Source organism: Mauremys mutica, chromosome 1, assembly GCF_020497125.1.
Source record: "Mauremys mutica isolate MM-2020 ecotype Southern chromosome 1, ASM2049712v1, whole genome shotgun sequence".
Classification (NCBI taxonomy): Eukaryota; Metazoa; Chordata; order Testudines; family Geoemydidae; genus Mauremys; species Mauremys mutica.
This window is the reverse complement of record NC_059072.1, coordinates 365,512,933-365,575,620: the sequence shown is the minus strand read 5'-3', so window position 1 is coordinate 365,575,620 and position 62,688 is coordinate 365,512,933. Positions and strand designations below refer to the sequence as shown.

At 51.7% G+C, this 62,688-nt stretch overlaps 5 protein-coding genes across 6 annotated transcripts; 1 reads left to right on the top strand and 4 right to left on the bottom strand.

Moving 5' to 3' along the window:
• Positions 1-6,456: 6,456 nt before the first annotated feature.
• Positions 6,457-8,484, top strand: LOC123374505 (ubiquilin-1-like). The gene has a single exon (XM_045024567.1). The coding sequence runs from the start codon at positions 6,596-6,598 to the stop codon at positions 8,222-8,224; it is 1,629 nt and encodes a 542-aa protein (XP_044880502.1). The 5' UTR covers positions 6,457-6,595; the 3' UTR covers positions 8,225-8,484.
• Positions 8,485-17,522: 9,038 nt separating this feature from the next.
• On the bottom strand, positions 17,523-19,637 carry LOC123374500 (ubiquilin-2-like). The gene has a single exon (XM_045024553.1). The coding sequence runs from the start codon at positions 19,599-19,601 to the stop codon at positions 17,538-17,540; it is 2,064 nt and encodes a 687-aa protein (XP_044880488.1). The 5' UTR covers positions 19,602-19,637; the 3' UTR covers positions 17,523-17,537.
• A 3,325-nt stretch (positions 19,638-22,962) lies between these two features.
• Positions 22,963-24,918, bottom strand: LOC123374511 (ubiquilin-1-like). The gene has a single exon (XM_045024579.1). The coding sequence runs from the start codon at positions 24,646-24,648 to the stop codon at positions 23,098-23,100; it is 1,551 nt and encodes a 516-aa protein (XP_044880514.1). The 5' UTR covers positions 24,649-24,918; the 3' UTR covers positions 22,963-23,097.
• Positions 24,919-29,171: 4,253 nt separating this feature from the next.
• On the bottom strand, positions 29,172-36,127 carry LOC123374518 (olfactory receptor 52B2-like). 2 transcript variants are annotated; one of them, XM_045024592.1, is made up of 3 exons: positions 35,715-36,127; positions 34,814-34,894; positions 29,172-30,292 (listed from the first exon to the last, which is right to left on the bottom strand). In XM_045024592.1, exon 3 carries the CDS (start codon positions 30,253-30,255, stop codon positions 29,290-29,292), a length of 966 nt encoding a protein of 321 aa, XP_044880527.1. In that variant the 5' UTR covers positions 30,256-30,292; positions 34,814-34,894; positions 35,715-36,127; the 3' UTR covers positions 29,172-29,289. The 2 variants fall into 2 exon arrangements, with proteins under 2 accessions (XP_044880527.1, XP_044880531.1); XM_045024596.1 differs by lacking the exons at positions 34,814-34,894; positions 35,715-36,127 and adding an exon at positions 33,362-33,433.
• Positions 36,128-42,195: 6,068 nt separating this feature from the next.
• LOC123374531 (olfactory receptor 52B2-like) lies at positions 42,196-44,574 on the bottom strand. The gene is made up of 2 exons (XM_045024602.1): positions 44,444-44,574; positions 42,196-43,198 (listed from the first exon to the last, which is right to left on the bottom strand). The coding sequence occupies exon 2, from the start codon at positions 43,156-43,158 to the stop codon at positions 42,196-42,198; it is 963 nt and encodes a 320-aa protein (XP_044880537.1). The 5' UTR covers positions 43,159-43,198; positions 44,444-44,574.
• Between the last annotated feature and the right edge of the window lie 18,114 nt (positions 44,575-62,688).

Sequence of the window (62,688 nt, the reverse complement as noted above, 5' to 3'; positions counted from 1 at the left end):
GATAAACAGCTTTGAGGAATGAGAAGATGGACAGAAATACTTTGCAATACAACGGGCCCATGACATAAATTGTATTTGTCGTCCCTACTCTCCACGGTGTCCATTTCTGTTCCTTCAGTGTCCCCAGCCTCTGTTTGCCAGAAGCTGGGAATGGGCCACAGGGGATGGATCACTTGGTGATTCCCTGCTCTGTTCATTCCCTGGGGGGCACCTGGCTCTGGCCACTGTCTGAAGACAGGAGACTGGGCTGGATGGAGCTGGTCTGATTCAGTATGGCTGGTCCTATGCAGTCACTGTTAAAGTTGCCATTGCTGGGACTGAGGAACTGGCAAGAGCAGTGGGAAGGCGAGGACAGCGCTGCAGAGTGGTGATGCAGTTTGCAGGGGAAAGGCTATTCACTAGAGCGGGTGGGACATTGCTTATGGGACCGTTTCCCGTCTGAAAATGCCATTTCCAGAACCAAAACGGTCCACAGGACGGTGTCCATTTTGATGACATTTCCAACAGAGATGTGTCAAAATGAATCATTTAGACTTTCTTGTTTCTTTTAATGTCAAGCTTTTTTGTTTAAATGAGGTAAAAACATTCCAGGTTGAGTTTAATTTTTTTTCTATTTCATTTGGACTGTTCTATTCTATGACTATATCATATGATTTAGTCATTCTAATACTTGACATCAGGGGTCGGCAGCCTTTCAGCAGCGGTGTGCCGAGTCTTCATGTACACACGCTAATTAAAGGCTTTGCGTGCCGGTAATACATGTTAACGTTTATTAGAAGGTCTTTCTATACGTCTATAATATATAACCAAACTACTGTTATATGTAAAGTGAACAAGGTTTTCAGAATGTTTCAGAAGCTTCATTTAAAATTAAACTAAAATTCAGATCTTATTAGTTTCATGTGATCCTTGCCCTTGCCTTTCCTTGCTGAGTTTTCCAGTGTCTGGTGGCGCGTATTTAGATACTTTAAGCTGCATGCAGGCTTCTGAGTTATCAGTTGATAACCGGCTGGCAGGAGGTCAGCGGCTGGAACCCCAGATCGGCAGCTGAGGTGAATGGAGCTGGCGGCTGGTAGGGCTGAGCAGCGCCAGAAGCCTGGACCTGTCTGGTAGGGGGCCTGCGCTGGAACTCCAACCAGAAGCAAGGGGAGTGGGACCGGCAGCAGGACCCCGGCTGGCAGGGGGCCAGCAGCCAGAACCCCAGAGCAGCGGTGGGCTGAGTGGCTCAGCCTGCCACTGCTCTGGGGTTTCCACCACCGGCTCCTTGCCAGCTGGGGTCTCAGCCCGCCACCAGCCTGGGGTTCCTTCACCCAGGCCAGCAGAGGGTGCTGAGTGGGACTGGTGGTGGGACCGCAGCTGGCAGGAGCCGGTGGTGGAAACCCCAGAGCGGCAGCAGGCTGAACGGCTCAGCCCGCCCCGCGTGCCGTCAAAAATCGGCTCGCGTGACAAAGGGGGCACGTGTGCCCTAGGTTGCTGACCTCTGCTTTACATTATAGGAATGAGACAATGGGGTATTTCTGAATCACAGATTTACAACATGTCCACGCTGTGAAAAATGCCCGTGCCCGTCTTACAGAAGCAGCGCTCAGTAGTGACTGGTTACTGTTGGGGGACAGCGATGGAGCTTTTACGCTTCCTAAACATACCGGTGCAGCTCATTCCCTTTATCAAGTCCTGAGAGTTCAGTTGTTGCTCCCATAAATTCTCATGAGGGGTTTTTGTACATATGTTGTCAATAATTTAAAGAGGGAAGGAAGCTAATTATGTCCCCTAGGAACATCCAGCTGACATCACAGAGGGACGTGGCAGAAACATCCTGCTCTGACGTCAAGAGGGACCAGGAAGGGCCAATGAGGTTTTTGGGAAGCCGGGAAGCAGCGGTTGGCGGGATGGAGGCAGCCAAATCCTGGGCCATCAGCAGAGGCTGCAGACCATATACCCCTGCCCATGGGCAGAACCCTGACTCCTCGTCTCCCAGGCACAGGGAGATGATGCCAGGGCAGCCCTGTGATGGGCTGTGGGCAGAGTCTTCCACTGGGGCTGAACTGCATGGAAACATTCATCCCAAAAGTGACAAACAGCTGGGCCTGGAGTGGCCAGAAAAACTCCCCATCCCCTGGGGATGTGTGTGGGGGGGTGGAATGAAGGGACGTAGACACCCCGTCCACGCCCTCTCAGCCATCCCCACAGCACAGAACTACTCTGGGTTCTTGTGGGGGGCATTTTTTCAAACCCTCCCTTCCCCCCATGTCTGCCCCACTGGGGTGTCTGCAGTCCCGAGACCTCAGCATTCTCCACTGGCCTGCAAAGAGAAAGCGGAGAGACTGGTGTCCAGGGAGCCTGGCTTCTGGGGGAGAAGCGCTCACCTGCAGCATCGCCGCAGGGCCCCACAGGAGGGCGTACGCCGGTGGGACAGCCTGCAGGGACTGGGGATGTGTTCACAGACCAGGTTCCAGCCCTGGGGTCAGCGCCCGCCTCGGCAGGCTGGGTCACGTCTGCCATCTTAACCTTTCCAAGCTCCAACGAGGAACCAGACACGGGCCTCTGTGCAGCCCCTTAGCGACCAGGCCTTGACCCAGGGCAGTGTGGGATTAGACACGAGGTGTAACCACAGCAGGCGGAGAGAGCATCATGATTGTCTGAGTCAGGGCACAACCCCAGAGACTGCAGCGTGGCCTAGAGGACAGTGCACTGGACTGGGCTTCAGGAGACCTGGATACTAGTCCCAACTCTGCCACCCTCCCGTGCCTCAGTTTCCCCATCTATAAAATGGGGTTATGAGTCTGACCTCCTTAGTAGCACACTTTGAGCTCACTTGATGAAAGGTGCTATGGAAGAGCCAGGGTTTGTCGGTATTCAGGGCTTGCAGCCTTTGACATACAGAAATCCTGCTTATTATCTGGTTATGAAATAAATCAAACCCAAAGCTAGGCAAGGATGGCCAGAGGACAGAGACTGAAATCTGGCCTCTACAGCTGCCCTCTCTTAGGGAGGCCCCTGCGTCTCTCACAGGCCCCACCCTGGAACAGACTGAGAAGGGGGTGCTGGGTTTCTCCTCTCCCGGTCCCGCCACCAACCCCACCCTCTTCTCCAGCCCTCTGAGGAACATCACCGCATCTAACTCTTCACCCCTCTCTGCCTCCATGTCGCCATCCTCTGCCGTCCACCCAGCCCTTCCCCATCGGCCTCCTTCCTGCTCCCGTTCCCGGCTCGCTCCCGCCCTCTCCTCGCATTCGTCACGAGGGCCGCTCACCCGCCCCGCTCTGTCTGATCTGGAGGGCGGAGGGAATGGGTGTGAGGTCAGGAAAGGGGGCTGCAGAGGAGTGGGAGGTGGTTGCAGGGATGCACGTGGGCGATGGAGAGGCTGGGGATGGAGGGAGGCCAGGCCTAATTCCAACACTCCCCTGTGAGCTGTGTGCCATCCGTACAATGGCTGGCCTGGCTAAATCCAGCGCCTTCCCCCGGCTCCAGGGTCCACACCTAACAAGCCCTGAAGGGAGCGAGAGAGATAATCCCTGCTGAATCCTCCGTGCTAGCAGCAGGGTTGGGGACTCTGCCTCCCAGTGCACTGGCAGGCTGCAAATACTGAATGAAGAAATGGATTGTGACCCGCTGTGGGGCTGGGGCTAATGAGAGATAAATATTCCCCTGCCCGGGTTTATTAATGCAAAGGGGACATTTCACCTGCTCTGGGTGAGAGCCTCCTCTCCTCCTTATGGCGCACAATTTGGGCGAGATACGTGCTTCATCTGGTTAGACCAGTGAACCGGGGCTCTCAGGCGGAACAGAGAATCCTCTTCCTAGTGGCCTGGCTGGTGAGTCTGGTTCACGTGCTCAGGGTCGAAAAGGTCACCGGATTTGGGAAAGGGAAGGAATTTCCCCCTGGTCAAACTGGAAGGTACCTTGCTAATTTTTTACTTTCTTCTGCAGCCTGGGATGTGGGTCACCTGCTGGGATCACTGGGGCATGTCTCAGCTGGTCTATCCCCTGCCACTGCAGGGGCCTCCGGCATTGGGGGCTCATCAGTCCCTCCTGTTCTCTCCCTGCTCGCTGAAATGCTTTGCTCTCACTAAAGTTTTGGGGCTCAGTAGAGACGTACCTGGGTGAGGGTCCCTGGCTTGTGCCATGCAGGACTTCTACACTCTATGAAACTGTGAAACATCCACAGGAACTTATGTTTATTTACTTGACTTAATATACGCTGTCTCGGGGTTGGGAAAACCCAGCCCATCCCCAAAGAGCACCCCCCGTTCCGATTCGCATTGACCTGCTGTCAGTAGAAGCTATGCCTGAGCAAGGACTGCAGAATCCAGACCCAAGAGACTAGCTGATAAGGTCAGAACATGCTGGGAATGGCTTCTTGCCATTTGTAGCAGAGAGAGAACTCATGGGTGGCTGGAGCCGGCTCGCTGAGATTTACTGCCCTGCCTAGACTCTGGTTTGGAAAGTTATTAAAATTTTAAATAGCAGCATCAGCATGGTCATCAGGAGCAGCCTGGCTAATTTCAGCTGGGCTGTGTGGGGAAGCAGGAGGATCCAGCCTGCAGGGAGACGTGTCTAGGTGGATGGGAGACCCCATTGAAATGCTGATATATTAGAGCAATTAGCCAGACAGCCACCTTCAGCTGCGGGTCAGTGGGTGTAGCCGAGAGCAGCAATCAGTCCCCGGCCCATAGAGAAGCTGCCGGGTTTGACTGTGAACAGAGCTCATGACACAGCAGCTGCTCACTGATGGATAAAGGCCTAAAGGTAATAATTGGAGATATACCAATCTCCCAGAACTGGAAGGGACCTTGAAAGGTTATTGAGTCCAGCCCCCTGCCTTCACTAGCTGGACCAATTTTTTGCCCCAGATCCCTAAGTGGCCTCCTCAAGGATTGAACTCACAACCCTGGGTTTAGCAGGCCAATGCTCAAACCACTGAGCTACCCCTCCCCCCTGCGAGAGGGTGACTCCTCAGGCTGTGCCATTGGCCCCAGTTCTGCAGCCAGTCACGCACACGGCTCCCTTCACACACGCGGGTTACCGGGTAGGACTGGATGCTCTGCTCTCTGGCACTTTGGTGCTGGCCCAACAACAGGGATTGACAGATTCCAGCAGCAGGGCGGGGAGGGGAAGACATGGGTCAGCTTCATTTTTTTTAACAGTCTCCTTGGTGACAGAAATGCAGCCAGAGGGACACTAGGAACCCGCAGTGCTGCATTGCCTCCAGGGCGCGTCACATCAGGGGCACCAATCTCCTCAGCCTTCCAGGGGGGCTTCGCTGTGAGGACAGGTCTCTCTGGGAGGCGGAGGGAAGGGTAAACGGCTGGAGCTCCTCTGATGGTTAGAAACCTTCCTCTAATTTCAAGCCTAAACTTGCTGATGGCCGGTTTCTATCCGTTTGTTCTTGTGTCCACATTGGCACTGAGCTTAAAGAACTCCTCTCCCTCCCTCTGATGTATTTCCAGAGAGCAATCGTACAACCTTTTGGATTTTGCATGCCAGCAATCTGGTGCCGTTCCAGTGTCAGTGGAGCTCATCCCACCTGTATAGACCACTCCTTCTCCAAAAGGTTCCCCAGTTCCTAGTAACCCTAAATCCCTCCTCCCTGCAGCACCGTCTCATCCACGCATTGAGACCCTGCAGCTCTGCCTGTCTGACTGGCCCTGCCCGTGGCACTGGAAGCATTTCAGTGACTGCTGCCATGGAGGTCCAGGACTTCACTCTCTTACCTAGTAGCCTACATCTGGCCTCCAGGACCTGTCTCCTATCCTTCCCTATGTCACTGGTACCTACATATACCATGACCCCTGCCTCATCCCCAGCACTACCTGTAAGGTTATCTAGATGTCTCGTGAGATCCATTACCTTTGCACCCAGCAGGCAGTTCACCATGTGGTTCTCCCAGCCATCACAAGCCCAACTATCTATATTTCTAATAATGAAATCCCCCATTACTATTGCTTGTCTCGTCCTAATAACTGGGGTCCCTGCTGCGGAGGGGTGTCATCGGTCTGAGAGGAGTCCATGACATCATCAAGAAGGTGGGTCCCCAACAAGGAATCATCCCACTTTGCTGCAGGGATAGCTCAGTGTTTTGAGCTTTGGCCTGCTAAACCCAGAGTTGTGAGTTCAGTCCTTCAGGGGACCATTTAGGGATCTGGAGCAAAAATCTGTCAGGGATGGTACTTGGTCTTGCTAGTGAAGCCAGAGGACTGGACTCGATGACCTTTCAAGGTCCCTTCCAGCTCTATGAGATAGATATATCTTCATATTAGATGCTTCTTGCCCCAAGATTTGCCATCTGCATGGGGGCATTTGCTTCCCAGCTCGCATTACCTGTGTATGATAGCGACTTTGGGGATGGTCCTTGTGCCCCACCTGGGGACCACTTGCTCCATGAGGAACACGCCAGGTGTCCATGTGGTTTCTTGCTTACAGTGACATCAGCAGGGATGTCACAGTGCAGCCCCAGGAGGTTAGGAAGCTGCGAGCAGAGGAGCAGCAGGGGGCGGTGCACAGCTGGCATGAGCGCTCTGGATTTGGACATTCCCAGCCCCTCTAAGTCTCTGGTCTCGCTGCTTTCCCAGAAGGGACCAGCGTCGTGTTAGCCATGGCTGGGAAGGGACAGGGCCCTGGCGGCAACCCTGCAGAGCCCCTGATCATCAAAGTGACAGTGAAGAGCCTTGAGGAAAGGGAGGAGTTTGCAGTGTGGGAGAACAGCACCATCGCCGACTTTCGAGGCGAAATCGCCAAGCGCTTCCGCGCTCCCACCAACCTGCTCCTCTTGATCTTTGCTGGGAAAGTTTTGAACGACCGAGATACTCTCAGCCGGGCCGGGATCCATGACGGATTCACCATCCACCTTGTCATCAGGCCGCAAATGAGAGCAGAGGACCAGGCAGCTCAGCAAACTAACGCCAGCACACATGCTGCCACCCTTCCAGCTGGCTCAGCTGGTCTGGCAGATCTCAGCATGCTACCTGGGAATGCACACAGCATTTTAGCTTTCCTAAATGAGTTCCAGCAGCTGCTGGTGGTCAACCCCGAAATGATCCTACAGATTCTGGAAAATCCCTTTGTCCAGAGCGTGCTGTCAAACGCCGACCTGATAACAGGGTTCTTAAGGGAACACCCCCTGTTCCAGCAGTTTGCCCAGGAGAATCCAGAGGTCAGCCACATCTGGAACAACCCAGCCCTCCTGCGAGAAATGATCGAGTTTGTTAGGAACCCAGGGATGATGCAGGAAATACTGAGAAACCGGAGTCAGACTCTGCTGCTGGGTGGAGACAAAGTCTTGTGGCAAATGCTCCCTGATACTCCAAAGCCAACACTGAATGGACCACAGGCACAGTGTGGGAGTGACCCACCCCAGAACAAGCCGCCCCCAGCAGGGGTCAGCCAACTGTCCCGCACAGAAAACAGAGACCCTTTGCCGAACCCTTGGGCATCTCAGTTTGGTCCACAGAGTTGCATCCCCCATCGCAACCATGGCATTGACATTGCGGGTATTCATGTCAGCAACAGCCCAAACTGCAGCACGGGGAAGAGCCCCTGGGTGCCGCCTGCAGTTGCAGCTGGGATGTGTAACACGCTGGAAGTGCAGAACACCTCGCAAGAGATAACCAGGAATGCCCAGCCTTTCCAGAGCATCCTGTCTGTCCCCTACATGAGGAATATAATGCAGGCCCTGAGCCAGAACCCCAGTCTCATTGTGCACTTCATGCTGAGTAACCCCCGGTTCGTTGGTATCCTGCATCCCCACCAAGAAGTAGCGCGGGAGCTCCAAGCCCTCCTCCAGCTGCTGCACAGCCCAGACATGCCGTTAGTGATGGCAAACCCGAGAGCCACCAAGGCTCTGTTCCAGATTCAGCAGGGTTTCCAGAACCTAGGGCTGGAAGTGCTCAGGTTCGCCCGAGGCAGCGCTCCTGGCTCAGGGGCAGCGGGACGCCCGGCTGATGGCGGAGAAGTAACTGGGACTGGTTCTGAGCCACGTGAGAATGCAAGCCCAGCCCCAGGATCAGCCGAGTCGGGGTGCCAGCAAATTGTGCAGAGTATTGGTCAAGCAAGCCCCCTGCTTCCCCAAACTCCAGAAACCCAATTCCAGCAGCAGCTGGAGCAGCTCTACGTAATGGGTTTCCTGAACCACGAAGCCAACATACAAGCTCTGAGAGAGGCTGGTGGAGACATCAACGCTGCCATAGACAAACTGCTGGGCTCCCAGCCATCCTGGCCACATTAGCCGGTCTGTTTTTGCTGTTGGCTCTGAAGACTAAGCTGCTTGGGGCTCTGTCCTTTGGACTCTTGTTACTCTCTCTTGCGATAAACTAAAGCTGATCACGATGCGTCCTGAGCAGTAGTTTTCTTCAAGCAGTGGGGAATCAATGCCTCTGAGTTCAAAGCAAGCTTAGGGTGCACTGTGACTATCAGTGATCATTACTCCATGAGCATGGGTCTGTCTGGCCTACAGCTCTCAATAATTAATTTCCTATTAAAATATTAGCCTCCAGCGATATTTGACGTGCTGTTATTTGTAGCACCCATCTGTTTACTGATGGCCTAAGCTCCAGCCACACAAGGGAGGGACGGTGGTGGGCAGAGGAACACATGGAGGAGCTGGTCTCTCCCTCCACTGCTTGTCTTCATGGTTGATTATCAGAGGGTCTTTTTAGGTCCCTAACTAGTGGATCTCCAGGGGATGGCCCGACCCAAAAGCATCTGTTCTCTTCAGGTGGACACGAGCTCCCAACCCTTCCGTGCAATTAACCCAGCGTTGGTCGTGTCTTGCCATAACTTCAGCTTAGGGATCTGGCTGAAGATTCAGCTAAAGCACAACTGCCAGGAAGCTCTTGCTTGACCTAACCCGAGCACAGGATGTGAAGGATCCGGGGAGTGCCATGCCCTCCCCCGCTTTGATTCTGGGGGCTGCCCCAGACACAAAGGGAAACTCCCCCCTCAACATCCACAAACCCACTTCCTGGCTCTCCTACAAATCCCACCTCAAAGCTCCCCTTTGCTGGGAGGCTACAAAAAAACTGGCCAGTGCTTAGACTGCTGCTGTGCTGAGACCTACGTGCTGACCAGTATTACCTCAATGTTGTTTTTCCTCATCAGGCTGTATCCACCTCTTCTCTCTTGTCTCATATCTACCTGGTGAGCTCCTCGGGGCAGGGACTGTCTTTTTGGTGTGTGTTTGTGCAGCACCCAGCGCTGCAGGGTCCTGGTTCATGGGCTCTCAGCACTACGGTGATACTAATAGTGAAGAATCACCATCATGTAAGGTGTTGATAGTCACGTAAGGAGGCTGTGCAGTCTAGCCGATGGGGCACTACACTTACGTTAGGAGACCTGGTCTCCTTTCCCAGTGTGGCTGGTGACTTTCTCTTGGGTCAGGCACAAATTCTCCATACTCCTTTCCGATCGGCATCCTGGGGATGGCGAGTTCGGATTGGCTCTTGCAGGATGGTTTGAGCTCTCTAGATCAGTGTTTCTCAACATTGTTGATATCAGGGTGGATGTGGTCCTGTTATCTATCCTACCTACCTAGCTGCCCTAACTCCCAATCCTCGCTAACTAGGCTCTCTAGTTAGTTCTCCATTACTGTGGCATCTGAAGGCCAGATTTTTAAAGGTACTTGGTGCGTAAACATGCAGGCAGGTGCCCAAATACCTGGATGCCTCCCACGTGTCTATGACTATGTCCTCATGCCCCCACCTTGTGAGGCAGGAGAGGTTCACGTCTCCATGTAACAGACGGAGATCTGAGGGACAGAGAAATTAAGGCCACATTGTCCAAAAGTGACCTTCAAGAGGGACCTTAAGTCCGGGCACCCAAAATTAGTGTCCAAGGTAGAAAATTTCTGCTTCAGTGACTTGCCCAAGGCCTCAGAGTAAACCTGTGGCAGAGAGGGGAACCGAGCACAGGCTTCCTGGGGCCTGAATCTGTTCCCTCTCCACAAAACCCCCGCTCCTGGGCACAGCAGCTGACGCGCCGGGCTCGTCTACATGGCTCTGTGCCTGTGTGTCCACATGTGCGTGTGGTTTGCATTGAGGTTTTTTGCATGAAAATTACTTGTGCCAGCACGCAGCGATTCTTTCAGATGAACTGGCCACTTTGTTGTGAAGTGCGATGGGGATGGAGTCAGTGCGGCGAAAGGTTCGTGCTGATTCAGGGGCAAGTAGGTTGAGCCAGCCGCATGGACACAATTATTTCAGATGAGTGATTCCGCAAAAGGTTCTGTGCAAAAATATATCCCACAAAAAAATCCCAACCCTGTGCGGACAAGCCCCCAGTTCTGGGCCCTTGGATTTCCTCGGCCGTCTCTGCTGGTGAGACAGTTCCCCTGGCACCGGACGCCCAGAGAGCTAAAGACCCAGGCTCTCAGGGTGGGTCTGGAGCAGACTCCTGCCCTTTGTGACTGGGCACAGCTTGGGACTCCTAACCCACCCTCCCCAGAGGGTCACACGCTAGGCCAGCGCCTGCCGTTAGAGGCCCCTGTGGCTCCAGGGTAAGGCAGCTGGTCAATCAGAGTTATTCTTTGGGCCAGTCGCTGGCAGGGTCGTGTTGGATGAGAGGGTGGGTGAAATGTGCAGGTCAGAGCATGGCCCAAATGGTGAAATAAAAGTCTATAAAATAATGAATGGTTTGGAGACGGGCGCTCGGGAGCTCCTGTGCTCCCTGTCTCCTAACACAGGAACAACGCGCCACTGAGTGAAACTGAAAAGGGTCCGGAGGGATCGTAGCTTGTCACGGAGTCACCGGGCCGATGTGCTGGAGCTGCTCCAAATGAAGCCGGGCAGGACGCTGCGGTAACATGCCCACTGTTGCCAGGGTAAGACGCCTACGTGGCTTCAGCCTTCCTGGGTCTGACCTCATAGCATTCAGCAACCCCCATTGACCAGGCACTCCCCGCAGCGAGTCCGCCTGGGCAGGGCTCCTGGGGAAGCCAGAGGTCCCTGCACCCCGACTCCGCAGTCAGCCGTGACTCTCAGCCAGCGTGTAAAACGGAAGGTTTATTAGTCGACAGGAACACAGCATAGAACAGAGCTTGTTAGCACAGAAATCAGTGACTTTCAGCCAAGTCCATCTTGGGGGAATCCTGGGCCAGACACCCTGGACTCCCCCCTCTCCAAGTCCCCCACAGCAGACTGCCCCGGCCCCCGCTGCCTGGCCTCCAATATGGCCGTGGCTCCTCCCCTGGACTTTGTCCTGCTTCCTGGGCAAAGTGTCACCTGGTCGCAACCCCGTCTTGGGTTACAAAGGGCATCGGGCATTGCTTACTTGCAGGCAGCTGGGCCGACTGCCCTGCCCCCGAGGGCCTCGGCAAAAGCCACACACCCAATTCCCACCACCTAGGCATTGGTTGCAGTACACAGGGAAACTGAGGCACACACAGTATTATTACAGGACAGTAAGACTCATAGGCAACATAACAAAGGGAAACACCCCACTTCGTCACATAGCTAATGGCAACTCAAAAGTTGGCAGGGAAATTCAACCCTGTGCTTCAGATTGGAAATTGACTAGAGGCCAGGATTAGATCTACGGGAGGGGCAGATTGTCCCTCTCCTCCAGTGCTCTTGTCCCTTCCTCTGCAGCGTCTGGTGCCAGCATTTTTGTTGGGTTGCGGGGCTGTTGGTTTGGGGGTGATTTTGCTAGCAAAATGCTGTGGTGTGTACTTGCCTTTGCTGCAGGCCCTTTGGCTTATCCCGCTGATAGACGTGGTGGGGTTTTGTGTTTGTTTTCAATTTGTGCATGCCCCAGAGCAGGGCACAGCCAATTACTTTGAATCTAAACGTAATCTGGATTGGCCTGATTCACACGGCAGAAAACGGAGCGCGTGGGACACAGCTGCTCGGCGTGGTGCAGCCCTTCCACTGCTGGGGCTCCCGGTAGCTCCTCTGACTTCACCATCTCCTCCCTGTCTGGAAGCTTTTCCAGCACTGCAGCCTGCATAGCCCTCGGTGCCTGTATCATTTATCCTAGTGTTAAATATTAACAGGAGCAGGAGTTCACCTGACTAGTATCGCTGCACGCCGCAGGGCAAGGCCGCGTGGCATCAGGCCAGGATTGTCACACGTAAAGTCCGGCTACTGCCCAGCGCCCAGCTGTTCTCACTCACACCCCTGGGAGCGGCCGGGGGACTCAGAGGGTTTGAAAATCAGGCTTCTTATGTAGGATCCTGACTGCAGGCACCTAGTATTGCAACTTTTGGCCATGCTTTGCTGCGTTCCACTCCACGCTCCCTCTGTGCAGTAACCACCACACCTGTTGGGATGAAGGCGCCGGGCTGAAGTGGGTGTTATAAAGAGCTAACAGGATGTGCTGGGGAAGTCCTCACCTCACCCTAGACATGTGCAAAGAGAGAACAGTTCAACGCCAGGAAAGCAATGAGAAGGTGCAAGGGTTTGCTATGAAAATCATCAAGGAAGGTTAGCCAAATGCAAGGGATGTTCACATCTGCAGGGCAGGAGAAGACCTAAACTCCATCCCTCATCCTGGGGTCGATAAGAACCACGTGAGCTCTTTCTTCTGCACATCTCCCAGGGAAGAAGAGCTTTTGTAAACTATGTAGCGCCTCATACAGAAGAAGCTTGGAGTGGTACTTCAGAAACGTCCAGGAAGGGAGAGTGGTGTCACCGTGCCCATTTTACAGATGGGGAAGGTGCAGCTCAGTGACTGAGTAGCAGACACCCTGAATCCTAGCCCTTCGGCGAAACTTTGATTCCAAACCCACTGAAATTGATTTCAGCTGACTTTGGATTAGAGGCAAGTGACCATCCTTCTTCCAGAATCCCTCCCAATCTCTTCTCTGTTTCTTACCCTCACATCTGGCAATTCGGTTTAACCACGTGCAGATGAGCAAGTCTCCATTACACATCAAATCCATCTGCCCCCCCGCAAGGTGCGGCAGGAATCCAAGGAACATTTCATCCTGAGCTTTGGATGAGCACTGAGGGGCTGAAAAGGGGCCACCCAGGGCTAAGGGGTATATGAACCCCTCGTTCCATGTTGCAGCATTGAACAGTTCAGTGCAGCCCAGGATTTTGTGCCGAGTTAGGGTAACCGCCACCATTACGAATCTGTCTACTTTTATTAAAGACACCGAAAAAGAGGGGGAAAGCATGGAAACCTTTGCAATGTGAAGTACGAGGTGAGGCTTTCGTTTTAACACTCCCCCTTATTTCCTTTTCCCCGGAGAGGTTTTATAAGGAGACAAGCCCCGGTTTCACAGTCTCTTCAGGGTTTTTCAGGACAACATTTTTGGTGGCCACAGAGTGTGTGGCCACTAACTCTTGCTGGTAGCCGCTCTCACACATTTCCCTAAAATACTTGATTCGCTTTAGGACAAATAAATATGTGCATAGACACGGCCAGCTCACTGTCACTGATTTATTGCCAGCTAAGTCTGTTGTGAGAGGTGATATTACCAAACATACAAGCATCACTTTTCACAGCAGACTTACGCAGCCCTGGCAAGCCTGGGGACCCCCTGGATGGGGGGTCGGGGGAGACAGCGAGAGCCAGGGGCAATGGGGGTGGGTGGGGAGGTAGTGTGTGTGTGGGGGAGCTGGAGCCCAAAGCCCTGTGGTCAGAGCCTGCGGCCCCGGCCCCGCCACCCCCGGGCTGAAGCCTGAACCCCATCATCCCAGGAAGGTGGGGAAGTCACCGGCTCAGCTGCCTGGTCCCCCAGCACTGTGCCCCACGGGGAGCAGGGCCCAACCACTGCTGGTGGCCCCAACACCCAGGCAGTGCATCCAGGAGCAACAGGGAGGGGCCGCTACTCCCCCCCCCCCAGTAACAGCCCAGGAGGCTGTGGCCGCGTTTCAGAACCGCTGTGGGATGGCATTACAGGTGGTAAGAACTGTCCTTGGGGGGCCGGGTCAGAAAAGAGGGGAGTTCACAGGGGCTGGAGCTGTCCTGCTGCTGCTGTTAAAGTCTGATCCCGTTTCCAAGACAAACCCGGACGAGAGGGGAGAGGAAAGATCAGCAAAGAGAGCCAATGCAGCTTCTGTCTCTGCCGCTGACTCTACTGCTGGAGAAACACAGCCCCAGCCCCCGGTCTGACCGGCCGCTCTGAGACCCGGCAGCCTGGGGCCAGCGCTGGGTGGTTTGGGGCACCGCTCCTAGCCGCCTCTCTGCTCACGGGCTTCCAGCAACATTGCAACCCTGGCAGGAGGGGCTGGCTAAGCTGGACACTGGCTCTGTAACCGACTCAGCCCACCTGGACTTCATTAACAGCCTCTCCTGGGGGCCGGATGGAGGCAGCTGGTCTCCATAAATGAGCGGGACATAGAGGGAGGAAGCTAGGGGTGGGCATGCAGGGTGCAGCAGATCCTGGACCGGGGGGACAGGTTTGGGCCTGGAAGCCAGACCCAGAGGGCTGAAGGAGGTTGCGAGAGGGCCAAGAGAGCAGCACAGGGGGGTTGCCAGCCAAACTGTCCAAGCCAGAGAGACTCAGAGACAGCTGCTGAGAGCATCTAGGTGGCTGCGGAGACCCCGAGAAGCCAGGGGAGCTGCAGCGGGGTGTTGCCTGCTGATCTCTCGCAGCCAGAAAATTAGGCAAGGGAGGCAGAGACCCGTGGGAAGGCTGCAGCTAGAAAGGGCTGGGCGTGGCTGATCTGGGGCCTTCACTTTGAGGATTGTTTTGAACTGTCTCCTTAATGAACCCAGGCCTAAAAGCTGCTACTGGACAGAGAGCCTCTGGGGATTACCCCAGGAGCCGTAGAAGGGGAAACCGAGGCAGGGCACTGCAGAAGCAGCCCTGTCCCAAGAAGGCGAGGAGACAGAAGAACTAAGGTGAGGAATTAAAAGGAGACGGGAGGGGAGGGGTGACAGCAGGAACCCAAATCTCACCTTGGCGGGGGGCTGGGCAGGCTTTAGCTGGCACTTTTCAGCGATTTCTTCCTGTTTCTAGAATCGTTCTGCTTGTTGTCATATTAACCTGCGCCTTTACCTGGAGCCCTGCAAACCCCTAATCATGGGTCTCTTCCCCTAAACAATTCCATCTGCACCAGGCTAGTGTCACGGAGTGTGGGGGAGTCCGGCCCTGCACCCCTCTTCCTTGGACCCACAGTGACTCTCAGCCAGCCAGTAAAACAGAAGGTTTATTGGCCAACAGGAACACAGGCTACAGCAGAGCTTGGAGATACAGCCAGGACCCCCCAAATTGGTCCTTCTGGGGGTTCAGGGTGCTTGGATCCCAGCTTGGGATTCTCTGAATTCCACCACCCAGCCCCAAACCGAAAGTGACCAAACTCTCTCCAGCAGGCTCTCTCCTTTGTCCAGCTTCCCTGGCCAAGGTGTCCACTCCCCTCCCCTCGCCTGGCTCAGGTTACAGGCTCAGGTCCTGTCTCTCACCTACAGTCACCCCCCCCCCCCGCCCGCTCTCCCATCCCCCACACAGACAGTTCCTACTGCATCACAGCTAGTTACTCCAAGGTTTGCTGCCTGCCCTGGAATTATTTCTGGGGTTTCCTAAACCTCTGACTGACGGGGGAAGATGGGTAGATCGCTCTGTAATGTGCCTGTTCAGTACATGCCCCCTGAAGCTCTTGTACTGCCACTGTCAGGGACTGGATCCTGGGCAAGATGGAGCATTGGTCTGACCCAATCTGGCAGCTCTGATGTTCTTCCTACATGGGCTCTGGGAGGGGAATTTCTAAATGAGACGTGGCCAGATCTACCGGACATCCAGCCCAGCTGCCTGCGCCCAGGACAAGGCTGCACCGTAGGCAGTCTGCACACGCTGTCCTGCTAAGCGAGAGCTGGTTCTGGGCTTTGCAATGGCCGGAGCAGAGACTGCTGACAACACCTCGAGCTATTTGCTAGCATCGTTTATTGAACAAAGGAGGCCAAATCAGCGCGTGGGCCACTCCAACCGCAGGCACCCAGCAGGCAGCCAGCGCAGCTGCCTCCTCTCCCCGCGTCGGACTCTGTCTCTGCTGTTAACAGGGACAAGGGAGACCCCACAGCCAGAGTCCCCAGCCCTTGGCCGCACTGGTCATGTGTTGCCAGCCCCAAGCGGGGACCCATGCAGGCGGCCTGGGCCCCGAGCGAACCCTCCGGTGCAGCTGTTGATGACAATGGGAGTTTTAATGAGCTACAGACCAGACCCTCCAGGACAGAGATCGCTTCGCCCACCCAAGGCCGGAAGGAAACAGCAGGGAGAGGCTGGTTGGCTGCAGGGCCTGGGGGAGTGGGGGGAAGGGGGGGCTGGGTACCAGGGCAGAGGGAGATGGGGGGGAGGGACCAGAGCGCAGTATGACAAGTCCCCGTCAGGCCAATCGACCGCAGTGCACCAGGCAGCCCCGAGCCGTGTCCCCAGAGCCTGGGGGGCCTTTGGCATCGGCCAAGAACAGCCACCTGGCTGCCAAGCCCGAGCCACACAGGCCAGGGCCTGGACTGGGCCTTGGACCCTGACGGGGGCCACACCACAGGAGAGTCTGTGAATGATTCTCTGGGGAGGGGTCCCCACCCCCAGCAGGGACGGTCACAAGCCCCGGGCCGAGCGCAGCTCCCCTGGCCATTGCTGCTGCCGTCCAGCAGAGGAGGGACCCTCAGGCAAACCCTCAACCCCCCGCCCACCCGGCCCAGGGAGCTGCCATAACCCCGGAGGTTTCTCCATTCACTGCGCTTCCCTTCTGAACTGAGTCTCAGCCAGCTCGGCCTCCCGGCTGCCTCTCAATCCAAGCCTCCTGGGGACTGGACTGAGAAATGGAGAGTCACTGTCTCTACTGGGACTAAGGAGACCTGAGGCAATGAGGTGCGGCCGGAGCCCTGGGAGGCAGAAGTGTTGGCGCGGAAGTGGCGGTTACAAGCAGCGTATAGGGCTGGGGGCCAAAGAGACGACTAACACTGGAAGCTTGTTTGCAAACTTCACTTGACCCTGGCTTCCTAATCCTGGCTCCAAACAATTTCCGTTAGTCGGGCTGCTCCTTGGGCTGTCTGAATGGCCAGCGAGGACTCGGTCTTCCAAAGCAGAGCAAATGGAATGACTGCACCGTGTGTCACACGAAAGCAAGTCACACAGCGGTGACAGCGAATCCAGGGTTCGAAATCACACTTCTTGCCGAGCCAGGTGAAGGAAAGGTGCAATTCATGAGCTGGATTAGGTGACTTGGGAGAGTTGGGTCAAATTCCTGGCCCTGCCACAGACTTTCTGGATGTCCCAGGTCAAGTCACTTAGCATATGTCTATACAGGGATAAAAGCCCCGTGGCACAGACATAGCTGGCCCGGGTCAGCTGACTCAGGCTTGCAGGGCTTGGAGTGCAGGGCTAAAAACTGCTGTGTAGACATTCAGGCTTGGGCTGGGCCTGCGCTCTGGGACCCTCCACCCTCAATTTCCCTCTGTAACACGGCAATAAAAACATCCCCCCTGCTCCTCCCCCCCGTGCCTGTCCCGTCTCTTTAGATCAGAAGCTCTTTGGAACAGGGACTAACACGTGGCGGGAGGGAGCACTTTGAAAGCAAGCCGCTGCACGCTACCTTAATATGCACCAAGCTGTTTTTAGTATGTAACAAGACAGAATTACAACAGGCAAAATGAACACGTTACAATATCTTGCTTGGCTGGGACTTTGTTAGCATCTCAATGGCTGCATTGATTTCCCCTTCTGTGTCGATCAGAGCCTGTAAATTCGCTTCCCGGTCCTGGAAGCCCATTGTTCTGAGCTGCTCCATTTGTCGCTCAAATCTGACGTCTGGCCTCTGCTGATCCACACACCCTTGGCCTTCAGGTTCATCCTTGTCTGATGATAGACTGACATCCTCCTCGGACTCGCTACTGGGAACGGACCCTTCCATGCTTTCCAGCTCCAGTTCCACGTCCCGGTCCCCCAGCCCTAGGATAAAATCTGGGACCTCGGCTGAGAGCGTCTGCAAGCCCAGCTGAATCTGTAACAAAGCCTGCATGGCTCTAGGGCTGGTCAATAAGGGGGCGATTTCAGCGCTCTCCAACTCCGGAGGAACCTGGTGTGTCCTTTCGTCTTGAGGCCGAGAACGTCCATCATTGGAGAGGTGGGTATTATTCAGCAGCATCTGTGCTGGGCCATTGGGATTGGACAACACGCTCTCCATGTTCTGCATGAACTCTGGGTTTCCTGTTAGCTGCTGAACCATACTCTGAATTCCTCCTGTGTTGGCAAACCCAGGGCCTGCTCCAGGCCCAAAATTTAGAACAATAAAGTTCTGCCCTGTGCTATGGCTGGTACGATGGCTATGGTTATTCACAATATCACCGGCCCTGTTCGTCCGAGCGGCCCAAGGGTTTGGTAAAGGGTCTCTGTTTTCCATCCGGGCTGGCGGACTGGCCCCATCCAAGGGTGGGTTATTCTCCAATGATGCAGACGGGTTGCTCCCAAACTGAGCTTGCACGGCATTCATCATTGGTTCCTCTATCTCGCTGTACAGCTGCTGCAGGGCACTATATCCACCCGGGATGCTCTCCAGGTTGCTTAAGGCTCGGTCATGGTTCCTGATAATTTCTTGCAGCATTGCCGGGCTGCTGGAGACCTCAGTCATTTCCCGGATGAAATCTGGGTTGCGGAGAATGTGATTAATCTCGGGGTTTTGCTCGGCCAGCTGCTGCATCTGCGGATTGGAGAGAAGGATCTCCTGGACCAGGTCCGTGTTGGTGAGGATGTTCTGCACCAAGGGATTCTGTGCCACCTCACTCATCAAGTCCTGTATGGAACCGTCAGCCTCTGAGGCCTCGCTCATTAAATCCGACACGTCGGTTGGGTCCAGACCCAGCACGCTCATGCCTGTCACCCCGATGAGGAAGCCCAAGAGGAACGGGTTGCTGTTGATGGTGTTCAGATCCAGGTCCGAAGTGATGATCTCAAACAAGAGGTTTTCCATGATCTGCGCCACTAACTCCCGGCTGGATGCCACCAGCTCTTCCAAGCGCCCCTGCAGCTCGGACACGTCGGAGTATCTCAGGCCCAGGTGCTGCAGAGAGGGGCCCTGCCCCCAGGCAAGCAGGTTAGAAGCGCTGCTATTTGCGGACGGCATCGGTGGGGCGGCAGCATCCATCGGCTCAGCCGGGTGGTCCTGGGGCCTCTTTTGGGACCGGATGACAAGGTGGATGCTGAATCCACTGCGGACCCCGTGCTGGCTCAGTGTGTCCTGATCCTTTAGGATCTTCCCAGCAAATATTAGCACCAGCAGGTCAGAGGGAGCCTTGAAGCGCTTGGCAACCTCCTCCTTAAACGCCCAGATGGTGCTGCTCTCTGCTACCTCAAACTGCTCCTTCTGCTTGAGGGTCTTCACCGTCACCTTGAGGACGCCGCCGGACTCGGCGGTGATGGCTGCCTGGTTAGCGCCGGGGGCCCGTCGGCTTTCGGACATGGTGACTGGGATCCAGGGGAAGGAGACGGGACGTGACAGAGGACAATTCCTTTTGGCTGATGTACGGCGGCGGTCGTTCTTGTCGCTATCGTTACGGGCTTCCGGGGCGGAGCGGTGGGAAGGGGGAACTGGGCTGCTCTCCCCGTGGTACTGCTGGAAGCCAAAGCCAGAGCGCACATACCAGCCAGATGTTGGCCTGCTCCTCTGTTCACTCACCACCCGGCGGGTTCCCTCATGGTCTTTCTGCTGCTGATGCCACCTGCTCATGCAGCATTTCCACCTGCCTGTCCCGGGGCACTATGACATCACTGCTGACGTCACAGTAAGCAGACAAGGCATTGGTGGCTGGCTCTTCCCTTGAAAACAGGCCCAGGATCACCATATCCTGACCCATCCTTCCCTCCATCAGCCTGTCCCGCATCCATGTACACAGTGCCCCATACCCATGGCACCTGGGGGTTACCTGAGCACAGGGGCTCTCACAACAAATGTTTTGCTGGCCTCAGAGTGCGGCCACCGACTCCTGCTGGTGGCCGCACTGACGCTTTTCCCTAAAATACTTCATGAGCTTTAGGAAAAACAAAGAAATAGCACATAGACACATCCAGATCATTGCAATTTATGTAGGGTCTTTTTTTCTTTTTCTTTTGCAGACTCAATAATACAAATATTACCGTGAAAAGTGACATCTGTATGTTTGTTAATATCACTTTTCACAGCAAGTCCTGGCAAGTTAAGACCTGGATGGAGGGGGGGCGGGTGGCAGCGGAGGCCAGGGAGGATGGATGGGGGGACCCGCCACCACCACCACATGGTTGGAGGGGTGGGTTGGCGCCCTGGGCCAGCACCCACTGGAGCCCAGAGTTGGTGCCTGCACTTGCGTGGTCACGGCCGGGATCGGCGCCCAGGGCCAGGATCGGCGCCCAGTGCCACACAACCGGGGGCCAGCACCCAGAGCCCGGCACTTGCTCCTGTGCGACTAGGAGTCAGTGTCCTGGGCAGCACCCGCCTGAGCCTGGGGTTGGTGCCTGCAGCCGTGTGACTGGGGCTGAGCTCAGTGCCCGTGGCCAGCACCTGCCGGAACCCAGAGTCGACATCCAGGAGCGGTGCCCGGGATCAGCAGCCAGGGCTGGGGTCAGAGCGTGCAGCCGGGGGTTGACTGCCACCGGGGTTTGTGGCTGGCACTTAGGGTCTGTGCCTGCTGCTGCGTGGCCAGGGCTAGGGGTCAGCATCCAGATCCAGCACCTGCTGGAGCCCGAGGCCCGTGCCGGGGAGCTGCACCCAAGGCCGGCAGCCGCTGGAACTCAGGGTTGGCGCCTGGGGCCAGCACCCAGGGTCAGTGACTAGGGCTGGGGGTCGGCGTGCATGGATGGGGGCCAGCGGCTGCTGGTGTGATCGGGGGTCAGTGCCACGTGGCCAGAGCCACAGATCAGAACCAGCCGCTATGTGGCCAGGGGCTGGAGCCTGACGCCCCATGGCTGGAGCCCTAGTCTGCAGCCAGGCTCTCTAAGTCCCCGCCGCCCAACCACCCCAGGGCTGAAGTCCGAGCCCCACTAAGCCCCCGTCCCCCCTCCGGTAGAGAACTGGCTCCAAGGGCAGGGCAGGGCATTCAGGAGCAACAGGGAGGGCGGGGGGGGGGGGTCTGATGCTTTGCCGCCCCACCCCCCTCCACCACCACGGAGGAAGCTGTTCTGGCTGCAGGGAAACCCCCGGGTGGCTGGATTTGAGAAACGGGGGGCTAACACGGAGTGTGAGCTGTGCCCATGCCTGGCTTCCCCGCGTTCTCCTCCTACCCGACTTTCCGCCAGAGGCAGCCTTCTGGCCCGCTCCCAGCCAAGCTGCTCCCTCTGGGGAAAGCGCATCCCCTGGAAAACATCCTCTGCCCCACTCCCGCCATCGGGCAGCAGTGGGGCTGCAATGGCTCTTGTTCTTGATTGCAGGGCACCGTCCACCCCCCGCCCCACCCCCACACTGTCTCCCTGTGTCCCACTTCTCACCAAGGGGCAGGTCATCTTCCCCTGGGACATGCAGCTCTCCTCCTCACAGGGTCAGTAGTTAGAGGGGGTGGCCCAAGCCAGTCCGTCTTCTCAGACACCCAGCTGGCCCTCCCCTCTCTCAGCTCTCCAATGGGGAGGCCTGCTACCTCCCATGCACCTCTGATCCCCATGAGACAGGCCTGCTCCTCCAGTGACGAGCAGCAGGACCCCAAAACACCTTCTGTTGGTCCCACTGCTCTTGCCCCTTAGCGTTTAGAGGCAACTCCACCCCACAGTGCATGGTAGGTGATACAATCCAATAGTGATGGGACACAACGGAGGAATCCCTGGCTGGGCTCTCTGGCCTGGCCATGCAGACCATCCAACTGGTCCCTTCTGGTCTGGTGTTTCTGGGTCCCGCGGTCCCAGAACAAGAGGGAGGTCAGCTCACCTGCTCCTCCAGGAGGTAGAAGAGCCTACCTGCTGACAAAAGAGGACAGAGCAGACCAGCTGCCCTCCATCTGAATACTACCACCGCCCTAGGTGTGGATACAAGGGGATGTGGCTACTGGTGCAGTGGGCTGCATTCATCCAGGGTGTAACTCCACTGATCTCAGGATGAATTGGTCACCGAGAACCACTCGTTCTGCAGATTTAACCCTTCTCCGTCTGCACACATCAATCGTAACATCCCTGGTTTTTTTCATCATTTGTGATTGTTAGACAAGGAGCATTTCTGAACATGTTTTGGCCTTTGACTTGGTTGCCAGGTGTTTAGGTGAGATAGGCAAGGTTTGCTGTTTGAGCACCTAAGCCATACGCTGTGGGGTCTGTTTCCTAATTGGATGACATCAGGTTAGCGCTTCCAACACTTCACCACTGACGAATACTGATATTTACACCAATAAAAAGCTCCTCCAAAAACATCCGTGTGAACAGATCACAAGTTCCCTAATGTGCGCTGAACAGTGAATGTAAAATCGCACAAACACAGCCAGCCACTGTGGTTAGAGCTTCCCAACTACAGTCACAACTATTGGGCTGGGACCCAGGAGATCTGGTTCTATTCCAGGTCTCACACCGATGCCATGTGTAATTTTGGAGGAATCAATCTCTTTGTGCCTCAGTTTCCCCATCTACACCATGGGGATAATAACCTCAAAACACACACACACACACACACACAAACTCCTGTTAGTGAGTCTCAGAGCCCAGGTCAACTGACTCCGCCTGAATGTTTCCACTGCTATTGTTAGCCACACAGCATGAGTCCTGCAAGCCTGAGTCAGTTGATTTGGGCTCAGGGACTTTTTTGCAGACATACCCTTATCTAACAGGGGTGGTGTGAGGAGAAATTCTTAACTGCGTGTCAGTCAATCGAATACTACACTCATCCGGGCCCAGGTGGAGAGACAGAATATTTGCCCAGCTCTAAATAATATCTGCTTCACAGAGCTGTAGTGACGCTCATAATTAATTAACTCATTATCTCAAACTCCCTAGAGGACAGCTGCTAGGTAATAGCACGTTATCATAGGGCTGAAGCATGGAACATCTTTAGGCAAAAGCTACTGACTTCTGGCCTCTGACAAGAAAATGACAGCTGCCCACGAAAAGGTGCACCATTACTGGCTTTTCTTTATAAGACCGAAATCCAAGTGAACACATTACAGAGATGGTGCTACGACGGGTGGGCTGGATGTTTCTGTCTTCCCACTGTTGCGCTGATATCTTCTCCAGTTGCTATGTATGTTCCCGTCGCGGTTCAAGGAGCCCACTGATTCCAGCTACTCCAGTTCTTCCTGAAATTTGATTTCTGGAGCTTGTAAGTGCTGAGGATTCGTCCCAGGAAGAACTTTCAGCATCCGCAGCATGTTCAGATGTTGGTGTCCCTGCTCAGACGCTGCCGGTGCTGCGTGTGACATTTCACTGGGTGCAGGGCTCAGGCCAGTCGCACTTACAGAGCTCCCAGGATTTCCCAGTCCCCACAAACGGAGCGTAAACCACGGCAGAAGGACAGGGGCCTCTGCTGCCAACGTCTGCAGCCCCTGCTCAATCTGCAGCCAAGCCTGCATGGCTTTTGGGTTGGACATGGCCACTAACATCTCAGGGTTCTGGATCTGCTGAAAGAAATTCGGCAGCCCATGCGTCACTGGTTCTTGGTGCTGGGGGCTCTCCGCCGAGAAGGTGGCCTGTGCTGCCAGCTGAGCGTTCTGTATCAGCGACAGCATCATGCACTTGGTGTAGGATGCGCACAAGTTCACGATCAGCTGGGGGTTCTCGGTGATCTGCTGCACCAAGTTCTGAATCCCTCCTGTAGTGAACATCCCCGGTCCCAGATTTGGCACCGAAGAGCTCTGCCCAAAAGGGTTGGTGCTGCTGCTGGTAACACCGCTGTCCAGGTCCCCGCAGGTGCTGTTGGTGCAGATGCTTGTGGCACTCTGGGAGACGGAGGGAGGAGCCGACAGGTCTCTGTGATCTACGCAGGACGGCTGGCCACCCCCACCCACACCCTCCAAGGAGGGATTCCTCACCAGCATAGCAAAGGGAAGGTTTCCAAATTGCTCTTGGGCGGCGCTGAGCACTGGTTCCTGGGGCTCGGCATAGGCGCATCTCAAGGCATTGTCCCCGCCTGGGATGTTTTCCAAGTTGCTCAAGGCTCGGTCTTGACTCCTCATCTCCTGCATCATTTCTGGGTTGCGAACAATGTCCAGCATCTCCCTCATGATGTCCGCATTGTTGAGGATGCGGCTGATCTCTGGGATTTGTTGGGCCAGCTGCTGCATCTGCGGGTGGGCCATGATCAGTTGCCTCATCAGGTCAGGGTTGGAGAGCATGCTCTGGATAAACGGGTTCTCCACCTTCCGGGCCATCATCTCCGAGCTGGCCAGGAGCTGCAGTGGGCTCTGAAGTTCGGTGTTGGACACATTCACGCCCAGGCCTCGCCTGCTCAGATCAAAGGCGCTGCCGTGGGCGGAGGCGATGCCGGACGGCGCTGGGGTGGGGGCAACGTTCCTGGCCACGTACACGTGTGGAAGTGGATTGTCCTGGGGTCTCTTCTGCGTCCTGATGACGAGGTGGACAGTGATCCCGTCCTGGATCCCCCGCTGCCTGAGGGTGTCCTGGTCTTTCAAAATCCTCCCAACAAACACCAGCACCAGCTGGCTGGTCTGGCAGTTGAAGTGCTTGGAGATCTCCTCCTTGAACTGCTTGATGGTGCTGTTCTCTGGCACCACAAACTCCTCCTTCAGCTTGGGGGTTTTCACCGTGACTCGGATGATGCGGGGGTTGGCGGCGATGACTGGGCAGGCGATGGTGTTCTCTCCGCTGTCAGCCATGCTTCGTGAGGCTCAGGGAGGGCCGAGGAGAGCCGGAGTGCGGGGGGGCTGGGTTTCCTTAACTATGGTGATATTCTTAGTATTGTTCTTGCTGCTGTGATCCCAGATCTACGGGTGGGGGAGCACGAAAAGGGAACCGACCTCCCCCTGCCCTGCGTAATGCCAGAATCCAGGCCCAAATCATGCATACCAGCCCCCACCTCTTTACTCCCAGGGCTCCGGCTCCCTCCTGCCCCTCCTGCTCCTCCAGCAGTTCACCGCGCTGCCTGACAGCTGGGCCGACTGTGACATCACCGATGACATCTTTGTGAGCAGCAACGGCATTGGCAGCCCCTACCTCCCTGCTCCCCGAAATGGACAGACCCAAGAAAGATGCTGATCCATTGGAGCGGGCCCAGAGAAGAGCCACAGGAATGATGAAAGGATTAGAAACCCTGCCTTATAGTGATAGGCTCAAAGAGCCCAATCGGTTTGGTTTAACGAAGGGAAAATTAAAGGGTCACTTGATCACAGTCTGTAAGTACCTACGCAGGGAACAAACATTTAACAATGGGCTCTGCAGTCTAGCCGAGAAAGGTCTGACGTGACGCAGTGCCTGAAAGTTGAAGCTAGACAAATTGAGACTTTTTAGCAGGGAGGGTGATTAACCCTTAGCACAGTTTACAAGGGTTGTGGTGGATTCTCCATCACTGACCACTGTTCAGTCAAGGCGGGATGTTTTTTCTAGCAGATCTGCTCTAGGAATTATTCTGGGGCTGTTCCCTGGCCTGTGAGATGCAGGAGCTCAGACTGTATGAGCACAATGTTCCCTTCTGGCCTTGGAATTAATGAATCTGTGAATCATGGGGATGTGAAGCCAGGGATGGGCTGGATTTTCCTCTGCCTTAGTGCGGATCAGGAATAACTCCGCTGAAAGCAAGGACAGCGGTGCAGGGTCAGAATCAAAGCCCATGGCCCTGCTTCTCCTCTGCTCCACACCTGCTGTCCTTCACGCTGCAGAACGAGGGCACGGCTGTGGCATGCATGGCCTTGTTTCTCTCTGCTTCTCTGATGTGGAGAAAGTGGATAAGGAAAATTTATTTACTTATTCCCATAATACAAGAACTAGGGGTCACCAAATGAAATTAATAGGCAGCGGGTTTAAAACAAATACAAGGAAGTTCTTCTTCACGCAGCGCACAGTCAACTTGTGGAACTCCTTGCCTGAGGAGGTTGTGAAGGCTAGGACTATAACAATGTTTAAAAGGGAACTGGATAAATTCATGGTGGCTAAGTCCATAAATGGCTATTAGCTAGGATGGGTAAGAATGGTGTCCCTAACCTCTGTTCGTCAGAGGATGGAGATGGATGGCAGGAGAGAGATCACTTGATCATTGCCTGTTAGGTTCACTCCCTCTGGGGCATCTGGCATTGGCCACTGTCGGTAGACAGATACTGGGCTAGATGGTCTGACCCGGTCCGGCCGTTCTTATGTTCTGTCTAGCCTAGTTTGTAAGCTCCTTGGGGCAGGGATCACATCTCCATTTGCTAGTTTGGGAGATCCCTGGTACAGGCCATTGGGCCCTAATGGAAACAAGATTAAGTAATAATACTGAGCTGTTTCATCAGTGGATCTCAAAGCACCAGGACGTCAGTATCATTATTCCCATTTTACAAATGGGGAAACTGAGGCACGGGGAGGTGACCTGACTTGCCCAAGGTTCTCCAGCAGGCCGGTGGCAGAGCTTGGGGATAGAACCCAGATCTCTTGAGTCCCACCTCATATTCATAGCCTGTGTGGATGTCATCTAGGGACTACATGCCATGCAGACACTTTGCCTTGGGGTTACAAGACTGGCCTAGGGTGAAAGGAAGGAACTGTTTTCTCTTGTTCTTCGGTGGTGTACAGCAGGAGTACAGGGTGGCTAACCTAGAGTCAGTATGTAATTGGGTCTGTAACTAACTCTCTGCCTCCCTCCTTCCTCCCAGAGCCAGAGGGTCCTCCCCCACACCCCTACCAGAAGCTATTGCAAAAATGGGGAAAAATAAACAGGTTGTGAACTTCCAGTTCATTGAGGTACAGACCTGCCCCTGCCCTGCCTCTGCTCCGCAGCCTGGCTCCGCACTCACAGAGTGGGCAGCCCCTGGCTGGGACACACACACCCCTGCCGAGCCCCCCTTGACTCCACTGTGCCCCCAGAGGGGAGTCTCTCTCCCCATCTCAGTGCAGTCTGCTCCCCAGCTTCCTCATTGGCAAAGTGACCTGGGTAAATTGATGGAGGGGATGGTATAATGAGATTGCCTACGGTGGCGTATTGCCCATCTGCCACTGCAAATATCTCCAATGGCCTTAAAAGGTAATAATAATAAATAACTGGAGATATACCAATCTCCTAGAACTGGGAGGGACCTTGAAAGGTCATTGAGTCCAGCCCCCTGCCTTCACTAGCAGGACCAATTTTTGCCCCAGATCTCTAAGTGGCCCCCTTAAGGATTGAACTCACAATCCTCGGTTTCGCAGGTCAATGCTCAAACCACTGAACTATCCCTCCCTCCTAAGATAAACACTTGTATCAGAGGCCTGGTAGGAGGCCTGAAGCCTGAACTAAAGTACCGGTCAAAACTTTGCCAATATGAAGCAAAGTCAGGTTGTGTGCAAGAGGCAGGCCCTGCTCCCCGAATTTGGCAGGTACAGGGCTGATATTGTTCTCTCTGCGTGCTGCACTGGCTCTGTCCAGAGAGTCTGTACAAGCTCTGGCTAATGTTTGGCACCCAATTAACATCAAGTCAATGTAGATATTAATGTTCTCTATAGCGTAGGTACCTTGGCTTTTAGCCATGAAAGCAATATGATGGTGTGCCTCAGTTTCCCTTCTCATACAGCACATTAGGTCTGGAATGTCTTGTCTGCTGTGAAAAGTTCCAAGACTGGTTACACGCCCTAGCTTTAAGACAGCAGTATTACATGGCCTTTGGACATAACGTGTGTTATCATATAAGAAACAGTTTAACCATAGAGGCTTTTAGCACATACTGAGTTCTTATGTATCACTCCCAACGTGTTCAAGGGTTTTTCCAAAAGACCATGTACATTGTACATCTTTACAGTTCTGGGCATTAGCAACAAACCAGTCGCAAAATTTAACATTAGCATTAACATCAAATTTACCACAACCATACATTTACCAGCATTTTTCTCATGCCACGCCTTTGCCTCAATACCGTTGGGGTTTTGGCATTTTAGGGTTAACCTGTGGCTTCCATTAGCAGGGAAAAGGTTTTTTCTTCCTCCCTGTTCTGGAGGGTCAAATTCTGAACTCTCTTGCTTAACAGAATCCATTGGCTGGCTAGCTGTGTCCTCCCTGCTAACAGCTAAGGGCAAGTCTTTCTCCCCCACAGTCAATCAGGTAATTTGCATGAACACAGACAGTAGCTTGTTCAGTAGTTTTCAGATTCTTCACCATTACCAATTCCAAGGCTGGACTCTGTCTCAAAGAGACCATCCATTTTCACTAGCACGTTAGACTCAAGATCCCTTTGTCCTTCCATTACCAACCTCAGCTTCCACATAGAATCAGATCTCAAGTTCACTGAGAGACTACAAGACATACCCAAAATGTTTAGAGATGAGAGTTTCTGACATTAGCAGAAGGCTAATCCCCGGGAGGAATCAGCACCTTATCCTCAGTGGCAAAACATGCCTTTAACACGAGGTAAGACACAGCTAATCACACACACACACCCCTTCCGTTCTCTCTCTCTCTCTCTCTCTCCCACAGTCGGGGGGACCAGAGACCACTTGCAAATGAGACCCTCGCCCAGGCACCAGGCCACAGCACCCCTGATCTCTCTCCCACCCAGCCACCCCCCACAAAGCCATGAGTGTAGGGAAGAGAGCGAGATCAGCCTGGGGAAGCCGGCCCCTCCACACGAAATGTGCCGTAAGGCAGCCAAACACAAGGTCCGTGGGACGCAGGCCTTGGCTGCAGAATGGAGGACCAGGGCTGCCCAGAGGATTCAGGATCCTGGGGCAATGCAATTTTGGGGGCCCCTTCCATCAAAAAGTTGCAATATTATAGAATACTATATTCTCATGGGGACCCCTGCGAGGCCCGGGGCCTGGGGCAAATTGCCCTACTCCTCTCCCCGGGCGGCCCTGTGGAGGACTGAGGCCGGCAGAGCTGGGACCCTGAGAATGGTTTAGGAGTTTGAGGAGGAAAAAAACAAACCCAAGGTGGCACAGCAGGTTGGCGGCAGAAACAAAACTAGAGCCCCTGCCTCCCAATGTGCAGCTTTCTGTTACCATTAAGAGTCCAGCTCAGATGTAGCTTGTCACAGAGGAGATGCACACATTGTGCTGTCTCGCAGAGTGATTTTACCTTTGTGCTTTCTTGTTTTGTTGTTTCCCTTCATCTTAGAACAAGACTCACTTGGTCTGGCTGCCTTCTGTGGCATTGTGCAGTGTTGCTGTAGCCATGTCTGTCCCAGGATATTAGAGAGACAAAGTGGGGAGGAGATATGTTTTATTGGACCAACTTCTGGTGATGAGAGAGACCAGCTTTCCAGCTCATACACTGGAAGTACATAATTACAAAATCCCTATAGTTCAGATGAAAACCTGCCTTTAATTTCCAAGTCTCAAAGCATTTACTGTTGCCTCCTTTAGCTCAGCAGGAAGCTTCTGCTGCAGCATCGATAAAACACATTGATCACCCGTTTCAGGATTTCTTTTGTTCTCACCCCATACACGATGGGGTTTAACATGGGGGGAATGAGCACATAGAGGTTGGCCAGTAGGATGTGAATATAACCTGGGATGTTGTGCCCAAATCGGTGTGCAAAAAAGGAGAAAAAGGCCGGTGTGTAGAACATCAGTATGACACAGAGGTGGGCGCCGCAGGTGCGGAGAGCCTTGAGCCGGGCGTCCTTCGATGGGAGCTGGAAAACGGCCCTGAGAATCAGTCCATAAGATACAGCAATGAGCACAGCATCCAAGCCGATTGCTAAAATAGCCACAGCTAAGCCATACCAGATGTTGACTGTGATGTCATCGCAGGCCAGCCGGGCTATGCCCATGTGCTCACAATAGGTGTGAGGCAGGAGGTTGGTTCTGCAGAACTTCAGACGCTTCACGAGAAAGATGACGGGGAAAATTATACAGAAACTTCTTGTGACAGCTGCGAGCCCCATCTTCCCGATCACAGACTTGGTTAGCATGATGGTGTATCTCAGGGGGTTGCAGATGGCAACGTATCGATCAAATGCCATGGCCAGCAGAATGGCCGACTCGGCAATAAAAATGACATGGATGAAGAACATCTGGGTCAGGCAGGCAGCAAAAGAAATTTCCCCTGCTCTAAACCAGAATACAGCCAGCATCTTGGGCACCGTAGTGGTAGATAACAGCAGATCAGCAGTGGCCAGCATGGACAGGAAAAGATACATGGGCTCATGGAGGCTTCGTTCTGTTAGTATAATGAATATTATGAGAGAGTTCCCCAAAAGCGCCACAATGTACATCAGACAGAAGGGGATGGAGATCCAGACCTGAGACTCTTCCATGCCTGGGATGCCAGTCAGGATGTAGGTTACAGGGTCAAAAAAGGTGTGATTGTCAGTTGGCATCATGTACCATCACTTGGATCTTCTATTCAGTTTCCAGGAACTAACAGCAAAAGAGAAAATCAGTGAGAACTCGCGTGTCAGCTAGGACTGGTGTGCATTTGTTGACAGAATCACAGATACCATCAAAAACTTTGTTGTGTGACAACTGCCTGTCAGGTAGGACCATAAATTCAGAAACACGGAACATCTCCATTCCAGAAGAGGGAAGATGGCTTGGATGGTTCAGGCCCCAGGTGAAGCAGGGTGCCCCCTCCTGGTGTTGCTGTCCACAGCAGAATCTCTCCTCCTCACGTTTGCTATAATTGCTGTCAGGGTTCAAGAGGTGACTGTGAAAGTGAGTTAAAGCAGCCACACGACTGGTTCTTCTGGCCCTTACCCCGGTTTTACACTCACCAGTGGGGAGTCACTCCCAGTTTATAATGGGGTGAGAGCAAAACCTGTTTCATTCACAATCCTGCTGCTGGATGCTTTAGGCTCTGAGGCCTTGAACTGACCTACTCTCAAACCCACAAGTGAACTCATTCACAAGCAATTCCCATTGACATTTATGAAAATACCCACCTGAGTAAAATTGCAATTTTCTCAGGATTTGGTCCTAAATATGTGAAGCCAACCTCAATTAAGGTCTGGTCTGCGCTACAGACCTATGCTGGGATAACTACATCGACCAAGTGTGTGAAAAATCCACCCCCCTGAGCTCTGTAGTTACACTGACCCAACCCCGCATATAGACCACACTATGTCGGCATAGAGCAGAGGTTCTTGCAACAATTTTTTGGGTGGCCTCAGTGTGCGGCCACCAAATCTTGTTGGTGGCTGCACTGACACTTTTTCCTAAAATACTTGATTAACTTTAGGAAAAACAAACGGACAGCACATAGACACGTCCACATCATTGTAAGTTATGTTGGATTTTTTTTTTAGCAGCCTCAATAATAAAAATTAACAAAGTGATATTTGTGTGTTTGTTATTATCAATCGCTTTTCACAGGACACTTAGTAGGTATCTAGAAGCCTGTGAAAAGTGACACTTGCACGTTTGTTCATAGCACTTTACTCAGCAAGCCCCAGGACAAATTAAGCCCTGAATGCAGGGAGGGAGGGTTGGAGGTGGAGGCAGTGCGGGAGATGGTGGCATGGATATGGGTCAGGGGAGACAGTTGGGCCCTAGGGCGATGGACAGGTGGATGTGAAGCCAGGAAGGCTGTGGGGCCCGGGGGCGATGGAGAGGGGGGCATGAATGCGGGGCCAAGGGAGAGGGGGGTGGGGTCTGAGCCCCGCAGCTGCACGGCTGGAGCCGGGGGTTGGGGCCCACTGCCATGTGGCTAGAGGTCACTGCCCTCAGCCAGAGCCCGGAGTTGGGGGCAGGAGCTGCACGGCTGGGCCAGGGAGTGTTAGGGGGCTTCTTCCTTCACCCTCTCACTTCCCTGGTCCTTCTCGCGTGAACAGAGAGCAACAATACCCGAAGTCCGAAGGTGCAAACAATTCAATGTTTATTGAGGTGAACTTCCAGCAGCTTAAATCCAAGTTCCTTTTTCCTTATTTTCGAATCCCAACTTACTTCCTGTTTGCCCCTAATTTATATACTAATAGTCTCAGCTATACCTTAACCAATCAGTTTACTGAAATTTGCCTAACCAATCCTAACAGAGTGTAACATGATTACCTAACCAATTATATCCCACCACCTGAATTCGTTTACACCCAGCAAAATTAATTATACAGCAGACAGAAACAGTCACAGAACCAGCCAGAGACCATGCAAATAAACAATAGCAAAGTGGGAGCTGTAATGACCAAACAATGCGGAAGTGAGGATTTCACAACTACATCTGTACAGACATAAGGGTTTCCCAGCTGTGTCTATTGATAAGTGAGTTCTTACCAGACAGAAAACTATCAAACTAAGTTTCCTTTTACATCTTCTAGGCTCTTCCCTTTCTCTGGAGGTGATGGAATATCAGGACAGGACTGTATTCCTAACAGCCCAATAGCACCTTATTTCAGTGTGACGGGTTTGGGATGTGAGGATGTGACCAGACACTTCCCAGCTTATGGCTGTCTCTGCTGCTTAGCCAAAGGCCTCAGCCTAAGAACAGGGCCTCCGACTATCCTAGTGAGAGAAGGCCCTTACACAGGCGGACTGTGATTTTGATTCTTTGTTTTTAGATCCCTGTAACTAGCTAAGTGATAAACATACACCTAAGCTCTTAACGTACAGGCCTTTGCAGACAGGCCTGAATATCTATATCCTAACAGGGAGTCGGAGCCCAGGGCCGGTGCCCGCCGCCATGTGGGCAGAGCCTGGAGCTGGGTGCTGGAGTCCGGGGCTGCGTGGCCAGAACCAGGGGTCAGTGCCCGCTGCCATGAGCCGAACCCAGCACCTGCTGCTGCGCACCCGGGGATCGGTGCACACCAGGGATCAGCGGCTGCTGCCACATGCCGGGGATCGGAGCCTGGGGCCAGTGCCCACTGCCATGAGCCGAACCCAGCACCTGCTGCTGCGCACCCGGGGATCGGTGCACACCAGGGATCAGCGGCTGCTGCCACATGCCGGGGATCGGAGCCTGGGGCCAGTGCCCACTGCCATGAGCCGAACCCAGCACCTGCTGCTGCGCGCCCGGGGATCGGTGCACACTTGGGCCCGGGGATTGGCGCACACCAGGGATCAGCGGCTGCTGCCACATGCCGGGGATTGGAGCCTGGGGCCAGTGCCTGCTGCTGCACCCCCAAGGCTGGGGATCAGTGCCTGGGGGCAGCAGTCAGGACTGGGGGTCGGAGCATGCAGCTAGGGTTGGTGTCTGGGGCCAGGGGCGGCCATGGGGCTCAGTGCCTGGGGCCAGTGCCGCGTGGCCAGAAATGGGAATTGGAGCCTGCACCGTGTGGCCAGGGGTCGGAGCCTGAACCGAAGCCCCGTGGCCAAATGCCAGGGCCCCATGTCCAGAGCTGGGGGTCAGCGTCCAAAACCCTGCCGGCAGAGCTGGGTGTTGGCACCTGGAGCCCTGGTCCACGCAGCCGCTGAGTCCTGCCACTGGAGCCCACCTCCTGACCACCCCCGGGCAGCAGCCCAAGGCTCATTGTGCCCGGCCCCCGCAGGTGGAGCACTCACCTGCTCCTGCAGCGCTGTGCCCACCTGTCTCCAGGGGCCACGCAGGCCGGCACGTTCAGGAGGAACAGGGAGGGAGGGGAGAGGGCCGATGCTTTGCCTCCCCCAAATCACCACTGAGGAAGCTGTCGTGGCCGCAGGGAAGCCCCCCGGTGGCCACGTTTGCGGAACGTCGGCCCAGAGCATCTTTGAGAGCTCACCCCAGCGGCGCAGCTGGGCCGCTGCAGCATGTCAAGCCCAGCCCTGCCCGTAGCTCTGCCACAGAGAACTACAGCTGCAGTAAGTGGGACATCAGCATCAAAGCAGCCCTTACAATCGGCTGCTCCTGGGTCCTACAGTCCGGACAGTCACAGCTAAGCTCCTTGAAACCAGTTAATTTCTGACAGCCAGAACAGACCCAGTCCTGGGTTCCTTATGGCGTTAATGGAAGTGTTGCCTGAGTGAAGGCCTCGGGATTTGGGGTGTAGAATATCACAGGGCCTGAGAAGTTTTACTCTGAACAGTCACATTAACCTAGAATGGCCCAGTCCAGAGCCCACTGAGTTTAACAGCAAGACCCCCAGTGACTTCCATGGGAGTGGATCAGAGTCCGTCCAGCCCCTGCAGTCAGAGTTACACACCCCCATTCTAGCCAACCCCAGCTCAAACATTTCCCCCTTCACAGATTCAATCCATGCAAACAACTCACCAGGCTCCGGCCCCAGCTGGAGATGAGGAATCTCTGCCTGTGACCGGGTTGGGGAGCTGCAGGCGGCAGGGAATCTGCACTGACCAGGGCTGAGGTACAGGGATATTTATACTGCTGCCCTGTGAATCTCAGCAGGGACTCAGAGCCAGCACGGAGCCCCAAGGACCTGGCCTCTGTGACTGGCTCAGGTGGTGAAGAGCAGCAGAGAGTTAACCGTTTCTTCCTCTCACTTGTTTACTCTGATCATTTCTCCTTTTGTACGTTATTTAGAAAGGTCCTTGTGACACTGAGGCCCCCGGCAAAGAGTTCCCTGTTCTTTGCAAACAGCTCATATCTCAGGCCTGACAAACTCACTACACCACACACAAGTCTATGGAATATTTACCCATAAAGAGTAGCATGTAAGGTGTGTGCAGAAAGCTTGTAACTTCTCAAGCTTCATAACCATTGCAAAATGCATGTCTGGGTAACAGTTAAGGAATAACATATTGATATTGACAGTGAGCTTTATGGACTTGGAGGAGAAGTTAGTCACAAAGGTATAGTGTGTCTTTGTGATAGCCCTTCCAGTGTCGTCACTCCATCCTGGTTAGCTGGGGATGTAATGCCAGGCTCAGTTCTCCAGCCTTGCACCACCCCAAGATTATGAATGGAAAACCATCAGAGACAACGGCAAACAATCAACACCACTTGGAGGTAAATGAAGGAACATTACAACAGACAGAATTGCTCTACCTACGGGGGTGAAAATAATAATAAATTCTTACCGGTACATGGACAGACTCCGGGCCCCAGAAGAGTCCTCCCCCAGTCAGCCCATCTGCACTCCCTGGCCTCCACTGCCCAGGCTCCGGCGCCGGGAGAGAAGAGTTACCAGAGTTAATGACCACACACATTTTGGAAGGGTGAGTGACCCCCATGGCTCGGGTTTAAGCCAATCTCTGTTAGAGATAAGGATGGGATGCAGGGTGTGAGGGGAAGATTATCCCATATCCCCCTCATGAGAGATTCTCACAGCTTCTTCTGAAGCATCTGGTGCTTGCCACTGCTGGAGACTGGCTACTGGGCTAGATGGACCCAGCTCTCATCCAGTCTGTTGGTTCCCATGTTCCTCTACCAAGGTGCAAAGGTGACCTACTGCACAGCCCCTATGTACGGTGAGCATTGACATTAAACCAAAAACGGAGCTGGAACTTTCCAAAAGTGAGCTGCTGATTTGGGAGGCCCCAACCTGGGACACTCCTCAGCCAAGATTTCAAGAGGTGCTGAGCTCTCGCAGCTCCCACTCTCTGCCACTGGAGTGGAGGGTGCTCAGCAGCTGTGAAAACCCAGACCCTGGATGACACAAGCTCAGCATCCAAACAGGAGCGGCGGATAGGGATGCCAACTTTCCGATTGCAGAGAACTGAACACCCTTGCTCTGCCCCTCCCCTTCTCCGAGGCCCTGCCCCCTGCTCCCTCCATCCCTGCTCCCTCCCTCGCTCGCTCTCCGCCACCCTTGCTCACTCGCTCAGGGGGTTGGAGGTGCAGGAGGAGGTGAGGCTCTGGCTGAGGGTGCAGGATCCGGGGAGGGGCCAGGAAGGAGGGGTTTGGAGTATGGGAGGGGTCTCTGGGCTGAGGTAGGGGGCTGGGGTGCAGGACAAGTTTTGGGGTGCAGGTGGCGCTTACCTCAGATGTCTCCTGGAAGCGGCCTGCATGTCCCTCTGGCTCCTAGGCAGAGGCACAGCCAGGAGGTGCTGCATGGTGCGTGCTGTCCCAGTCCAGAGGCGCCACCCCCGCAGATCCCATTGGCCATAGTTCCCTGCCAATGGGAGCTGTGGGGCTGGCAGTTGAGGTGGGGAGAATGCGGGGAGCCCCCTGGCCACCCCCAGCCTGTGGCCGGACATGCTGGCTGCTTCTGGAAGCCCCTCAGAGCCAGGGTAGGCAGGGAGCCTGCCTTAACCCCACTGCACCGCCATCCAGATTTTTAACGGCCCGGTCAGAGTTGCTGATTGCTTCTGTCAGCGAGGGGCTGAGTCAGAGAATTTCTCTTCTCAGCGCAGACTGGATTGGCAGCAATAGTAAAGGGTGCCAGGAGAGAAGGCGGCCATGCGTCTGTTTGACTCTGCCTCCATTACTGTCTGGGCATCAGGGACCACAGGTCTTGAATATCAGTCTACATGGCCCTTAGGCACTAGTACACACCTGTGACAAAGTGGCTTTTTCCTCCTTATTATGTTGTATGCGAGCCTATTTGAGTCACAATTTTGCATGACTACTGTGTGTGCCTCAGTTTCTCTGTGTGCTGCACCAATGCCTAGGTGGTGGGAATAAGGGTGTGTGACTTTTTTGCTAAGACCCTCGGGGCCAGGTGAGGCGGCTCCAGCTGCCTGCACATAAGCAATGGCTGGTGCCTTTCGTCACCTGAGATCCAGGAGCGGGATGCAACCAGGTGACACTTTGCCTGGGAAGGGAGACAAAGACCAGGAGGAGGAGCAACAGGCACATTGGAGGTTGGGCTGGTGGAATCTGGGCAGTCCGTTGTGGGGGACTTGGAGAGAGGGGAGTCTGGGGTCTCCGGCCCAGGGTCCTCTCAAGATGGACTTTGCTGAAAGTCACTGATTTCTGTGCTAAAAAGTTCTGTTCTACATTCTGTTCCTTCGACAAATAAACCTTCTGTTTTACACGCTGGCTGAGAGTCATGGCTGACTGCAGAGTCGGAGTGCAGGGCCCTCTGGCTTCCCAACAAACTCCTCCTTCGCCATGGGGGTTTTCACCATGACTCGGATGATGCACGGGTTGGCGACGATGACTGGGCAGATGTAACGATGCTGGTTCTGGTGGGACCCAACTGAGAGTGCCAATTTAGGACAAATTGCTTAAAGCAGGGCAGTTACAGCCCAAGGCTGGGGATTTTCCACCTCTAAGGCAAACCAAACCAGCCAGACAGAAAGGACTTTGGTTTCACCCCACTGGCTCACCACAAGTCACACAAACAATTCCCTTCGACACTCCAGTTTCCCAGTCTCACCACCAGTGCCACTCGTTATGGGGACAAATGGCTATGAAAACCAAGACCCCAGTAAAAGAAAAAAGGTTCTCCCGATCCCAAAGGACCAAGCCCCAGACCCAGGTCAATATATAAGTTAGATCTTACCCACAAATCACGCTGTTGCCAATCCTTTAGAATCTAAAATCTAAAGGTTTATTCATAAAAGGAAAAAGATACAGATGAGAGCTAGAATTGGTTAAATGGAATCAATTACATATAGTGATGGCAAAGTTCTTAGTTCAGGTTTGTACAGTGATAAAATAAACTGCAGGTTCAAATCAAGTCTCTGATGGGTCATCAGTCGTTTGTGTAGAGCTTCCATTTGTAGCAAAGTCCCTCCATAGGTAAGAAGCAGGACTGAAGACAAGATGGAGATGAGGCATCAGCCTTTTATAGTTTTTCCAGGTGTAAGAACCTCTTTGTCCTTACTGTGGAAAATTACAGCAAAATGGAGTGTGGAGTCACATGAGCCAGTCCCTGCATACTTTGCTGAGTTAAAAGGCCTCCTCTCAAGGGATCAATTGTGTAGCTGATGGTCCTTAATGGGCCATCAAGCAGGCTAGGCAGAGCTGATACCAACTTTTCTGGGGTGTCACCCAGAAGCACAGCATAAGTTTGAACTACAGACAGTATAGAGCCAGTATTCATAACTTCAACTATACAAATGATACACACCTATAGACAGCATAATCATAACCAGCAAACCCTAACCTCTCCATAGACCCCTTACACGACAACCTTTATACAATATTTGCTACAAATATATAACAGTGGACGCAACAGTGACCTATACATTATGTCAGTAACGTCACAGCAGGTGATGGTGATCTCTCCGCTGTCAGCCATGCTTAGCGAGGCTCAGGGAGGGCCGAGGAGAGCCGGAGTGCGGGGGGCTGGATTTGCTTCACTGTGTGGAAATTCTTAGTATTGTTTTTGCTGCTGTGATCATAGATCCACGGGTGGGGAAGCAGGAGAAGGGAACCGACCTCCCCCTGCCCTGCGTCATGCCAGAATCCAGGCCCAAATCATGCATACCAGCCCCCACCTCTTTACTCCCAGGGCACCAGTTCCCTCCTGCCCCTCCTGCTCCTCCAGCAGTTCACCGCACTGCCTGACAGCTGGGCCGACTGTGACATCACCGATGACATCTTTGTGAGCTGCAACGGCATTGGCAGCCCCTACCTCCCTGCTCCCCGAAATGGACAGACCCAAGAAAGAGGCTGATCCATTGGAGCGGGCCCAGAGAAGAGCCGCGGGAATGATGAAAGGATTAGAAACCCTGCCTGATAGCGATAGGCTCAAAGAGCCCAATCGGTTTAGTTTAACAAAGAGGAAGTTAAGTCTGATCACAGTGTGTAAGTACCTACACAGGGCACACACATATAACAACGGGCTCTTCTCCCTAGCAGAGAAAGGTCTCACACAATCCAAGGCTGGAAGTGGAAGCTAGACACATTCAGACTGGGAATAAAGTGGAGATTTCTAACAGCGAGAGGAAATAACCATTGGAACAATTTATAAGGGTTGTGGTGGATTCTCTATCACTGACCATTGTTCAATCAAGGCGGGATGTTTTTCTAAAATTTCGGCTCTGGGAATTATTTGGGGGCAGGTCTCCAGCCTGTGAGATGCAGGGGATCAGACTGGATGAGCACAATGATGCCTTCTGGCCTTGGAATTAGTGAATCGGTGAATAATGGGGATGTGAAGCCACCAATGGGCCAGTTCCCTTGGTCAGATTCTCCTCAGCCTTGGTGTGATGTCTAGTTTGTAAGCTCCTCAGTGCAGGGATCACGTCTCAGTTTGGGAGGTGCCTGGCCTTTGGGCCCCACTGGAAACAAGATTAAAAAATAATATTCAGCTGTTTCATCAGTGGATCTCAAAGCAGTCTGTAAGGATGTTGTGTCATTATTCCCATTTTACAGAAGGGAAAACTGAGTTACAGGGAGGCAGAATGATTTGCTCAAGGTTCTCCAGCAGGGTGGTGGCAGGGTGTGGGAATAGAATGCAGATCTCCTGAGTCCCACCCCATATTCGCAGCCTGAGTGGATGTCATCCAGGGTCTACATCTCCCTGCCATGCAGACACTTTGCCCTGGGGTTACAGGACTGGCCAGGGGAGAAGGGAAGGATCCTTTTCTCTTGCCCTTCAGTGATGTACAGCGGGAGCAAGAGGCAACGAACCGAGAGTTGGTGTGTAACAGGGTCTGTAACTGGCTCTTCACTTGCCTCCTTCTCCCGATCCAGAGGGGCCCCTGAGCCCCAACAAGAAGCTACTGGGAACATGGGGAAAAATAAACAGATTGTGAACTTCCAGTTCATTGAGGTACAAACCTCAATCCGGGAAGGTCCCGGACGACTGGAAAAAAGCAAACATAGTACCCATATTTAAAGAAAGGGAAGAAGGAGAATCTGAGTAACTGGAGATGTGTCAGCCTCCCTCAGTCCCTGGAAAAATCATGAAGCAGGTCCTCAAGAAATCCATTTTGAAGCACTTGGAGGAGAGGAAGATGATCAGGAACAGTCAGCATGGATTCACCAAGGGCAAGTCCCCACTTGCAGACTGGGCAGCCCCCAGCAGGGATCCCTCCATCCCGACCTATCACCCCCCTCGAGCCCACTCTGCCCCCAGAAATTTCCTCATCTGCAAAGTGAGCTGGATAAGCTGATGGAGGGGATGGTATAAGGAGATTGCCTACAATGGCATATGGCCCATCTGCAACTGCAAGCAGCAAATATTTCCAATGGCTTAAAAAGATAAACACAATATGTTCTGGACGAGTTAACACAGGTATTGTAAAGGGAAATCATGCCTCACCAAGCTACTAGAATTCTTTAGGGCATCAACAAGAATGTGGAGAACGTTGATCCAGTAGCTATAGTGCACTTGGACTTTCAGAAAGCCTTTGACAAGGTCCCTCCCCGAAGGCTCTGAGGCAAAGTAAGCTGTCATGGGATAAGACGGAAGGCCTCCTCGTGGATCAGTAACTGGTATAAAGGGGAATAAATGGTCCATTTTCACAATGGAGTGAGGTAATCAATGGGGTCCCCCAAGGATCTGTACTGTGAGCAGTGCCGTTCAACACATTCCTTAATGATCCAGAAAAGGGAGTGAACAGTGAAGTGGCAAAGTTTGGAGAGGATACAAAATTATTCAAGATAGTTAAATCCAAAGCCGACTGTGAACAGTTACAGAGAGATCTCACAAAACTGGATGACTAAGCAATGAAATGGCCAATGAAATTCAGCATCGATAAGTGTAAAATAATGCACACTGGAATAAATCATCCTAACTACACATATATAAGGATGGGGTCTAAATTAGCTATTGCCACTCAATAAAGAGATCATAGAGTCACCGTGGACAGTTCTCTGAAAACTTCTGCTCTAGGCACAGCTGTGGTCAAAAAGTTGAATAGATTGTTAAGAACCATTAGGAAATGGAGAGAAAATGTCATATTGCCAGTGTATAAATCCATGATACGGCCACACCTTCAATAGTATGTCCAGTTCTGGTAGCCCCATCTCAAAAAAGATATTGTGTAACTTGAAAAGTTTCAGAGAATGGCAACAAAGATGATGAAGGGTATAGAATGGCTTCCATATGAGGAGAGACTAAAAAGACTTGGATTGTTCAGCATAGAAAAGAGACCGCTAAGGGCGGATATGAGAGAGGTCTGTAAAATCATGACTGTGGTGGAGAAAGTGAATAGAGAAATGTTATTTACTTATATACACAATGCAAAAACCAATGATTACCTGACGAAATAATAGGCAGCAGATTTAATTCAAATAAGAGGACATATTTTTTCATGGAACACAGCTAACCTGTGGAACTCATTGCCAGGGGATGTTGTGATGGCCAGAAGATTAAAAAAGAATTAGGTAAGTTAATGGAGGATAGGTCCATCAATGGTTATAAGCCAAGATGCTCAGGGATGCAAGCCCATGGTCCTGCTGTCCCAAAACCGCTGACCACCAGAAGCCAGGATGGGCTGAGAGGGGATGGATCACTTGATGATTGTCCTGTTCTGTTCACCCCCCTGAAGCACCTGGCATTGGCCGCTGCGGAGCTTTGGCCTGACCCAGTATATGCCGTTCTCATGTTCTTATCAGACATTTCTTCTCAACAGCTGCAGGAATAGAAGGTGGGAATAAAATGAAAATAGATTCCCACAGCGTTTCTGCTGGATGTTGTGTGACATTAGCAGAAGGTCAAACAAGCCTCCAAGCTCCAGGAGGAGTCAGCACGTTCTCCTCCGCAGCAAAGTGTTCCTTTAGCACAGGGTAAGAAACAGCTAATCACACACACCCGTTCTATTCTCCTTCTCTCTCTCCCACAGTCGGGGGGACGAGAGGGCATGTGTAAATGTGCCCCTCTCCGAATGCACCAAGCCACAGCACAACCGTGACCTCTCTCCCACCCAGCCACCCCCACAAAGCCACGAGTGTAGGGAAGAGAGCGAGATCAGCCTGGGGAGGATGGGCCCATCCAGGCGAAATGTGCCATAAGGCAGCCAAACACAAAGTCCTTGGGACACAGGCCTTGGCTGCGGAATGGAGGACTGAGGCCAGGAGAGCTGTGACCCTGAGAATGGTTTAGGAGTTTGAGGAGCAAAGAAACTAACCCAAGGTAACACAGCAGGTCAGTGGCAGAAACAACACTAGAGCCCCTTTATCCCAGTGTGCAGCCCAGTGCACTTCCCACTTGCCCATGGTATGGCCCCCTTGGCTGCTGCATTCCTTAATGATCTGGAAAAGAGTCCAGTTCAGGTGCAGCAAGTCACAGAGGAGATACATACACCGTGCTCTCTCTCTCCCATGGTGATTTTTACATTTGTTCTTCCATGTTTAGCTGTTTCCTTTCAACTTAGAACAAGACTCACTCGGTCTGGCTGCCTTTTCTGGCAGTGCGCAGTGCTGTTGTAGCCATGTAAGTTGCAGGATATTAGAGTGACAAAGTGTGGGAGGAGATGTCTTTCATTGGACCAACTTCTGTTGGCGAGAGAGACCAGCTTTCGCGCTTACACAGTGTAAGTACATAGTAAAAACACGCGTATAGTTCCAATGAAAACCTGGCTTTAATTTCCAATTCCAAAAGCATTTTCTGTTGACTCCTTTAGCTCAGCAGGAAGCTTCTGCTGCCACATCGATAAAAGATATTGATCACTCGTTTCAGAATCTCTTTTGTTGTCACCCCATAAACGATGGGGTTTAACATGGGGGGAATGAGCACATAGAGGTTGGCCAATAGGTTGAGAATATAACCTGGGATGATGTGCCCAAATCGGTGTGCAAAAGAGGAGAAAAAGGCTGGTGTGTAGAACATCAGTATGACGCAGAGGTGGGAGCCGCAGGTGCGGAGAGCCTTGAGCCGGGCGTCCTTGGAGGGGAGCAGGAAGACGGCCCTGAGGATCAGCCCATAAGACAAAGCAATGAGCACAGCATCCAAACCAATTACTAAAATAGCCATGGCTATACCATACCAGATGTTGACTGTGATATCATCGCAGGCCAGCCGGGCTATGCCCATGTGCTCACAATAGGTGTGAGGCAGGAGGTTGGTTCTGCAGAACTTCAGCTGCTTCACGAGAAAGGTGATGGGGAAAATGATACAGAAACTTCTTGTGACAACTGCCAGCCCCATCTTCCCGACCACAGACTTGGTCAGTATGATTGTGTATCTCAGGGGGTCGCAGATGGCAACGTACCGATCAAACGCCATGGCCAGCAGAATGGCCGACTCGGCCATAAAACTGGCACGGATGAAGAACATCTGGGTCAGGCAGGCAGCAAAAGAAATTTCCCCTGCTCTAAACCAGAATACAGCCAGCATCTTGGGCACCGTAGTGGTAGATAACACCAGATCAGCAGCAGCCAGCATGGACATGAATAGATACATGGGCTCATGGAGGCTTCGTTCTGTTAGTATGATGAATAGTAGGAGAGAGTTCCCAAAAAGCGTCACAATGTACATCAGACAGAAGGGGATGGAGATCCAGACCTGAGACTCCTCCGTACCTGGGATGCCGGTCAGGATGTAGGTTACAGGGTAAAAAATGGTGTGATTGTCAGCTGGCATCCTGTACCATCACTTGGATCTTCTATTGAGTTTCCTGTAACTAACAGCAAAAGAGAAAATCAGTGAGAACTGTAGTGTCAGCTAGGACTGGACTGCATTTGTTGACAGAATCATAGATACCATCAAAAACTGCATTGTGTGACAGCTGCCTGTTGTGTGTGACTGTAAATCCAGAAACACGTTTGTACTGCGGAACTGTAGTAGGAAGAGAGTCTGAGACATAAGCCCTTGTGTTAGACACAGGGGCGGCTCCAGACCCCAGCACGCCAAGCACGTGCTTGGGGCGGCATGCTGCGGGGGGTGCTCCTCCGGTCGCTGAAAGGGCAGCAGGCGGCTCTGGTGGAGCCGCGGAACCAGCGGACCCTCCGCAGGCACACCTGCTGGAGGTCCACCGGAGCCGCGGAACCGGCGACCGGCAGAGCACCCCCGCGGCATGCCGCCATGCTTGGGGCGGCGAAATGTCTAGAGCCGCCCCTGGTTAGAGGCCTAGTATGAGGCCTGAGACCTGGGCTAAAGTAACGGTCAAAGCCTTGTTGATATAAAGCAAAATTAGGCTGTGAGCTAGAGGCAGGCCCTGCTCACAGAATCTGGCAAGCACAGGGCTGATATTTCAAATCCACACATTTCTAAGAGGTGCTGGGCACAGAGCACTCACGCAAACTCATTCCAGAAGGGTGGTACCACAACACCTCCCTACCAACTCTTTCCCTACAGATAACAGGAACATGGTGACCCATCCTAAAGATAAGGCCAGGATGACAGTGTGATGGATAGAGATGTACAACGTGATGGGTGGTAACCAGCTACGTCAGAGGTTGTCAATTAACTACGTTAGAGTGTCAGTATGTAACTTGTTTGTATTGATGTATTAAATGGAGCCTCAAAGGGAGTGTCTCTGTCTAGCCTAGTATCAGAGGGGTAGCCATGTTAGTCTGGATCTGTAAAAGCAGCAAAGAGTCCTGTGGCACCGGTGCCACAGGACTCTTTGCTGCTTGTCTAGCCTAGGGAGGAATGGAAAGTCCCACTGTTCACTGAGCTGGTTCATTCTAACGGACACACATATATTAGTGGTCCAGTACAGTCTACAGGATACTAGTACCGTGCTTCATCGACAATAAACTTGGCTGGTGCCTTTGTACCTTAACGGATCCTGTGGTCACTGGGTGGTTCGCTCGAGGTCTGCTGTGCCAGCTGTCTGTGCAGAGCTGGGACAGGACACAGCGAGAACACAAATGTTCACAACCAAACATCTAACCACACTGGTGACCCACGACAAGTTACGTACTGCCCCTCTGACGTAACATCTCCATTCCAAGAGGGAAGATGACTTGGATGCTTCTGGCCTCAGGTGAAGCAGGGTGCGCCCTCCTGGTGTTGCTGTCCACAGCAGAATCTCTTCTCCTCACGTTTGCTAGTTGTTCTCAGGTCTCAAGCAGTGACTGTGAAAGTGAGTTAAAGCAGCCACATGACTGGTTCTTCTGGCACTTACCCCAGTTACACAGTCACTACTGCGGAGTCACTCCCAGTTTATAATGGGGTGAGAGCAGAACCTCTTTCATTCACAATCCTCCTGATGGATCATACTGGCTTTGTGGCCTTGACCCAACCAACACTCAAGCACACAAGTAAACTCATTTACAACGAACTCCCACTGACTTTTATGAAAATACTTGCATGAGTAAAGTTGCAAGTTTTTTCAGGCATCGGTCCTAAATATGTGACGCCAATCTCAGTTAAGGTCTGGTCTGCACTACAGACCTATATTGGGATAGCTACTTTGCTCATTGGTGTGAAAAATCCACACATGTGAGTGACATAAATATACCAGCCTGACCCCCTGTGTAGACATAGCTACAGCCTCTCGGGGATGTGGATTAACTACGCTGCTCGGGGAGCTCTCCTCCATCAGCAAAGAGCGTCTCCACTGACGCACCACAGCGGTGCAGCTGTAGGGGGACCAGACATCCTGTTTTTAAAGGGACAGTCCCATATTTAAGCCCTCCTGCAGGTGTCCCAACTTTTTTCTTAAAAATGGGCAAATTGTCCCGTATTTTCTATCTCTCCCACATCTACTAGCAGGTCCTGCTGCTGGCCAGATCCCTGCTTCCCAGACCTACTGGCGGTGAGTGCGGGGGTCCAGTGGGTGATGATGGGGTGGGTATGCAGGGCTGGTGACAGGGCAAAGATGCAGCACATGGGGTCAGCTGCTCCCCCTGTTGGCCCATCAGCTCAACCCCCACTATGTGCCGGCTCTCGGACACCAGGGCTCCCACCCCCCGTCCCATTTCCCATGGTCACCGGCTGCACACTGGGAGCTGCAGTGATGGGTGAATGCGAGCAGGCACCAGGCAGTGACCAGTTACCTGTCGCCTCTGCCCACCCATCAGCCCTTCACATGCTCCTCCTCTCGCTGTCCTCTCCCTGCTTTGCCCCTTCACTCCTCCAAACCCCACTGCTCCCCCACATCCCAATCTCAAGTGGGGCACATCCTGCTCCCAGCGCTGTGTGGAGAGCCAGCCCCTGGTCGGAGCATTCAGCTCACCCAAAGCCTGTCTAGCAGGCTCCTTCCTTCCCCCGCTGCCTCTGGCTGGGCCGGTTCCCTGGGACAGCCCAAGACCCTCCGGCCCGGATCTGCATGTGCCAAAGCCCCTGTGACGGAGCGATTCTGGCGGGACCCAACTGAGAGTGCCAAATCAGGACCAATTGCTCAAACAGGGCAGTCACAGCCCTAGGCTGGGGTTTTTCCACCTCTAAGGCCAACCAAACCAGCCAGACAAAAAGGACTTTGGTCTCACCCCACTGGCTAACCACAAGTCACACGAGCAATTTCCTTAGACACTCCAGTCTCCCAGCATCACCACCAGTGCACTCGTCCTGGGGATGAATGGTTATGAAAACCAACACCCCAATAAAAGAAAAAGGTTCCCTCGATCCCAAAGGACCAAGCCCCAGACCCAGGTCAATATACACATCAGATCTTACCCACAAATCACGCTGTTGCCAATCCTTTAGAATCTAAAATCTAAAGGTTTATTTACAAAGGGAAAAAGGTAGAGATGAGAGGTAGAATTGGTTAAATGGAATCAATTACATACAGTAATGGCAAAGTTCTTAGTTCAGGCTTGCAGCAGTGCTGGAGTAAACTGCAGGTTCAGATTAAGTCTCTGGAACATCCCCCGCTGGGATGGGTCAACAGTCCTTCATGCAGAGCTTCAGTTTGTAGCAAAGTCCTTCCAGAGGTCGGAAGCAGGATTGAAGACAAGATGGAGATGAGGCATTAGCCTTACATAGACTTTTCCAGGTGTAAGAATCCCTTTGTCTTCACTGTGGAAATTTACAGCAAAATGGAGCCTGGAGTCACATGGGCCAGTCCCTGCATACTTTGCTGAGTCACAAGGTGTGTCTGCCTTCTCTCCATGGGTCAATTGTGTAGCCGATGGCCCTTTAATGGGCCATCAAGCCAGCTATGCCGGGCTAACATCAGCTTTGTCTGGGACACTTCCCAGAGGCAGAGCATAATACAGAATACAGACATTACAGAGCCAATACTTATAACTTCAACTACAAAATGATACGCAGACATACAGACAGCATAATCATAACCAGCAACCCAGAACCTGGTCTTAGACACCTTAGATGACCCCCTTTACCCAAGGTTTGGTGCCACTACAGGACCTTGGTTGCAACCCATGTTCTATATGGTCCCCATTTATATCAATAACGTCACACCCCCAACGCAAAATTGATGCAGGAAGGGATGACAAAACATCGCTGACTGCATCCCAAGAGCCCCCTTTCCTTGGGTCTGTCTCACTACAGCTAGTGTTGGGCTAGAGGCCGCACCAGTGTATAACCGAAATGGTTTATCAAAGTCATGTTCAATAACATGAATGGATCTCTTTACAAACTTAAGGTATAACTTGGTTAGCTTTTGCAGCATGGTTCCTGTATGTTTCATGTGATCTTGCCAAGAGCTAAAGAAAACAGCTACTTTATCCATACCAGCTTTGGCCAATGTTTTGAACCCAATTAACATTAAACCAATGTAGATATTGATGTTGTTCATAGTACAGGACTTTTGGCATTTAGCCATGAAAGCAATATGGTAGTGTGCCTCAGTTTCCCCTTTCATACAGCACATCAGGTCTGGAATGTATTTTCCCCTGTGAAAAGTTCCAACACTGTTTACAGGCATTAACTGTGAAACATCAGTATAGCAAGGCCCTTTAACATAAAGTGTGTTTTCATGTATTCCTTTCAACATGTTTAAGGGACTTTCCAACAGATTGGGCACATTATACATTGTTACAGTTAGCATTAGCAATAACAACGAATTGATTGCAAGTGCCCATCTAGAAACATGTTTGTCATGCCACACCCTTGGCTCAATACCATTGGAGTTTGGGCCTTTTAGGGTTAACCTGTGGGTTCCCTTTGCAAAATTCAGTCTTCTCTTTCCTTCTTGTCCTTCAGGATTAAACCGGGATTTCTCTTGCTTAACAGAGATCACTGGCTGATGGGGTGGGCCCTCTGTGCTAACAGCTATTAGCAAGTCTTTCTTCTCCCTGCCAGCCAAGTAATTCGCATCAACACAGACACTAGCTTTTAACTTCTTAGCTGCTATGGATTCCACGGCTGGACTTTGTCTTACAGAGATACCACACAAATCCAAAGAGTCTGAGGGTGAGAGCTGGCTTGCTCTCCCCTGCCTCCTCAAGCATTCAGCCATAAAACTGTTCTGCTTTGAAACACCAGTAACTGAATCTGTCCTTAGATCCAGAAGCACAGACTGCTCACTTACAGATTCAGCATGGAGACATTCCTGTCCCACCACCATTGTCTCCCCAACAAGCTGGCTACACACAGCCAGGTGGTTATAGGGCTGCTCCACTTCCTTAACAGCTTCTACTCCACCTGAGACCTTTTCAAAGCTGCCCACACTGGATCTCTCAAAAGGAAAGTCAGTGGATCCATTCACAACAGAAAATTTCTGGCTGTTAGGAACTGAAACTTCCTTGATTAAATCACTTTTACACCCTTCAGTTGCAGTAAACTGCTTGCACAGGCTACCATGAGGATTCCTTTCCCTAGGAGCTTCTCTAAGCAGCAATTCACCCCTCTCAGAAATTCTGCCCTTCCCCTCTCCACCTAGGGCTTGCTCTAAAGGAACACTTCCCTGAGCAACCACAGACGCTTTCTGGGTCTCACTTACATTTAGAATCACCTCAGGCTCAACAGGCGGATTTCTACACAATCCCCTTTTAGGCACACCTACAGACTTTCTAGATAACAGGTCCGAAGCAGTCTCCTTCCCTTGGCCATGAACAAGTTCAGGAATCTTTTCCTTCTTGCTACAAGTTGTCAAACTGTCAGTAGGTAACACACTTAAATCACCTTCATGCTCTCCTTGTGCCCCGGCTAGGGTATTACCCTGATCAGACAGAGTTGCTGCACCCTTTTCCAACCACACATTAGCAACTGGCAAACTACAAGCACCAGAACTGTCTGGTCTTTGGGACCTTGCTATGACACTAACTGGATGCAACCTAGTCACAGTGCCATTCTCCCCAGCAGACACAAACTCAGGACTATTCCCTTCCTGGGCTTTAGCTGTATTTACAACCCACTCCGAGACAACTGAATCACCCTCAACCATCACAGGCTGAAAGGCACCTTCTGTCTGCTCCACAGACACAGAAGAGTCGGAGACACATTCTCCTTCCCCAGACACACAGCTTGGGATTTCATTTCCCTTGTCCCAGCACACAGGGCTGTTCACAGACAACTGCTTGGAGACTGAGGTAGCTTCCTCCCTAGGCAAGTCAATACCCCTGACAGACACAGGCACATTTCCTCCACTGTCACATTTCTCCACACAGGAAACAGGCAAGGGAAAGGGACACTCATCTTCCACTATCCCTCCCTTCCCAAACTGCTGACTAGACAAAGCCATAAGCTTACAAGGCTGCCTAGGCTCCTCCAAAACTTTCCCTACCAGGCACATTGCCTCTCCCAACAGATAAGCTGCTGCTCTTTTCACCACACTGAGCTACTTTTAGCAAAACACAGTTACCCATTTCAGGTTTACTTCTACAAGCTGCACTAGCCAACAATTCATTACCCATTACAAATTTACCCTCTCCTTCCTCAGTTAGGGATTTAACCTGAGAAACATTTTCCTCCCCAATGAGATCTTTCTGCTCTTGATCTAACTCCAGATTTCCTTCTGAGACATTGGACAGACATTCAGAAACTTCATTTACAGACACACTGCTTTCTTGCACAGACAAACAGATATTTCCCACCAGGTTAGAATCCCCCTCTCCATAGCCATAGCAAAACGGGTTAAACACAGAGAACTGCCCAGAGTAATACCACATATCAACACAGTTATAAACTGGATTTTCCAGAGGATACAGTCTCTGCCGTTCTTCCACTGCTTTTTTGACTTGGAGCTGGAGTCTAGCAGTTTCTTGTTGCATCTTGTGAGTCTCCTCCTCAGCAGCCAGCAGCTCCAGACGTCCCTTACGAGCTTTTTCTTCTCTCTTAGCAGCCTCTTTCGCTCTCTCAGCTGCCTCTTTCGCTCTCTCTGCTGCCTCTTTCTTTCTCTCGGCCGCCTCTTTCTCCAGCTGGGCCAAGACTTGCTTCTCTTCCATTCGAATTTTTGCCAGTTCTTGCTCATAATCAAACTGCAGGCTGTCTCTCAAGGCTTGCAGTTTCCTTGCTTTTCCTGATGCTTTCTGTCTCATGGTCACTGATCTTTAACCAACCAAACTCTCAATCCCAAAGTTAAAATTTGGATAGCGTGGGGTTCTGACCCAAAGCTTAATTGACCTGGTTCTGTGGATCCAAGCACGACTACGCCACTGTGACGGAGCGATTCTGGCGGGACCCAACTGAGAGTGCCAAATCAGGACCAATTGCTCAAACAGGGCAGTCACAGCCCTAGGCTGGGGTTTTTCCACCTCTAAGGCCAACCAAACCAGCCAGACAAAAAGGACTTTGGTCTCACCCCACTGGCTAACCACAAGTCACACAAGCAATTTCCTTAGACACTCCAGTCTCCCAGCATCACCACCAGTGCACTCGTCCTGGGGATGAATGGTTATGAAAACCAACACCCCAATAAAAGAAAAAGGTTCCCTCGATCCCAAAGGACCAAGCCCCAGACCCAGGTCAATATACACATCAGATCTTACCCACAAATCACGCTGTTGCCAATCCTTTAGAATCTAAAATCTAAAGGTTTATTTACAAAGGGAAAAAGGTAGAGATGAGAGGTAGAATTGGTTAAATGGAATCAATTACATACAGTAATGGCAAAGTTCTTAGTTCAGGCTTGCAGCAGTGCTGGAGTAAACTGCAGGTTCAGATTAAGTCTCTGGAACATCCCCCGCTGGGATGGGTCAACAGTCCTTCATGCAGAGCTTCAGTTTGTAGCAAAGTCCTTCCAGAGGTCAGAAGCAGGATTGAAGACAAGATGGAGATGAGGCATTAGCCTTACATAGACTTTTCCAGGTGTAAGAATCCCTTTGTCTTCACTGTGGAAATTTACAGCAAAATGGAGCCTGGAGTCACATGGGCCAGTCCCTGCATACTTTGCTGAGTCACAAGGTGTGTCTGCCTTCTCTCCATGGGTCAATTGTGTAGCCGATGGCCCTTTAATGGGCCATCAAGCCAGCTATGCCGGGCTAACATCAGCTTTGTCTGGGACACTTCCCAGAGGCAGAGCATAATACAGAATACAGACATTACAGAGCCAATACTTATAACTTCAACTACAAAATGATACGCAGACATACAGACAGCATAATCATAACCAGCAACCCAGAACCTGGTCTTAGACACCTTAGATGACCCCCTTTACCCAAGGTTTGGTGCCACTACAGGACCTTGGTTGCAACCCATGTTCTATATGGTCCCCATTTATATCAATAACATCACAGCCCCGCACAGCGCTGGTACGAGGAAGCCTCTCCGCCCCTCAGCTAAGCTCTGGAGTGGAGGGAGGGAGGAAGGAAGCAATTTCCAGCCTGTTCATGCCCCAAACCTGCAGGTTTCACAGCAGCCCCCCAGGGCAGGGGCTTAGCACCCTTTTCACCCCCCAGGATCCCTCCTGGATCCTGTCCCTGGGGGTGCTGGGGTGCTCTAGGCATCCTCCCCTGCTGAGCCACCTCTCTGGCCTGGTTCGCTGAAGCCCCTGCAGTGAAAATGCATCCTTAGGGCTTAACCCCTTCCTGCCCTCACTGTAGCCGGGGGACAGGAGGCAGCTGGGTTACATTATGGCCAGCAGGAGCCTGGAGGTTTTATCTTCCTTTTGCCAGGGGAAGGCGGGGTGGGGATGGGGGAGAGAAGAGATGAGCTCTGCAAAGACACGGGCCAGGTCATCTTCACGACTGAGGATGTGAGGGAGATTCCCAAACCTGAGCCATTCTTTTTAGGTGACAAATCTGAGGAACTGTCCCAGATTGATGTGTCATTAGAGGAGGTTTAAGAACAAATTGATAAACTAAACATTAGTTAGTCACCAGGCCCAGATGGGATTCACCCAAGAGTTCTGAAGGAACTCAAATGTGAAATTGCAGAACTACTAACTGTAGTCTGTGAACTATCATTTAACTCAGCTTCTGTACCAAATGACTGGAGGAAGCTAATGTGACGCCAATTTTTAAAAAGGGATCCAGAGGTGACCCCGGTAATTACAGGCCGGTAAGTCTGACTTCAGAACCAGGCAAACTGGTTGAAATTATAGTAAAGAACAAAATTGTCGGACACATAAAAGAACATAATTTGTTCGGGAGAGTCAACATGTTTTTTCTAAAGGGAATCACGCCTCACCAATCTGCTAGAAGTATTTGAGGGGCTCAACAAGCATGAGGACAAAGGGGATCCAGTGGATAGAGTGTACTTAGATTTTCAGAAAGCCTTTGACAAGGTCCCTCACCAAAGGCTCCTAAGCAAAGTAAGCTGTCATGGGATAAGAGGGAAGGCCCTCTCATGGATTGGTAACTGGTTAAAAGATAGGAAACAAAGGGTAGGAATAAATGGTCAGTTTTCAGAATGATGAGAGGTAAATAGTCATGTCCCCCCAGGGGTCTGTACGGGAACCAGTGCTGTCAACATATTCATAAATGATCTCGAAAAAGGGGTAAACAGTGAGGTGGCAAAATTTGAAGATGATACAAAACTACTCAAGATAGTTAACACCAAATCAGACTGTGAAGAGCTACAAAAGGATCTTTCAAAACTGTGATTGGACAAAAAAATGGAAGATGGAATTCAATGTTGATAAATGCAAAGTTATGCACTTTGGAAAACATAATCCCAACTATACCTATAAAATGATGGGGTCTAAATGAGCTGTTTCCACTCAAGAGAGGGATCTTGAAGTCATCGTGGATAGTTCTCTGAAAATGTCCATTCAATGTGCAACAGCAGCCAAAAAAGTGAACAGAATGTTTGGAACAATTAAGAAAGGGATAGATAATAAGACAGAAAATACCATATTGCCTCTATATAAATCCATGGTATGCCCACACCTTGAATACTGTGTGCGGATGTGCTCATCCCATATCAAAAAATGATATATTGGAATTGGAAAAGGTACAGAAAATGGCAACAAAATGAGTAGTGGTAAGGGACGGCTTCCGTATGAGGAGAGATTGATAAGACTGGGACTTTTCAGCTTGGAAAAGAGATGACTAAGGAGGGGGATATGACATAGATCTACAAAATCATGACTGGTGCGGAGAAGATAAGTAAGGAAATATTATTTACTTATTCTCATAACTCAAGAAATAGAGGTCACCAAATGAAATTAATAAGCAGCAGGTTTAAAACAAATGCAAGGAAGTATTTCTTCCCACAATGCACAGTCAGCCTGTGGAACTCCTTGCCAGAGGATGTTGCGAAGGCCAAGACTATAATAGTATTTAAAAGAGAACTAGCTAAGTTCATGGAGGACAGGTCCATCAGTGGCTATCAGCCAGGATGGGCAGGGATGGTGTCCCTAATCTCTGCTTGTCAGAAGCTGGGAATGAGCGACAGGTGATGGATCACTTGATGATTCCTTGTTCTGTTTATTCCCTCTGGGGCATCTGGCATCAGCCACTGTTGGCAGACAGGAAACTGAGCTAGATGGACCTTTCGTCTGACCCAGTATGGCCTTTCTTATGTTCTTATCCCTTCTCTCCCTTCTCCTCCCCTGTGGCTGGAAGCAGCTCCCGTCCCTTCCCTCCCACTCTGTGCCGAAAGGCTGCCGCTGACCAGATTCTGGTGTGAACCCTGGTAGAAATCTGGGAGAGGGGGTATGTGATCTTCCATGACCCCCACACGTTGCCTCAGGAAGACACTCGCAAGGTACCAGGAGAGGTGTGTCCATCCCAGGGGACCAGCCAGGCATGGAGGGCGGAGCTTTCTGGACAAGGAGGGTCAGGTCGGTGGGTCGGTCACCCCACCACCCCGTGAGAGAAGTGTACAGGCATGTGTGTGTGTCACCTCTCCCTGTGTCTGGAGGGGGTAGGAGAGTGTGTGTCACCCCTCCCTGTGTGAACCCTAAAGCTTAAAGAGAAGAAGCTGAATAAAAAGAATCCAACTACATTGTACTTTTTTTAACGGGAATTCAGTTTATTTGATGTTAATTTGAAAGTTTGCACTGCATAGTTCTGAGTCATTGCTGTTGAACTTGCTTGAATACGAGTAATTTTACCAGGTGTCCCGTATTCAGCATAGGGAGATACGATCACCCTAAGTAGGCGGAACATTGGTTATCAAAGCAGCCCTTATAATTCATTGCTTGTGTGTTCTTCAGTTCAGACTGTGATCCCTGAAACCAGCTAATTTCTGCCAAATGGAACAGACCCAGTCCTGGGGTTCTTAGGGCGTTAATGGAAGTGTTGCCTGAGTGAAGGCCTCATGATTTGGGGTGTAGAATATGACAGGGCCTGAGTAGATTTCCAATGAGGTTTACTCTGAACAGTCACGTAACCAAGAATGGCCCAGTCCAGAGCCCACTGAGTTCAACAGCAAGACCCCCAGTGACTCCCCTGGGAGTGGATCAAGGTAAACCTGTGACCTCTTCCCAACACCCAACCTCAGCACAGTCACAGAAGAATCCGAAGAAGTGAGCTGTAGCTCACGAAAGCTCATGCTTCAATAAATTTGTTAGTCTTTAAGGTGCCACAAGTACTCCTGTTCTTTTAGTCACAGGAGTGTATCTCAGTGCCCCGGCTCCCGTCCTGCCCCTGCAGTCAGAGTTACGCACCCCCATTCTAGCCAACCCAGCTCAAACATTTCCTAGGTTTCATGTGTTTCCATTCGCCCCTTCACAGATTCAATCCATGCAAACGACTCACCAGGCTCCAGCCCCAGCTGGGGAGGAGGAATCTCTGCCTGTGACTGGGTCGGGGAGCTGCAGGCGGCAGGGAATCTGCACTGACCGGGGCTGAGGTACAGGGATATTTATACTGCTGCCCTGGGGGAGCTCAGAGCCAGCACGGAGCCCCAGGGACCTGCCTCTGTGCCTGGCTCAGGTGGGGAAGAGCAGCAGAGGATTAACCCTTTTCTCCTCTCACTTGTTTGATCTGATCATTTCTCCTTTTGTACGTTATTTAGAAAGGTCCTTGTGCCACTGAGGCCCCCGGCAAAGAGTTCCCTCTTCCTTGCAAACAGCTCTCATCTCAGCCCTGACAAACTCACTACACCACACACAAGTCTATGGAATATTGACCCATAAAGAGTAGCATGTAAGGTGTGTGCAGAAAGCTTGTAACTTGTCAAACTTCATAACCATTGCAAAAGGCATGTCTGGGTAATAGTTAAAGAACAACATATTGCTATTGACAGTGAGCTTTGTGGACTTGGAGTAGAAATTAATCACCAGGGCATAGTGTGTCTAGGGGATGGCCCTTGCAGGAGGGTGTTGTCACCCCACCTTGGTTAGCTGAGGATGTAATGCCAGGCTCAGTTCTCCAGCCTTGCTCCATCCCAGGATGATCAATGGAAAACCATCAGAGTCAACTGCAAACAATAAACACCAGATAGAGTTAAATGAAGGAACATTACAACAGACAAGATTGCCCTGCCTATGAACAGAAACAAGAGTCTGTTTCAGGATAACACAGAGTAGGGAGAGGCCCTCTGGATCCTTTCACAGAGGAGCCATCTTGTGGTGCAGGGAAGTTCTCATGAAAAATTGGTTCCTGGTTTTTGTGAATCCAGCCAGCTCTGCAACAGAGTAAACTGGTGGGAGGTGGAACCTAATTTATTACCTAGGAAAGGGTTTTATTGACCCAAGTTCTCATTTTGTGATGTTCTATTGTAACCATTTGTTTCCCTGACTCTCTCGTTTCTAGTTAACTCTCCTTTTTTCTTAAATAAACCAACTTCTGCTTTATTAAATGTGCTCACAAGCACCATGTGTTATACAGGAGTGGTGATTTATGCTGCAATTGGTAAACTGGGATATGCTGCTCCTTTCGGGGCAGAGACTCTGAATGTCTGTGAGTAGCCAGTGTCAGGGGAAGGATATCACAGGGTACCAATTCACAGGAGTTCAGAGATGGGGGTACACCCATAGTTGCCATGCAAGGCAAAGACAGGGCTGTTGAGGAGAATATCCCATTGCTGAGTCAGGGGGTAACAGGGTGACTCAGCGTCCTGGGAGCCATGAGAACCATCACAGTCGTTTTTACAGTCTGCCTTTAGTCTCACTTAGTCCAACCATCCTGAAAACCTGTATGTGTGTGTGTGTGTGTGTCGTGTCGTTGTAGCTCCGTCAGTCCCAGGATATTAGAGAGACAAGGTGGGGAGGGAATATCTTTTACTGGACCAACTTCTGCCTGTTCACCTTGAATGGTCTCTTAGAATAGGTGCCAACTACTCACACTAAACTACCTGTTCCACCTTGCTATAGCTGGGACACTCTCAGTGCCTTTCCCACACCTGATGAACTGCTCCATGTAGCTCGAAAGTTTGTCGCTTTATCCACCCGTAGTTGGTCCAATAAAAGATATCTTGTCCCCAACTTGTCTCTTTCTCTGTGTATATGTAAGTCAGTAGGTGGTAGAGAGAGGGGAAATCAGGAGCTCCTCTTCCTCTCACTACACTAGAACAACGGTCATGCAAGGAAGTGAAAGGTGGCAAATAAAAACAAGGAAATACTTTCCCACAAAACAAGTAATTAGACTGTGGAACTCACTGCTGCAGGATTTTGTTGAGGTCAAGACCTTAACAAGATTCAAAATGGGATAGGGCATTTTTCTGGGTATCAAAAGCACCCATGGTTACCAGAGTTAATGACCACAAATGTTTTGGAAGGGAGATGACCCCCATGGCTCGGGGTTTAAGATAATTTCTGTTAGAGATAAGGTCTTGTGAGCAAGATACGAGAAGTTATTTTTCCGCTTTACTCTGCACTGGTAAGGCCTCAACTGGAGTATTGTGTCCAGTTCTGGGCACTGCATTTCAAGAAAGATGTGGAAAAAATTGGAGAGGATCCAGAGAAGAGCAACAAGAATGATTAAATGTTTAGAGAACATGACCTATGAAGGAAGGCTGAAAGAATTGGGTTTGTTTAGTTTGGAAAAGAGAAGACTGAGAGGGGACATGATAGCAGTTTTCAGGTATCTAAAAGGGTACAAGAAGCAGTGGGCTTAAAATGCAACAGGGGAGGTTTAGGTTGGACATTAGGAAAAAGTTCCTACTGTCAGGGTGGTTAATCACTGGAATAAATTGCCTAGGGAGGTTGTGGAATCTCCATCTCTGGAGATATTTAAGAGTAGGTTAGATAAATGTCTATCCGGGATGGTCTAGACAGTATTTGGTCCTGCCATGAGGTCAGGGGACTGGACTCGATGACCTCTCGAGGTCCCTTCCAGTCCTAGAATCTATGAATCTGTGAATCTATGGGATGCAGGGTGTGAGGGGAAGATTATCCCATATCTCCTCATGAGAGATTCTCACAGCTTCTTCTGAAGCATCTAGTGCTGGCCACTGCTGGAGACAGGCTACTGGGCTCAAGGGACATGGCTCTCATCCAGTCTGTTGGTTCCCATGTACCTCTACCAAGGTGCAAAGGTGACCTACTGCACAGCCCCTATGTACAGTGAGCATTGACATTAAACCAAAAATGGAGCTGGAACTTTCCAAAAGTGAGCTGCGGATTTGGGAGCCCCCAACCTGGGACACTCCTCAGCCAAGATTTCAAGAGGTAATGAGCTCTCGCAGCTCCCACTCTCTGCCACTGGAGTGGAGGGTGCTCAGCAGCTGTGAAAACCCAGACCCTGGATGACACAAGCTCAGCATCCAAACAGGAGCGGCGGATAGGGATGCCAACTTTCCGATTGCAGAGAACTGAACACCCTTGCCCTGCCAATCCCCTTCTCTGAGGCGCTGCCCCCTGCTCCCTCCATCCCTGCTCCCTCCCTCACTCTCTAAGGGGGTTGGAGGTGCAGGAGGAGGTGAGGGCTCTGGCTTGGGGTTGCAGGATCCGGGGAGGGGCCAGGAATGAGGGGTTTGGAGTATGGGAGGGGTCTCTGGGCTGAGGTAGGGGGCTGGGGTGCAGGATAAGTTTTGGGGTGCAGGCGGCACTTCCCTCAGACAGCTCCTGGAAGCGGCCTGCATGTCTCTCTGGCTCCTAGGCGGAGGCGCAGCCAGGAGGCGCTGCATGGTGCGTGCTGTTCCAGTCCAGAGGAGCCAAATCCACCGCTCCCATTGGCCATGATTCCCGGCCAATGATAGGTGTCGGGCTGGCGCTTGGGGCGGGGAGAATGCAGGGAACCCCCTGGCCACCCCCCGCCTGTGGCCGGACATGCTGGCTGCTTCTGGAAGCCCCTCAGAGCCAGGTTAGGCAGGGAGCCTGTCTTAACCCCGCTGCACCGCCATCCAGATTTTTAACAGCCAGGTCACAGGTGCTGACCAGAGCCACCAGGTGGACTGTCCTGATTGCATCTGTCAGCGAGGGGCTGACCCAGAGAATTTCTCTTCTCAGCGCAGACTTGATTGGCAGCAATAGTAAAGGGCGCCCGGAGAGAAGGCGGACGTCAGCCTGTTTGACTCTGCCTCCATTACTGTCTGGGCGTCAGGGACCACAGGTCTTTTGGGTTGGTTTACAGGGCCCTTAGGTGCTAGAACTCAGCTCTGACAATGTTGATTTTTCCTCCTTATTAAGTTGTACGCAAGCCTATTTGAGTCTCACAGTTTTGCATGACTACTGTGTGTGCCTCAGTTTCCCTGTGTGCTGCACCAATGCCTACGTGGTGGGAATAAGGGTGTGAGACTTTTGCTGAGGCCCTCGGGGCCTGGTGAGGTGGGCTGACTGCGGAGTTGGGGTGCAGGGCCCTCTGACTTCCCCACAAGAGTCTTCTTCACCATGGGAGTTTTCACCATGACTCGGATGATGCAGGGGTTGGCGGCGATGACTGGGAGGTGAGGGTGACCTCTCCGCTGTCAGCCATGCTTCGTGAGGCTCAGGGAGGGCCGAGGAGAGCCGGAGTGCAGGGGGGCTCGGTTTGTTTCACTGTGGTGATATTTTTAGTATTGTTCTTGCTGCTGTGATCACAGATCTATGGGTGGTGGAGCAAGGTTCTCCAGCAGACCCTTGGCAGAGGTTGGGGATAAAACCCAGATGTCCTGAGTCATAGTCCTGATTCAAAGCCTGTGTGGATTTTGTGGCATTTTATACCTTCAGGGAGCATCCTGTAACCCAATATTCCTCAGTTATAATTAATTGTGATCTTCTGTAAAAATCATGCAATGTGAGCTGTCAAGGGAAAGGTTATGAACTGCTGAAAGCCACTGTTCTAGCTAAATATGTAGATCTTTTGTACATATGAAGGTATGAGAATTGTGTTGTCTGGTCATCTCTAACACATGCTGTAAGTTGGGGGATCAGCCAGATGTTACCTCCCAGAGACAACAACAAGGAAAGTAACCAGTGCCCTGGTAGGGTGTCAAACCACCTGTCAACAGCCATTGTCCAGCAAGGGAGCTACAATGCAATGACTCATCTGCATGAGGCCACATCAGGGGAACTGCTCAACCTTTCCTCGTGATTCAGCAATGCCCCCAGACATGCCTGGACTTGTGCTCGCCAAGCCCATGGGACTGAGGATATAAAACAGGACACAGGGGCCCACGCTTGGCCTTTCTCCTGCCACAACCTATGCTGCAAGAAACAAGTAGACTGAGAAGAATGAAGGGACTGGCCCAGGTTTCAAGGGTGAAATCCTTTCCAAGGGTGGGCTGCATAAGTAGGAGAATTGCCAACAGATTGAGGGATGTGATCATTCCCCTCTACTCAGCACTGGTGAGGCCTCATTTGGAGCACTGTGTCCAGTTTTGGGCCCCACACTACAAGAAGGATGTGGAAAAATTGGAAAGAGTCCAGCGGAGGGCAACAAAAATGATTAGGGGGCTGGAGCACATGACTTATGAGGGGAGGCTGAGGGAACTGGGCTTGTTTAGCCTGCAGAGGAGAAGAATGAGGGGGGATTTGATAGCTGCTTTCAACTACCTGAAAGGGGGTTCCAAAGAGGATGGATCTAGACTGTTCTCAGTGGTAGAAGATGACAGAACAAGGAGTAATGATCTCAAGTTGCAGAGGGGGAGGTTTAGGTTGGACATTAGGAAAAACTTTTTCACTAGGAGGGTGGTGAAGCACTGGAATGGGTTACCTAGGGAGGTGGTGGAAACTCCATCCTTAGACATTTTTTAAAAGGCTTGACAAAGCCCTGTCTGGGATGATTTAGTTGGGGTTGGTCCTGCTTTGAGCAGGGGGTTGGACTAGAACCTCCTGAGGTCCCTTCCAACCCTGATATTCTATGATTTTGTGATTCTATGATCTGTTTACTATGAACTGCAATATCCAGTGGGGTGAAAAAAACTGCTTAATCTAGTTGTTGCTCATTCTAAAAGGGTTGAGAGTTTAGACAGTGTGCTTATATTTTATTTTATTTTGGTAACTAATCTGACTGTTTGCCTATCACTTAATATTACTTAAAAACTATCATTTATGGTCAATACATTTGTTTTACCATTTATCTTTACCAGTGAGTTTGTATGAAGTGTGTGGCAAAACGTTCCACTTTCCATTGATGATGTGGTGAAACAATACATTTGCATTAGCAGTGCAAGACGGTATATACCAAGGGAGGAAATTCACTTTTGAAGTGATAATGAGGGTGGCCCATTTCAAACAGTTGACAAGAAAGTGTGAGTAACTGTAGGGGAAAATTAGTAAGGCAAAATTAAGTTGTGCGATGACCCATCTGTGATGGGTTGGATCACAGAAACCCCCTGGGGCTGCCAACTGATGTGCCAAGACTACTTCTGCCCCTGCCTTCCCTGTCTTCCCAGATTGGGACCTCAGAGCCCTGCCTGGTTTGAGCCAGACCCGCTAGCCAGCAGCAAACCCCATCGCAGGTCTGAACCACGTCCCTCAACAGCTGTAGGCTTAATTGAAAGCAGCTCACAGGAGTGTTCCTGTCCTTAACACTCAGATGCCCAACTCCCAAGGGGGTCTAAACCCAAATAAATCTGTTTTACCCTGTATAAAGCTTATACTGGGTAAACTCATCAATTGTTCGCCCTCTAGAACACTGATAGAGAGAGATGCACAGCTGTTTGCGCCCCCCCGCCCCAGGTATTAACACATACTCTGAGTTAATTAATAAGTAAAAAGTGATTTTATTAAATACAGAAAGTAGGATTTAAGCAGTTCCAAGTAGTAGCAGACAGAACAAAGTGAATTACCAAGTGAAATAAAATAAAACACACAAGTCTAAACCTAATACAGTAAGAAAACTGAATACAGATAATCTCACCCTCAGAGATGTTTCAGGAAGCTTCTGTCACAGACTAGACACCTTCCTAGTCTGGGCACAATCCTTTCCCCTGCTACAGCCCTTGTTCCAGCTCAGGTGGTAGCTAGGGGATTCCTCATGATTGACGCCTCTTTTGTTCTGTTCCACCCACTTATACATCTTTTGCATAAGGCAGGAATCCTTTTGTCCCTCTCTGGGTTCCACCCCCCCTTCTCAATGGAAAAGCACCAGGTTGAAGATGGATTCCAGTTCAGGTGACATTACCAACTTGCCAGCACACAGTATATAGGAAGACTTACAAGTAAAACAGAGCCATCTACAGTCAATTGTCCTGGTTAATGGGAGACATTAAGATTCCAAACCACCATTAATGGCCCACACTTTGCATAACTACAATAAGACCTCAGAGTTATATTTCGTATTTCTAGTTTCAGATACAAGAGTGATACATTTATTCAAATAGGATGACCACACTCAGTAGATTATAAGCTTTGTAATGATACCTTACAGGAGACCGTTTGCATGAAGCATATTTTAGTTACATTATATTCACACTCATCAGCATACTTTCATAACATCACATAGATTGAAACGTCACACAATCCACTCCCAGTCTTTATTCAGGCCTAATTTGATGGTGTCCAGTTTGCAAATTAATTCCAGTTCTGCTGTTTCAAGTTAGAGTCTGTTTTTGAAGATTTTTTATTGAAGAATTGCCACTTTTAAGTCCGTTATTGAATGACCAGGGAGGTTGAAGTGTTCTATGTTTTTGAATGTTGTAATTCCTGATGTCAGATTTGTGTCCATTTATTCTTTTGTGTAGAGACTGTCCGGTTTGTCCAATGTACATGGCAGAGGGGCATTGCTGGCACATGATGGCATCTATGACATTGGTAGATGTGCAGGTGAATGAGCCCCTGATGGTGTGGCTGATGTGGTTAGGTCCTATGATGGTGTCTCTTGAATAGATATGCAGACAGAGTTGGCACCGGGGTTTGTTGCAGGGTTTGGTTCCCGGATTAGTGTTTTTGTTCTGTGGGGTGTAGTTGCTGGCGAGTATTTGCTTCATGCTGGGGGGCTGTCTGTAAGTGAAGACTGGCCTGTCTCCCAAGGTCTGTGAGAATAAGGGATCGTCCTTCAGGAGAGGTTGTAGATCCTTGATGATGCGCTGGAGAGGTTTTAGTTGGGGGCTGTAGGTGACGGCTAGTGGCTTTAGATATCTTGACTTTAGAAAAGCTTATGATATGGTCTCCCACAGTGTGTTCCCTCTGTGTGCTGCCCCAGCTCTGCACAGATAGCTGACACAGCAAACCCGACGAGAACCCCCAATAACCACAGAGTCCAGTAAGATGCAAAGTCACGTCGACTAGGTTTATTGCGACCTCGGACACAATGGCAGTTCCCTGTAGGTTTCTTAGCCTAATTCAGGGCATACTACGAGAAAGTGCCTCCTAGCAATGGACCCGGCTCAGTCAGTGGCGGGACTTTCCACTGCCCCCTCGGCCAGACAAAGACACCGCCCCAGGGATACATTCTTATACACAGGTACAAACAAGTTACACATCACACGTGACGTTTTGAGGGGCCACCCCTCTACGCAGCAAGGTTCAACCTTTCTACGTATTTAGGTGCCGCCTTCTACCTTGTACATGTTGGTTTGATCAAAACAACTCTACCCATCATTTTACCCTTTTGCCCCTGTCATTGG

Bases quoted from the DNA above. Each gene is read 5' to 3' on its own strand.
- LOC123374505 (XM_045024567.1), top strand. From the start codon at position 6,596: ATGGCTGGGAAGGGACAGGGCCCTGGCGGCAACCCTGCAGAGCCCCTG.
- LOC123374500 (XM_045024553.1), bottom strand. From the start codon at position 19,601: ATGAGCAGGTGGCATCAGCAGCAGAAAGACCATGAGGGAACCCGCCGG.
- LOC123374511 (XM_045024579.1), bottom strand. From the start codon at position 24,648: ATGGCTGACAGCGGAGAGAACACCATCGCCTGCCCAGTCATCGCCGCC.
- LOC123374518 (XM_045024592.1), bottom strand. From the start codon at position 30,255: ATGATGCCAACTGACAATCACACCTTTTTTGACCCTGTAACCTACATC.
- LOC123374531 (XM_045024602.1), bottom strand. From the start codon at position 43,158: ATGCCAGCTGACAATCACACCATTTTTTACCCTGTAACCTACATCCTG.